We start from the raw sequence: 72,089 nt of genomic DNA on the forward strand, positions 1-72,089 counted from the left end.
CCAGAACTTGGGCACAAATCCGCTACGACTACCGAACGCCTCGCCGACCTCCGGACCAAGCCTAAGAAGACTAGAACAGCTCCAAAAGGACTAGAAAGGAAAGGAGAACTCGGAATTGGCAAATGAAAGTGAAGCCTCGGCCTTCTATTTATAGACAACGATCGGAACTTCCGATCCTTGATCGGAACGTCCGAACCTCGATCGGAACGTCCGATCCTACCATCGGAGCTTCCGAAGATCCTGATCTGCCACGTGTCAAAATACCACTAGTTGACTCCGGATAGGGGTGATCGGAGCTTCCGGTCCTGATCGGAGCTTCCGATCCAACCACACGTCAAGCCTGACGTAATAACATCGGTGCCTCCGATCGCTCATCGGAGCTTCCGATCCTGTTCGGAGCTTCCGATCGTGCCTTCGGAGCTTCCGATCCGTCCGATACCCAATTCAATTAATTAGCATTAATTTTTTAATTACTCAATTAGGGTACGGGCTACTACATGCACGGTGTCAAGTTTTAATATAAAGTGAGTAGAGTATCGATCCCACGAGGAGTAATATGAAAATTATTCAGTACTTGTAAATAAAATAGTCTAAAATTTATCTAGAAAATTAAATAAATATTTTGGTTTCTAACTTAAATAAATAATAAATTTTAGCAAGCCAAGCAACAATTTCAGATATTAATTCAATTAGAGAAAATTGTCTAGAGGTTTTGATTTTACCTGGTTTCGACAACAAATACTTCTAATTAAATCATTTTCATGAATCCTATTCAATTAATAACCAAGAACACTTAATTGTATTATTTCCCTCTCCCGAGTAACAAATAATATGTATCAACTAAAATTCAATTCCAATATCCCTATTAAAAATTTAATCTTAGTGATATGTGTAAAATAATGTTCTTCCTGAGGCTCCGTTAATGTTATATACTCTCCCGATCTATATAAACAATTAACGGTGTTATTTCTATTGATCCTATTCAAAATTCCCTCTCCCGAGTGTCGGATTCCAAATAAATATAACAAATCAATTATTGATCAGTTAATTGAAAATACAATCAAATCTAGAAAAATAATTAATTTAGGAGAATTCAATCAAATAAAATCAAAAATTCGTACAAGAGTCTACACCAGGTTCCATCGTCACTCTAGACTAAGAAATTTTAGTTCATACTCAAAATATTGCAAAAATAAATAATGTTTATAAATCTAGACATCAATTCAATAATAAGCAATTCCAAAAGAAAGAAAACAAATCTGAATATGTGACGCCGTGTCCGGTCGATCGATCTTCTTCTTTGTTCTTCAATTTCTTCAAGTTCTTTGCCCAAATTTCTTCTTTCAAATTTCTCTCCAAATCGTGTTGTGTTGTGGCGGCTGCTCCTTTCTTTTGTTCTTCTAAAAATTCCCTTTTATATTTGCATATGAAAGCCCAAGATCAAGCCCAAAGAACACGTCACCAAAATTTCCTAAACTCTGTTGTTTTTCCCTAATTATGCATTAGCGCAGATGTGCATCTAGGATTTCTTTGTTTATGCATTGGCACAAACTTTCTCTGATCATGGCGCAGCTGCTCTTCAATGATTCTCCACAAGCGCAGCTGCTCATGTTCTTAAGCGCAGGTGTGCTTCTCCCTATCAGTTTCTCTGGATTTTTGCGCAGACTTTCTCCTCATTAGAGCATACTTTCTTCAATTAGCGCAGCTGCTCTTAATTCTTGCGCAGAGGCGCTTCAATTCTTGTCCAAAAACTGAATTTAAGCGCAGATGCGCTTCATTCTTGCATAGCCGCGCTACTGCATTTTTCCAACGGAGCGACAATTTTCAAAAATTCATATTTCCTAATCTTACTATCGGATCGAGCTTAAATTTTGACAGCTGCTTAAAAACATCTTAATATTCGTTATGAACGGTGGATTTGAATGTTTCAAAAATTCCCAATAATTTTCTGAAGTTTGTTGTCCCGTAATTTGGCTTTCCGTTTCTTCCCGGTGCTTTAACTCCAATCCTTGCATCTCACAAAAACAACAACAAATACGCATAATATCCACTCGATAGATCACAAAATCCAAGTCAAATCATATATAAATTAAGTGATCAAATTGCACTTATCATCTTCCCTATAAGTGGCCGCCCCACTCAACCTGACATCACGGCGGATAGAGGCATTCAGTCCCTCCATGAAGTGTTACAGATCTTCCGCGGGGTTCCCAGAAATCATGGGCACAAAATACCGCCCCTATCAAACTTCTTAACATACTCAACAATGGTCATTCTCCCCTTACAGAGCTCCAAAAACTCCTTGGAAAGTCTAGTCCTTTTGCACACTGTAGAGTATTTCCCATATAATATGTATTTGAACCCATTCGACGTCAGCGTGGTTAGGTTCACAGCAGATCGGGCTCCTTTCCACAAGACACGGGCATCATCCCGGAACATGAAAATAGCACACCTCACTCGGTCTGCATCAGTCAACTGCATGAATTCAAATATGGTCTCCAAGGATTGAATCCACTCCTCAGCCACTATGGGATCGGCTCCTCCCTTAAATTCAGATGGCCCCAAATCTTTGAACTGCTTGAAGATGGGGTTCGTCACCACTCCGGTACAGTTATTTCCCGAATTGGCTGTCTGAGCTTGGAGCAACTGCTGGATCTGTTTCCCTTGAGCATGGCTATGCTCTTGCATAAGGTGTCCAACATCGTCAACAACACTCAGACACGACTATTACATAATTAAACGTAACATTTAATATGCATAATTCGTAAGTCTAAAATGCTATCATGCAACCCAGTCATTTATAACCTTAAACATACAGACAAGAAGATGAAGCATTTGAGTCGTAGTGATTATGCATGTGTGATGTCTCCCAGAGCAAACCGCTCTGATACCAAGCTGTAGCGTCCCAAAATTTGGGAAAACTACTAAACATAATTTCTTTAAACGTTGGGAAAAATTTGCGGAATAAAAGTCTTTATTTAAAAGTGTGAATTGGGCACCGACAATTTAATAAATACTCTGAACATCAATGTCATAAAAAACCAACACTTGAACATAAGTAAAAATTGTTTTCCTTCCAACTAAATATAAGTATTTGTGCACAATAAAATTGTTCAAAAACATAGCGATCATGCATCTCCCACCGGCCCGACCATCCACTCCTCTTCATGTCCAACTGCATACTCGTCTATGAAATCATCAATAGCGTCATTACCTGCACCATTCAATTATAGTGAGTCTAAAGACTCAGCAAGAATATGCAAACATAGCTCGTATATAAAATTGAAACTTTAAAGAAATGACATAGCATGAACATATCAAAATAACTTTTCAATTAGGGGTGATGGAATACATGATTTTATTGAAATCGTCATTATGAGCACGTATTTTGGAATTGTCATCCCCGGAGCTCATCCCAGGTTTCTAGTTCCACATTCTCTTGAGAACATGTTTTGAAAAGGTCATCCCTGGAGCTCATCCCAGGGTGCCAGTCCTCTCATTCTTGTGAGCACGTATTTTGGAAAGATCATCCCCTGAGCTCATTCTAGGGTGCCAAACCTCTCATTCTTGTGATTTACGTCTCGTATTGCCACTGATAGGAGTCATTTTCATGTGTTTTATTGCATGGTTTTTATTTGTTTTGCATTCGTTTCGTGTTGTTTTGTTTGTTTTAATCTAATCTTGTGTGCATTTAGTGCTTTCCCTTGCATTTTGTTCAATCCTTGTGATTGGTGGTTGTTTGGCAGGAAAACGAGCACGTTACATATGTTGGGCAAAAAAATGAGAGTGCGCGCGAGCAGCAGTTTTCTACCAACCGAGAGCGTGCTCAAGAAAAAGGCAAAAATGAGGCAGAGGACCCAGTGCCCGGGCTGCAATATTCAACCGCTCGGGCGCTCTCGCTTAATTTGGAAACCTTTTATTTCGGGTGTTTTACAAGGAAAGGACTTGAGGGCAATATAAATAGAAGATTTTCATATGTTTTGAGGGTTTGACACGCAGAAGATAAAGGCGGAGGCGGCTCGTGAAGATCGGAGGATTATCCTTGGCATTTTGAGTTTTCGTCTCTTCCAAACTTTTAATTTTTATGTTGAAAACATTGTTAGATTAATTTTTATTATGAGTTGTAGTAGCTAAACTTTATTTTGTTGGAATTTAGGGGATCCGACCCCCGAAACACTGTTGGGTGATTGATTTTGTTGGACGAATTGAGTTTACTTTATGCTAGTATTTGATTTTGTCATGGTTTATTATTCTATGTTGAGGAGTAGCTAACTTTAGCATAGATTCGTAGGTTGTGAATTTTTATCGAGAGATAGATTCCTGATTAGGACAAGTTACATGATCCATGGACTTAAAATATGCATAGAAATATGATATTTAGTACATGTTGATAACCATAAACCACCAGGTTGAAAGTTGTAGGAATTCAAAGAACGCAAAGCAATCAGTAATGATAAATAATCAGAGAGATTTGATTGTTCATTAACTTGAATTAGATTAGCAGAAACTCGAGAGAGAGTGTTGATATATCAGGATTTCATGTCAGACTTATGTGTATAAAGGTGAATTTCAATCGTTCAGTTCAATTAGGGGGAAGGTGAACCAAGATTCCAACAAATGTTCTAATATTATATTTTCTCATTCAAAATTTGAAGTTATCGATTTATTTTAATTTAAGTATTTTAAGTTGAATTCATTAGTTTTTAATTTTAGTTATAATCATCATCAAATTTTCGTTACTTTGGGTGGAGAAATAAAATAACTGAATTATTGTGACATAGTCCCTGAGAACGATACTCGTACTCAATACACTTTATTATAACTTGATTCGTGGACTTACGATAAATTCGAGCTTAATTGAGAGATATTTATATTGATTTTTATTGTTAGTATTTGTTCGATAATATTTTTGACGCCGTTGCCGGGGACTATTGATTATTCTGATTTATTTTATTTAATTTTCTCTACATCAATTTTAATCACTATTTTCATCTGTGAACTGCAGGATACTCTTGCAGTTAATGCAACATTCACCTGATTTGGAACTGATTCTTTTTTATCCTGAAATCGAAAGAACGTTTCGCAGGAGAAGAAGGCAGCAACGAGAAAACATGGAACAAGAAAGAAGGTTGAATGATGGAGATGCTGAGAACAATGCACCAACAGTTTACAGATCCATGATGGATAACGTTTTGCCATCCATTGAGGATGCCAGACCAAGCATCATCAGGCCAGCAATAGCAGCGAATCATTTCGAGATAAAGCCTACCATCATTCAAATGATTCAAAACACAGTCCAATTTTGTGGGACAACAATCGAAGACCCAAATGCTCACCTTGCAAATTTCCTAGAAATTTGTGATACTTTCAAGATGCAGGGATTTTTTGATGACGCTATTCATTTGCGTTTATTCCATTTTTCATTAAGAGATAAAGCTAAAACATGGCTAACGAATTTACCTGCAGGTTCAATCACTACATGGGAGGATCTTGCCAAAGATTTTCTCACCAAATACTTCCCTCCATCCAAGTCGATGAAGTGGAGAACAGACATCATAACGTTTGTACAAGGCGAACAAGAATCACTCTATGAGGCATGGGAACGCTATAAGGATCTGTTGAGGAGATGCCCACACCACAAACTACCCGACTGGCTTGTGGTACAAATTTTTTACTATGGCCTTCCTCATGCTAATCACGCTATGTTAGATGCAGATGCAGCTGGAAATCTATTATGAAATCATCAGAGGATGGCTGTGAGTTGATTGAAGAGATGGCATCTAGTAGTTACCATCTGCAATCTGAGAGGAATGCAATGAGGAGATCAGCAGGAATTTATCAGGTAGATGCGTTTACTTCAGTGTCAGCACAGCTTGAGGTGATGAATAAAAATATTGATGAGATAAGTTTGGGGAACTCTGCAATGCGCAATCAAGAAGTATGGTGTGAGAAATGTGGTGCTGAACATTTCATGAAATATTGTCAAATTAGAAACCCATCATATCAACCGGAGGGAGTTATGGTGAGTCATGTAGGAAATCAAAACCTCCCTAGGAATGATCCCTTCTCGAATACATATAATCCGGGGTGGAAACAACATCCGAAATGTTCATGGGGAGGATAGAATAATAGGCAGTATGCGAATCAGAACTACGGAAAACAACATCGGGAGGAAAAATCGAGCATGGAGCAGATGATGCAAAAGTTCATATCATCTAGTGAGACCAGAATGCATAATCGGGATGCTTCAATAAAGAATTTGGAGAATCAAATAGGGCAGTTGGTTAAAGCAATGTCTAGCAGAGAACTTGTTACTTTTCCAAGCGACACGGAAAAGAATCCGAAGGACCAGGTCAAGGCAGTGGAATTGAGAATTGGGAATAGAGTAGAACCTGAGAGGCAAGAAGCGAAAGAGCCAGAAGTTACTATATCGGAGAAAACGGCAGGTAAGTCTTTTACTTCTACACAACCACCCACATCACAGTCAAATTTTGTTATTCCACCACCTTTTCCTGCAGCTCTCAAGAAGGCCAAGCTAAATTCGCAATTTGAAAAATTCCTAGAGGTATTCAAGAAATTGAATATAAACATTCCTTTTTCCGATGCATTGATGCAAATGCCCAGCTATGCTAAGTTCTTGAAGGAGATTCTTTCCAACAAGAGGAAATTAGAGGCACATGCAATGGTGAACTTAACTGAGAATTGTTCTGGCTTAGTGCAAAAGAAAATCCCTCCGACGTTGAAAGATCTAGGGAGTTTTTCTATCCCTTGCATGATTGGGAATATATATTTTCATAAATCTCTTTGTGATTTAGGTGCGATCATTAACTTGATGCCCTTTTTTGTTTTCTGGAAACTTGGTTTGGGAGAGCCACAACCTACAAGAATGTCATTGCAACTTGCAGATAGATCGATAAAATACCCACGAGGGGTAATTGAGGATGTATTATTCAAAGTCAACATATTCATATTTCTAGTTGACTTTGTGGTACTTGATATGGAAGAGGACGTTGAAATGCCACTAATCTTGGGTCGACCCTTCTTGGCAACCAGAAAAGCAATGATTGATGTCCAAAAAGGGAAGTTGTCATTAATAGTAGGAGAAGAAGAAATCACATTTGATGTCCTTGATGCAATCAAGCATTCACTACATGATCATGATTGTTTTAGAATAGATTGTTTGGATTCACTTGTGTATAACTTTGTGCAAAGAGAGTTAAAGGATCCAGTTGAGGCCGCACTCACCAGTAGTGAAAGCGAGGATGCCATGGATGAAGAGATAGTAGATATCATAGCATATCTCAATGAAAGTTATCTATTGAAGAAGCCACAGAGGCTCCGACTTGAATATTTGGGAGACATGAAGGATCTATCTCCTCAGAAGCCCAGTCTTGAAACACCACCGATTCTCGAATTAAAACCCTTACCTTTACATCTGAAATACGTTTATTTGGGCAAAGATAATAATTTACCTGTTATTATCTCATCTTTGTTGACAGATGCCATGGAGGAAAAATTGGTGGAAGTCCTTAGGGGACACAAAAGGGAATTTGCTTGGAAAGTGGCGGACATCAAGGGCATCAATCCATTAGTTTGCATGCACAAAATTTTAATGGAAGAGAAGTATACACCTTCGGTTCAACCACAGAGGAAACTTAACCCGAAGATGCAAGAGGTAGTGAAAGCTGAGACCATTAAACTTCTGGATGCAGGTATTATTTATCCTATCTCCGACAATGTATGGGTAAGTCCAATTCAATGTGTTCCTAAGAAGGGTGGTATAACTGTGGTGAAAAATGAAAAAAATGAATTGATACCCACAAGAACTGTGACGGGAAGGTGTGTGTGCATTTATTATAGGAAGTTAAATGATGCCACCCGTAATGACCATTTTCCCCTTCCCTTCATAGATCAAATGCTTGAGAGATTAGCGGGTCATGAGTTTTATTGTTTTTTAGATGGGTATTCGGGATATAACCAGATTATTATTGCGCCTGAGGACCAAGATAAAACCACTTTCACTTGTCCCTATGACACTTTTGCTTACAGACGAATGCCATTTAGATTATGTAACGCACCGACTACTTTTTAGAGGTGCATGAATGCAATTTTTCATGACACGATTGAGGATTTTCTAGAGATTTTTATGGATGACTTTTTTATATTTGGATCTCCTTTTGATGTCTGTATAGAAAATTTGCACTTGGTTTTGTTGAGATGTGAGGAGACTAACTTGGTGTTGAATTGGGAAAAGTGTCACTTTATGGTGCATGAGGGTATTGTGCTTGGGCACAAGATTTCTGAACAAGTTTTGGAAGTGGACAAAGCGAAGGTGGAGGTCATCAAAAATTTTACACCACCGACATCAGTGAAGGGAGTTAGAAGCTTTTTAGGCCATGTCGGATTCTACAGGCGATTTATTAAAGATTTTTCAAAAATTTCTAAGCCTTTATCTTCCTTGTTAATGAAAGATACACCCTTTGATTTTAACATTGATTGTATGCAGGCTTTTGAGGTACTGAAAGAGCGACTGGTGACATCTCCGTTTCTGGTAGATTCTGATTGGAATCTTCCTTTTGAGATCATGTGCGATGCAAGTGACACAGCGGTAGGTGCTATTCTGGAACAAAGGAAAAACAAGGTATTTCACACTATCTACTATGCAAGTAAGACTCTAGATGAGGCTCAACTGAATTACGCCACCATAGAAAAGGAATTGCTTGCGATAGTATTTGCCTTTGATAAGTTTCACTCGTACCTTATTTTATCTAAGTTATTGTGTACACCAATCACTCAGCATTGAAATATCTCTTGGCTAAAAAAGATGCAAAACCGCGCTTAATTAGGTGGATTCTTTTTCTGCAAGAATTTGACATAGAGATAAGAGATAAGAAAGGTGTAGAGAATGTCGTAGCTGATCACTTGTCAAGACTTGAGAATATGGGTGAGAACAAGAAAAAGGAAGAGGGTGAAATAGGTGATTGGTTTCCGGATGAACAGTTATTCATAGTCAAAAATTGCCCATGGTATGCAAATTTCACTAATTATCTTGTCACAGGCACACTTCCACCAAATTTATCATTTCACCAACGAAGTTTTTTTTATCGGATGTGAAATATTATTTTTGGGAGGAACATTTTTTGTTTATGAATTGTGCAGATTCCATGATAAGGCGATGCGCACCAGAAGAAGAGATGCAATCGATCATGAGTCATTGTCATGACCGTGAGGTAGGTGGTTATTTTAAACCAATGAAAACATCAGCAAAGGTACTATCATGTGGTTTTTATTGTCCTACCATTTTTAGAGATACTCGTTCATATGTTGTTTTTTGTGATCAATGCCAATGCACATGTAACATCTCTAACAGGAATGAAATGCCATTAAACAATATCATCGAATGTGAAGTGTTTGATGTTTGGGGATTGATTTTATGGGACCGTTTCCTAATTCTTTCATGAAAAAATATATTTTGGTTGCGGTTGATTACGTCTCAAAATGTATTGAAGCAGAAGCTTGTGCGACTAATGATGATCACGTGGTTTTGAAATTTTTGAAGAAAAATATTTTTAATCGATTTGGCACACCACGAGCAATAATTAGTGATGGGGGTTCACATTTTTGCAACAAATCATTTGAAAAACCTTTAGAAAAATATGGTGTCAGGCACAAGATCTCTACCCCATATCATCCCCAAATGAGCGGGCAAGTGGAAGTTTTGAACCGCGAAATAAAACAAATTTTGGAAAAGACAGTGAATACAAGTAGGAAAGATTGGTCGGTGAGGTTAGATGATGCTTTGTAGGCATATCGCACTGCATTTAAGACACCTATAGGCACTACACCTTATAGTTTACTTTTTGGTAAATCATGCCATCTTCCTATCGAGTTAGAGCATAAAGCATATTGGGCAATCAAATCTCTAAACTTGGAGTTTTTGGCTGCAGGTGGAAAGAGGTTGCTACAGTTGGATCAACTGGAAGAATTTTGGGAGAAGGCGTATGATCTGGCGTTATCATACAAGAAGCACACAAAGAGAAGCCACGAAAAGCGGATCAAGCAGAGGGAATTCAGTGATGGCGATGCAATGCTACTTTTCAAGTCGAGGCTGAAATTATTCCCGGGAAAACTCAAATCCCAATGGTCAGGACCATTTGTCATTGAGAAAGTCTACCCATCCGGTGCCGTGGTATTAAAAGATTCTCAAGCTCAACAATTCACAGTGAATGCACAATGCCTCAAGCACTACATGGGTGAAAAATTCGACGCCAAGATCGGAACTACTGTGTTCCAATCAGAAAAATCTTAAATCAAAAGCCATCATAGTCGAGCTCTAGACTCTAAATTGAGAACTCTCTCTCTCTCTCTCTCTCTCTCTCTCTCTCTCTCTCTCTCTTTCTTTAGTTTTGTCAGACTTTATTTTGTTTTCAGTCTTTGTTTTTAATTTTGTGGAGCTTTTTGTAGTCTATTTTATTTTTTAAAAATGTTTGGTTGGGCTCGGGCGGTCAAAACTTGCTGCCCGAGCGCCCAAGTGTATGTCTTGAGTAAATTTTTTCAAAATAGGGTGCGCCTTAGCAGTAAAAATTATCGCTCGTGCGCCAACTTTCTGTTTTTACAAGTTTTTTTCAAAATAAGGTGCGCCCGAGCAGTAATATTTTACCGCCCGCACGCGTACCCCGCTGTTCTTTGTTTTATTTCATAAAGGGGTGCACCCGAGCTGCTCTTTTCTACCGCTCGGGCACGGCGCACGAATCCAGATTTAAAATCACCCAATCCTGTTTCCTTTTTTACCTTTCCTTTTTCCTTTTTCCCTGCGTCTCTTGTTCTCCTCTTCTCTTTACCCTAATTCTCATCTCCACTCTTCCAATTCGCAGGTGCTTGAAAGAGTTGATGCCCCGCTAGCCAACTTGTGGCTAAGGGCTTTGAGAGTCTCTTTTTGTAAACAATCTTTGTTTAATATAATATACGTTCTTTAAATGACGTTCACTTTATCTTATTATTATATAATGATATACTGTTGCTATTTTGATAAAGACCTTGAATATACTAAAGTAAGATGAGATGGTGAATATAGAGAGATCACTGTCATGAAACACATCTTATGTTCACTGTATATTCTAAAGAGTTCCTAGTCAATTGATTCATCCACAAATAAGGATAAGGATCGCTCGAGATTGAGACTAGCATTTGCGATGTCGAGTACCACGTTTCATTGGTATGGAACATAGAGATGTTCGAAGCATGCAAATGGATATTCATATGATGAATGATCGAACTACCCTATTCGGACTTTTCAAGTGGTTATCACTTATCGAGTGGATATAGTCTGCGGTTTTGGTTGTACACCATTAGTCCTTATTACTTGAAATATCATTGAGACTCTATATGCTAGTATTGTGCTTTGACTCGTTTACCGACTCTATTAGGGTCATCAGGTGTCGGGATTAGGTACAGTTATGACACATATAGGAGTCGATGCTTTGTTGTCAAGGATTCACCGCACACTTGCGAGTGTGGATATCCTATGCAATCTGAGGAGATATTAGTGTGACGAATCTCTGGCCAGAGTACATGATGTGTTTTAGGTTACTTGGTTTCCTAGTAGCACATGCGATGTCACTATTTGATCTTCAAGATGCATTGCATAGTTATCGAATCTCGAACGACTCTCGATGTACCAATGGTTGTTGATTCGATCGGGATATATGGATGAAGGGACCGTACTGTACGCTAACCAAAATCTATTGGTTATTGCAGACACTATCATTTGTTGCTAGGCGCTCTTACCATGATTCGTTGGGTAAGTTGGAAATTGTTGTTCCGAGTCACAAGGAGTTGTGAGCCCACGGCTAGCTGTATCCCTAAACCATTGAGGGTCACACAAGTAATGGAATTTTAATCCCCGTTGAGATAATTAAATTTAAAGAGTTAAATTTAGTGAATAAAGAAGTGAGACTTCTTATTTAAAAGTAGAGGGAGTAAGATTTCCTAAAATGACATAGTGATGGACATTTTTGGAAACCACTGAATTCGGATTCAGAAAATTTATCTTGACTTTAAAAGATGCAGAAATGGTTTCTGTGCACAATGATGAAATTGGTTTATCAATCTAAGTCACGATGAATTTTATATTAATTTCTGAACATGCGGGCTTTGTTTGTCAGGCTTGAACTTATGACTAATGGGCCCTAAGCTGTTAGCAGCCCACATTATAAATAAGTTATTGCAGTACAAAAATTACATACAACTGGTCACAAAATTTTCAAAAACCCTAGTTTTTCTCTCTAGGTGTGGCCGCCCCCTCTCCTCTCTCTGTTCGAAAAATCCAGCCTGTGAATTTCGAATTTGCAGTCTGGTTTAACGGATCAAATCTGTTAATTTTCTCTTCGTAGAAACTTCTGATAGACTTTCTAGTGCAGTCTATCAGAGGGATTAAATTTCCGTTCATAGACCTGATTGAAGAAACGTTCGTTCATCAGTTCCTGTGATATACAACAAGAGCAGATTAATCTGTTGGTGTCCATAATCTCGCTTAGAGATTTTAAGGTAAAATTTATATTGTTTAAATTTTATGTTATTAATTTTAATCGTAGGAATTTGATACCCATATGGAATCGTTCCATATAAAATTTTAAAACTTCCGCTGCACCGGGTATCACTTTTTTTTTAGATCCGGAGAACGACCGTGTTCCACCAGTGGTATCAAAGCCAGGTTGTTCTCGAATTTTACGATTAAAATATTGTTCAATTGTACAAGCCTCGATTTTTCAGAAAAATAAAACGAAATATTTGTTTTTTTTTAAATTTTCCATGGGGGACTGCCCGCTGCCCTGCGCGCAGAGTGTCTGCGCGCAGCTGGGCCGCGGATGCGGCCCAGCAGCCCAGCGTGCTAGGCTAGGGCAAACGTAGCCCTAGCCCAGCGCGCAGCTGGGCCGCGCCCAGCGGCCCAGCGACGGGGCTGGGCCCCCGGCCCGAATGTCGGGGACTGCCCGGGATCGTCCCGGGCAGCCCAGAAAAATTAAAATTTAATTTTTTTTTGAAATTTTGAATTTCGGCCCGTTAATTGTTATCGGGCCCAGTTTTTGGCCCGATTAAAAATTGTTTCAGTTGGTCTACGAGGAAATGGGTCAAAATTGTTTGAGCCCAAAATTTTTAAGAAAATTAATTTTTGGATAAATTTTGAATTTTGGAAATTTATAAATTTAATCCAATAAATTAAATCTTTAATTATTCATTTTGGTACAATTGATAATAAAATATGATTTTATGTATAAAATTGGATTTTATATGTAAACTATTATTTTATAGATAAAATATGATTTTATATATAAAATAAGATTTTATGTATGAAGTATGATTTTATCTATTTAAATTTTATTGCCATTGCATGATATCCAATAAATTAATTTTTGAATTAAATATTATTGGATAAGGATGATCGATTGTCATGACCAATGTTATAGGTGTATGTTAGGTTGTTTACATTTGGTTTTAATTATTGTTGTTGGATTTATTAATGGGCTTGGTTTATCGCCCAATATGAATTTTCATATGTAATAAAAGTGGGCCTGGTTTATGGCCCGTTCTCACCCCTTAAATATGTATCCCCTGCTTGTCATCGAAATTTATTGTAAATTTTAGACTTAGTGGGAGATGAAGTTTTGAAGACAAAGGTGGGCCCAGCAGACAATAAAGACCGAAGAAATGTAAATTGGAAGCTCAATGTAATAGGATTGCATTGCATACTTGCATATTACCTAGGATTGGACTTAGACTCGTGATTGGCAACCACGGGTCGATTAGTAATGGAATCGATCATCCTAAAATAATATATGATATTATTATTGTATGCATGTTTAGACTAAATTGTATGAATCCCGCAAGCATACAAATTTTAAATGATGAGACAAATTTTCGAAATTAAAATCCCTCATTTTAAATATGATTTAAAATTGATATCAAGATAAACAAAAGGGCATTTAAATATTGTTTAAATGTTCCTACCTTCCATCAACGATCAATGTATGAGATGCTACCCGCGGATACGGTCCGGCTCATATTATTGGGGGGGCCCGTTCGTCGGAAATATGTACATTGGATCGACACATGTTGTAAGTTGGATGGAACTCCCATGGGATTGGCTCATATTATTGGGGATCCACATGGCGACCGTCCATCACAACTTAATATTGATGGGTCATCTTGACGTGTCACAATAAACGGCGTCATATTATTGGGCCCTTATTGGACATTAGGTAAAAACATGGAGGTTGCTTTGGAAGCAATTGGGCTCTACCATTTGAAAATTATAGTTGGCTGATATTATTCGGGACTATAGTTTGTCAATTGGACTCCATATTTCCACTAAAGAAAATGTTTCTCGTTTTCACTAGAGGGTAGTGAAATCGTTAAAATAGTGGGAGTGAGATTCATAAAATAAATTTCGCCTTATTTTATGTCTTAGTAAATTAATTAAACAATCACTGATTATTGTCTGTTTCTTTTCAGTATTTCATTAAGATGAATTCGCGCAATCCACTATTCTCTATTCTCGAACAAAACAAACTGACTGGCGCAAACTATACGGAATGGTTCCGTAAGTTGAAGATTGTCTTGACCTCGGAGAAGATGTTCTACGTGTTAGAAAAATCTCCTCCGAAGGAAGCACCAGCTGATATAAGTCCGAAAGAGTTGGCCAAACTTGATAAATGGTGGGACCATGATATCAAGGCCAAATGCTATATGCAAGCTTCGATGTCTGATGAACTCCAGAGGCGATTTGAGGATACCGTGAATGTTGCTGACATTCACGCACAACTCAAGGAACTTTTTGGGGCTCAATCGAGAGCTGAAAGGTTCGCTACTGTAAAAGAGTTAATGACGTGTCGCATGCATGAAGGGACTTCGGTCCGTGATCATGGGGTACGCGTGATTTGGCTCATTCAGAAGTTGGTAACGCTTGAATTGGTATTGGAGCATGAACTCAATGTGGACTTATTACTTCTCTCTCTTCCTTCATCGTTTGACGGTTTTGTGGTGAATTTCAATATGAACAAGATAGAGGCCTCCCTTGAAGAGATGGTCAATATGCTTGTAACTTATGAAGCCACTTTAAAGAAGGATAAACCGGTTCTCTTGGTGGGCTCCTCTTCTTCTGCTAAGAAGGGGCCAAGTACAAAGGGTAAGAAACGTTCTGCCCCATCCAAGAAAACCGGACCCAAGAAGAAGAACAAGACAAAGACTTCAAACATGGAAAAATCCAAGGATGTTTTTCATCACTGCAAGAAACTCGGTCATTGGAAACGTAACTGCAAGGAATATCTCGAGCAGTTGCGAACTGCGAAGGGTATGTTTTATATTGAAATAAATGTTTCACTTAATACTACTTCTTGGGTATTGGATACCGGATGTGGATCTCACATTTTCAATGATTTGTAGGTGATGACAAGAAGTCGCAAGCTTAGGATGGGTGAGACCCAGCTGAGGCTCGGAAATGGTTCTCGAGTTGAAGCCAAAGCTGTGGGAGACATTTATTTAATTTTGCAGAATGATTTTAAGTTATTTTTGAGAGATGTTTTATATGTTCCAGATTTGGTTAAAAACATTATTTCTATTTCTATGCTTGATAGAGATGGTTTTTCTTGCAATTTTGTGAATGGAATTTGCAATATTTACAAGAATGAATGTTTAATTGGATGTGGACAACTTGAAAATGATCTATATAACTTAAAATTAAAAGACGTTCCAATTAATTATGTTGATAAACCGGTAACAACAAATAAAAGGAAAATTGATAGTCAAAACCCAGCAAACCTTTGGCATGCTAGGCTAGGTCATATTTCTTCAAGGAGGATGAACAAGCTAGTGGGAGAGGGCATGTTTGATATGTCTGACATTAACTCTCTACCTACTTGTGAGTCCTGCCTCAAAGGAAAAATGACTAAATCTCCTTTCAAAGGGAAGCCAGAGCGTAGTCAAAATCTATTGGATTTGATCCATACAGATGTTTGCGGACCATTTAGTATTGGTACAAAATTTGGTCACACCTACTTCATTACCTTTACTGATGATTATTCTAGGTATGGGTACTTGTATTTGATGAAATATAAGTTTGAATCATTTGAAAAGTTCAAAGAATTCAAGGCTGAAGTAGAAAACAAACTAGGTAAGAGTATTAAAGCACTTCGATCAGATCGAGGTAGAGAATACTTAAGTACCGAGTTCTTGGATTATCTAAATGAAAATGAGATTCTCTCTCAGTGGACTCCTCCTATGACACCTCAGCTGAATGGTGTTTCGAAGCGTCGCAATCAAACCTTGTTGGACATGGTTCGATCTATGATGAGCTTCACTGAGCTCCCACCTTTGTTTTGGGGCTATGCTCTTGAAACGACGGTATTGTTGTTGAATAACGTCCACACTAAAGCAGTAGACAAAACACCATACGAGTTATGGAATGGCAAAGCTCCTAAGTATTCGTACTTGAGGATTTGGGGATGTCCTGCTTACGTAAAGTAGATAGTGGGAGATAAGTTAGATAATCGATCCACCTTATGTTATTTTGTAGGGTATCCGAAGAATTCAATCGGATATTATTTCTATCATCCCACTGAAACAAAAGTGTTTGTTTCAAGGAATGCCAACTTCTTGGAGAAGGAGTTCTTATTGGATAAGAAAGGCAAGATGATGGAACTCGAAGAAATTCGAGAAGAACCCGATATACAAAATAACAATCCTATACCTCAAGAATCAACACAAGACACGCCTATTATTAGAAGATCCGAGAGGACTTCTAGGCCTCCTATTAGATATGGTCTTCTTCTTGAAGGGGATCAAAGTGAACCCGACATTGGATGTGATCCAAGAAACTTCAAGAAAGCAATTTCTGATGCGGATTCGAATTTATGGCTTGAAGCTATGCAGTCGGAAATAGATTCGATGCATACAAACCAAGTTTGGTCTTTAGTAGATCCTCCCAATGGAATTGTTCCAATAAGGTGTAAATGGATCTACAAGAGAAAACTTGGGCCTGATGGTAAGGTACTGACCTACAAGGCATGATTAGTTGCAAAAGGTTACACTCAAAGACAAGGTGTTGACTATGATGAAACTTTTTCACCAGTCGCAATGTTCAAGTCCATAAGAATCCTTATTGCCATTGCTGCATGGTATGACTATGAGATATGGCAAATGGATGTGAAGACTGCATTCCTTAATGGAAACATTAAGGAAGAGATCTATATGACGCAGCCCAAGGGATTCACATCCATGGGAAGCGAGCATAAGGTATGTAAGCTTCAGAGATCGATCTATGGTCTCAAACAGGCATCAAGAAGTTGGAACTAGAAATTTGATGAAACAATAAAGGATTTTGGTTTTATCAAGAACCCGGAGGAACCATGCGTGTACAAGAAAGTAGTTAAAGATGCGGTAACATTCTTAGTACTTTATGTTGATGACATACTACTCATTGGGAATGATGTAGGGATGTTGCAGTCAACAAAGATATGGTTTTCAGGTAGATTCTCGATGAAGGATTCGGTTGAGGCGTCCTATATTCTAGGGATACTGATCTATAGAGATAGATCTAAGAGAATGATAGGACTTACTCAAGCTACCTACATCGACACTATATTGAAAAGGTTTTCAATGGATGAGTCCAAGAGAGGACATCTACCTATGTGTCATGGAGTCTCTCTATCCAAGTCTATGTGTCCCAAGATTGACGAAGAGATAGAGAAAATGACACACATACCATATGCATCAGCCATAGGGAGTATCATGTATGGGATGATATCTACCAGACCGGATATGGCATTTGCTCTGAGTGTCACGAGCAGATATCAAGCCAATCCCAGTCAAATGCATTGGAAAGCCGTGAAGGATATTCTTAAGTACTTGAGAAGAACTAAGAATGTATTCATGGTTTATGGAGGAAGAGAACTGAAATTGGAAGGCTATACTGACTCTAGCTTCCAAAGTGACGTGGATGACTCGAAGTCAACCTATGGATTTGTGTTCATTCTCAATGGCGGTGCTGTCTCTTGGAAGAGTTCCAAGCAGGACACCACAGCGGATTCCACCACTGAGGCAGAATACATTGCGGCATCAGCTGCTGCTAAAGAGGCCGTTTGGATGAGGAATTTCGTCCAAGAGTTGGGCGTTATTCCTGAAGCTGTTGGTCCAGTCCCGGTGTACTGTGACAACACGGGTGCCGTTGCTGATGTAAGAGTGGGTGCCCAGTGAGCCAACTGTGTGGCTATGAGCTTTGTTGACTCTTTGTATAAACAATCTTTTGTTTAATATTATTTACACTTTTATGGCAATGACTTTATATTACTTCATATTGTTATATTGTGATATACTATTGTTGTTTTGATAAAGACCTTGAATATACTATAGTGTATGTAAGATGTGGTAGAACATGGAGATGTCTATCATGAAATACATCTTATAGTCACTGTATATTCTAAAACCGTTCCTAGTCGATTGAGCCGTCCGATAATAAGGATAAGGATCGCTCGAGTTTGAGACTAGCATTTGCGATGCGGAGTACCACGTTTCATTGGTAGGGAACATGGAGATGTTCGAAGCATGCAAATGGATATTCATAGGATGAATAGTCGAACTACCCTATCCGGACTTTCCAAGTGGTTATCACTTATCGAGTGGATAAAGTCCGCGGTTTTGGTTGTACACCATTAGTCCTTACGACTTGAAACATCATGGAGACTCTATATGCTAGTACTGTGCTTTGACTCGTTTACCGACTCTGAGGGGGTCATCAGGTGTCGAGATTGGGTACAGTTACGACACATATAGGAGTCAATGCATTGTTGTCAAGGATTCACCACATACTTGCGAGTGTGGATATCCTATGCGATCTGAGGAGATATTAGTGTGACAAATCTCTGGCCAGAGTACTTGATGTGATTTAAGAAATGGTTTCTTAGTAGCACATGCGATGTCACTAATTTGATCTTCAAGATGTATTGCATAGTTATCGAATCTTGAGCGACTCTCGATATACCAATGGTTGTTGATTCGATCGGGATATATGGATGAAGGGACCGTACTGTACGTTAACCAAAATCTACTGGTTCTTGTAGGCACTATCAGTGATACCTAGGGAATCATGGGGCGATGTTGCTAGGCGCTTTACCATGATTCGTTGGGCAAGTCGGAAAGTGTTGTTCCGAGTCACAAGGAGTTGTGAGCCCACGGCTAGCTGTATCCCTGAACCATTGAGGGTCACACAGTGTAATGGAGTTTTAATCCCCGTTGAGATAGTTAAATTTAAAGAGTTAAATTTAATGAACTAAGGAGTTGGACTTCTTAAATAAGAGTAAGGGAGTAGGATTTCCTAAAATGACATAGGGATGGACATTTTTGGAAACCACTGAATTCGGATTCAGGAAAATTTATTTTGACTTTAAAACGTGCAGAAATGGTTTCTGTGCACATTGGTGAAATCGTTTCATCAATCGGAGTCACGATGAATTTTATATTAATTTCTGAACGAGCGGGCTTTGCTTGTCGGGCCCCAGCTTATGACTAATGGGCCCTAAGGTGTTAGTGGCCTGCATTATAAATAAGTTATTTCAGTACAGAAATTACACACAACAGGTCATAATTTTTGAGACAGGATTTTCGAAACCCTACCCCTCTCAAAAACGTTTTCGGCCGACCCCTCCCCTCTGCCCGAGAAAATTCCGGTCTGTGATTTTGAATTGCAGTAAGGAATAACGAATCAAATTCGTGTATTCTCTTCGCAGAAAACTTCTGATAGATTTTCTAGTGCAATCTATCAGAGGGATTAAACCTCTGTTCGTGGACCTGATTGAAGGCGTTCATCGGTTCCAGGGAGAGACAACAAGAGCAGAATTGTTCTGTTGGTGTCCATTAATCTCGTTGCGAGATTTGAGGTAAAATTTATTTAATTGTTATTTAAATTTTACAAACACGTAATTCAATTGATGAACGGTTGATACCCACACCATGGAAACGTTCCATGAAAAATTTTTAAACTTCCGCTGCACCGGGTATCAATCGTAATTGGTCTGGGATCTCGCCAGTTTTCCAACAGTGGTATCAAAGCCAGGTTGCTCAGATCAATCGATTGAATTAATCAATTGTACAAAATTTTTGAGTCTCGGTTTTTGAAACAAAATAAATATTTTTAATAAAAAAAAAAAATTTTTTTTCCGGGGGCGAAACCCGGGCAGCGATTGGATCGCTGCCCGGAAGGGGCAGCGATGGTCGCTGCCCCCAGGGGCGGCGCACGGCGCCGCCCAGGGCGGCGACCGTCGCCGCCCAGGGCAGCGCTGTGCGCTCCCCAGCGCAGCGCTGGGCGCTGCGCAGGGCAGCGCTCGGCGCTGCCCAGGGCAGCGCTCGGCGCCGCCCAGCGGCGGCGCCAGGCGCCGCCAGGGCAGCAAGCGTTGCTGCCCTAAGGGGGCAGCCGGGCGGCCCCGGCCCGCGCCCCGGGTGCGGGCCAACCCGGGGTGTCCCGGGTGGCCCGCGGGAAAAATTAATATTTTATTAAAAATTAATTTTAATATGTTAAAATTTTATTTTTGGTCCGGTCAAAAATTGTTTTTGATTGGTTCACGAGATTTCGGATCGAATTGTTCGAGTCCGTAAATTTTAAAATTGATTTTGGATAAATTTGAATTTTTGGAAAATTTTAATATTTTATCCGTAAATTGAATTTTGAAATCAATTATTTTGGTACAATTGATGATAAGATATGATCTTATGATATATTGAGTAAAATATGATTTTATTTATAAAATTGGATTTTATAGATAAAATATGATTTTATTTGATATGGAGATAAAATATGATTTTATATGTGAAATGTGATTTTATATATAAAATATGATTTTATCTTGTTTAAATTTGAATTGCCACAGCATGTTATCCAATAAATTAATTTTGAATTAAAAGTTATTGGATAAGGATGATCGATTGCCATGACCAATTTTGTAGGTGTATGTTAGGAATTTACATTTTGTCTTTATTGTTGTTGGTTTTATTAATGGGCCTGGTTTATGGCCCGATATGAATGTCATATGTAATAAAAGTGGGCTTGGTTTATAGCCCGTTCCCACCCCCTAAAAATGTATCCCCTACTTGTCATTGTTATTTATTGTAAATACATTAGATTTAGTGGGAGATCAAGATTTGAAGATGGTGGGCCCAGCAGACAATGAAGACTGAAGAAATGTAAATTGGAAGCATATGTAATAGGATTGCATTTGCATACTGCATATTACCTAGGATTGGACTAAGACCCGTGATTGGCAACCACGGGTCAATTAGAAATGGAATCGATCATCCTATATAATATGTGATATTATGATTGTATGCATGTTTAGACATAAATTGCGTGAATCCGGCAATGCATGCAATAAATTAAATATGATGAGACAAATATTTTTATAAATAAAATCCCTCATTTTAAATATGATTTAAAATTTATATCAAGATAAATAAAGGAAATTTAAATATTGTTTAAATGTTCCTACCTTCCATCAACGGTCAATGTATGTGATGCTACCCGCGGATACGGTCCGGCTCATATTATTGGGGGGCCCGTCCGTCGGAAAGCTGTACATTGGATCGACAAATGTTGTAAGTTGGGTGGAACTCCCATGGGATCGGCTCATATTATTGGGGGATCCACATGGCGACCGTCTATCACAACTTAATATTGATGGGTCATCTTGACATGTCACTTTAAACGGCGTCATATTATTGGGCCCTTATTGGACATGAGGTAAACACATGGGGGTTGCTTTGGAAGCAATTGGGCTCTACCTTTTGAGAATTATGGTTGGCTGATATTATTCGGGACCATAAGTTTGTCAATTGGACTCCATGTTCTCACTAAGGAAAAAGTTTCCCGTTTTCACTAGAGGGTGGTGAAATCGTTAAAATAGTGGGAGTGAGATTCATAAAATTAAATTCGCCTATTTTATGTCTTAGTAAATTGTTAAACAATCATTGATATATGTCTGTTTTTCCTTTTCAGTATTTCATACAATGAATTCGCGAAATCCTTTATTCTCGATCCTCGAACAAAACAAGCTGACTGGCGCCAACTATACGGAATGGTTCCGGAAGTTGAAGATTGTCTTAACTTCGGAGAAAATGCTCTACGTGTTAGAGAAAGCACCTCCGAAGGAAGCACCAGCTGACATAAGTCCGGAGGAATTGGCCAAACTTGATGCATGGTGTGACCATGACATCAAGACCAAATGCTATATACAAGCCTCGATGTCTGATGAACTCCAGAGGCGATTTGAGGACACGGTGAATGCTGCTGACATTCACGCGCAACTCAAGGAACTTTTTGGGGCTCAGTCGAGGGCTGAAAGGTTCTCTACTGTTAAGGAGTTGATGACGTGCCGCATGCGTGAAGGGACTTCGGTCCGTGATCATGGGGTACGAGTGATTTGGCTGATACAGAAGTTAGTGACCCTTGATTTGGTGTTGGAGCATGAACTCAATGTGGACTTGCTGCTTCTATCTCTTCCTTCCTCATTTGATGGATTCGTGATAAATTTTAATATGAACAAGATAGAGGCCACCCTTGAAGAGATGGTCAATATGCTCGTTACATATGAATCCACACTTAAGAAGGATAAGCCAGCTTTCTTGGTGGGCTCCTCATCTTCTGCTAAGAAGGGGCCAAGTATGAAGGGCAAGAAACGTTCTGCCCCACCCAAGAAAGTGGAATCCGAGAAGAAGCAAAAGACAAAGGCTTCAAACAATGGAAAATCCAAGGATGTTTGCCATTACTGCAAGAAGCCGGGTCATTGGAAGCGCAACTGCAAGGAGTATCTTGAGCAGTTAGGAACTGCAAAGGGTATGTTCTATATCGAAATAAACATGTCACTTAATACAACTTCTTGGGTATTGGATACCGGATGTGGATCTCACATTTGCAATGATTTGCAGGTGATGACAAGAAGTCGCAGGCTTAGAATGGGTGAGACCCAGCTGAGGCTCGGGAATGGTTCCAGAGTTGAAGCTACGGCCATTGGAGATGTTTGTTTGATTTTGCAGAATGGTTTTAAATTATTGTTGAGAGATGTTTTATTTGTGCCAGATTTAATTAAAAACATTATTTCTATTTCTATGCTTGATAGAGATGGTTATTCTTGTAATTTTGTGAATGGGATTTGCAGTATTTACAAGAATGAATGTTTAATTGGAAATGGACAACTTGAAAACGATCTATATAATTTAAAACTAAAAGACGTTCCAGTGAATTGTATTGACAAACCGGCGACAACAAACAAAAGGAAAATCGATAGTCAAAACCCGGCAAACCTTTGGCACGCTAGACTAGGTCATATTTCCTCAAGGAGGATGAACAAGCTAGTGGGAGAGGGCATGTTTGATATGTCTGATATTAACTCTCTACCTACTTGTGAATTCTGCCTAAAAGGGAAAATGACTAAATCTCCTTTTAAGGGGAAGCCTGAGCGTAGTCAAAATCTGTTGGATTTGATCCATACAGATGTTTGTGGTCCATTTAGAGTAGGGACTCAACATGGCCACACCTACTTCATTACCTTTACTGATGATTATTCAAGGTATGGGTATTTATATTTAATGAAATATAAGTCTGAAGCATTTGAAAAGTTCAAAGAATTCAAGGCTGAAGTAGAAAACAAGCTAGGTAAAAGTATTAAAGCACTTCGATCGGATCGAGGTGGAGAATACTTGAGTACCGAGTTTTTGCACTATCTGAAAGAGAATGGGATTCTCTCTCAGTGGACTCCTCCTATGACACCACAGCTTAATGGTGTATCGGAGCGTCGTAATCGAACTTTGTTGGACATGGTTCGATCTATGATGAGCTTCACTGAGCTTCCACCTTCGTTTTGGGGCTATGCGCTTGAAACGGCGGTATTGTTGTTGAACAACGTCCACACTAAAGCAGTGGACAAAACACCATACGAGTTATGGAATGGCAAAGCTCCTAAGTATTCGTACTTGAGGATTTGGGGATGTCCTGCTTACGTGAAGCGGACAGTGGGAGATAAGTTGGATAGTCGATCCAGCTTGTGTTATTTTGTGGGGTATCCAAAGAATTCAATCGGATATTATTTCTATATTATCCTGCTGAAACAAAGGTGTTTGTTTCACGGAATGCCACCTTCTTGGAGAAGGAGTTCTTATTGGATAAGAAAGGCGAGATGATGGAACTCGAAGAAGTTCGAGAAGAACCCGAAATACAAAATAACGATCCCACACCTCAGGAACCATTGCTGGACACGCCTGCACCTAGAAGATCCGAGAGGACTTCTAGACCTCCAGTTCGATATGGTCTTCTTCTTGAAGAGGGTCAAGATGAACCCGACATTGGATGTGATCCAAGAAGCTTCAAGGAAGCAATTTCTGATGCGGATTCGAATTTATGGCTTGAAGCTATGCAGTCTGAATTGGATTCGATGCATACTAACCAAGTCTGGTCTTTAGTGGATCCTCCCGATGGAATTGTTCCAATAGGGTGTAAATGGATCTACAAAAGAAAGCTTGGGCCTGATGGTAAGATATTGACTTACAAGGCGCGATTGGTGGCGAAAGGTTATACTCAAAGGCAAGGAGTTGACTATGATGAAACCTTTTCACCAGTCGCAATGTTCAAGTCCATAAGAATCCTAATTGCCATAGCTGCATGGTATGACTATGAGATATGGCAGATGGATGTGAAGACTGCCTTTCTTAATGGAGACATTAAGGAAGAAATCTATATGAGGCAGCCTGAGGGGTTCACATCCATGGGAAGCGAGCATAAGGTATGCAAGCTTCAGAGATCAATTTATGGTCTAAAACAAGCATCAAGAAGTTGGAACCAGAAATTTGATGAAACAATAAAAGATTTTGGTTTCATCAAGAACCCGGAGGAACCTTGCGTGTACAAGAAAGTAGTTAAGGATGCGGTGACATTCTTAGTACTTTATGTTGATGACATCCTACTCATTGGGAATGATGTAGGGATGTTGCAGTCAACGAAGATATGGTTATCAGGTAGATTTTCGATGAAGGATTTGGGTGAGGCATCCTACATTCTTGGGATACAGATCTATAGAGATAGGTCTAAGAGAATGATAGGACTCACTCAATCAACCTACATCGATACCATATTGAAACGGTTTTCAATGGATGGGTCCAAAAGAGGACATCTACCCATGTGTCATGGAGTTTCTCTATCCAAGTCAATGTGTCCCAAGACTGATGAAGAGATAGAGAATATGACACATGTACCATATGCGTCAGCTATAGGTAGTATCATGTATGGGATGATATCTACCAGACCGGATGTAGCATTTGCTCTGAGTGTCACGAGCAGATATCAGTCTAATCCTGGTCAGATGCATTGGAAAGCCGTGAAGGACATTCTTAAGTACTTGCGAAGGACTAAGAATATGTTCATGGTTTATGGAGGACGAGAACTCAAACTGGAAGGCTATACCGACTCTAGCTTCCAAAGTGATGTGGATGACTCGAAGTCAACCTCTGGATTTGTGTTCATGCTCAATGGTGGTGCTGTCTCTTGGAAGAGTTCCAAGCAGGACACCACAGCGGATTCCACCACTGAGGCTGAATACATTGCAGCATCAGCTGCTGCTAAAGAGGCCGTTTGGATGAGGAATTTCGTCCAAGAGTTGGGCGTCATTCCTGAATTTGTTGGTCCAGTCCCGGTGTACTGCGACAACACGGGTGCCGTTGCTCAAGCAAAGGAACCAAGGTCTCATCAAAGATCCAAACACGTACTGAGGAAATACCACATAATCCGGGAGATTGTGGAAAGAGGAGACATCAGTGTCGAACGAGTGGCCTCTGCAGACAATATCGCTGATCCACTTACTAAGCCTTTGCCAGGACCATTGTTTGACAAACATCGCGAAGCAATGGGTCTACGTAGTATGACTAGTTGGCTATAGGCAAGTGGGAGATTGTAAGAGTGGGTGCCCAGTGAGCCAACTGTGTGGCTATGGGCTTTGTTGACTCTTTGTATAAACAATCTTTTGTTTAATATTATTTACACTTTTATGGCAATGACTTTATATTACTTCATATTGTTATATTGTGATATACTATTGTTGTTTTGATAAAGACCTTGAATATACTATAGTGTATGTAAGATGTGGTAGAACATGGAGATGTCTATCATGAAATACATCTTATAGTCACTGTATATTCTAAAACCGTTCCTAGTCGATTGAGCCGTCCGATAATAAGGATAAGGATCGCTCGAGTTTGAGACTAGCATTTGCGATGCGGAGTACCACGTTTCATTGGTAGGGAACATGGAGATGTTCGAAGCATGCAAATGTATATTCATAGGATGAATAGTCGAACTACCCTATCCGGACTTTCCAAGTGGTTATCACTTATCGAGTGGATAAAGTCCGCGGTTTTGGTTGTACACCATTAGTCCTTACGACTTGAAACATCATGGAGACTCTATATGCTAGTACTGTGCTTTGACTCGTTTACCGACTCTGAGGGGGTCATCAGGTGTCGAGATTGGGTACAGTTACGACACATATAGGAGTCAATGCATTGTTGTCAAGGATTCACCACATACTTGCGAGTGTGGATATCCTATGCGATCTGAGGAGATATTAGTGTGACAAATCTCTGGCCAGAGTACTTGATGTGATTTAAGAAATGGTTTCTTAGTAGCACATGCGATGTCACTAATTTGATCTTCAAGATGTATTGCATAGTTATCGAATCTTGAGCGACTCTCGATATACCAATGGTTGTTGATTCGATCGGGATATATGGATGAAGGGACCGTACTGTACGTTAACCAAAATCTACTGGTTCTTGTAGGCACTATCAGTGATACCTAGGGAATCATGGGGCGATGTTGCTAGGCGCTTTACCATGATTCGTTGGGCAAGTCGGAAAGTGTTGTTCCGAGTCACAAGGAGTTGTGAGCCCACGGCTAGCTGTATCCCTGAACCATTGAGGGTCACACAGTGTAATGGAGTTTTAATCCCCGTTGAGATAGTTAAATTTAAAGAGTTAAATTTAATGAACTAAGGAGTTGGACTTCTTAAATAAGAGTAAGGGAGTAGGATTTCCTAAAATGACATAGGGATGGACATTTTTGGAAACCACTGAATTCGGATTCAGGAAAATTTATTTTGACTTTAAAACGTGCAGAAATGGTTTCTGTGCACATTGGTGAAATCGTTTCATCAATCGGAGTCACGATGAATTTTATATTAATTTCTGAACGAGCGGGCTTTGCTTGTCGGGCCCCAGCTTATGACTAATGGGCCCTAAGGTGTTAGTGGCCTGCATTATAAATAAGTTATTTCAGTACAGAAATTACACACAACAGGTCATAATTTTTGAGACAGGATTTTCGAAACCCTACCCCTCTCAAAAACGTTTTCGGCCGACCCCTCCCCTCTGCCCGAGAAAATTCCGGTCTGTGATTTTGAATTGCAGTAAGGAATAACGAATCAAATTCGTGTATTCTCTTCGCAGAAAACTTCTGATAGATTTTCTAGTGCAATCTATCAGAGGGATTAAACCTCTGTTCGTGGACCTGATTGAAGGCGTTCATCGGTTCCAGGGAGAGACAACAAGAGCAGAATTGTTCTGTTGGTGTCCATTAATCTCGTTGCGAGATTTGAGGTAAAATTTATTTAATTGTTATTTAAATTTTACAAACACGTAATTCAATTGATGAACGGTTGATACCCACACCATGGAAACGTTCCATGAAAAATTTTTAAACTTCCGCTGCACCGGGTATCAATCGTAATTGGTCTGGGATCTCGCCAGTTTTCCAACAGCTCAGGCAAAGGAACCAAGGTCTCATCAAAGATCCAAACACGTACTGAGGAAATATCACATCATCCGGGAGATCGTGGAAAGAGGAGACATCACTGTCGAGAGAGTGGTCTCTGCAGACAATATCGCTGATCCACTTACTAAGCCCTTGCGAGGACCATTATTTGACAAAAATCGCAAAGCAATGGGACTACGTAGTATGACTAGTTGGCTTTAGGGCAAGTGGGAGATTGAAAGAGTTGATGCCCCGCTAGCCAACTTGTGGCTAAGGGCTTTGAGAGTCTCTTTTTGTAAATAATATTTGTTTAATATAATATACATTCTTTAAATGGCGTTCACTTTATCTTATTATTATATAATGATATATTGATGCTATTTTGATAAAGACCTTGAATATACTAAAGTAAGATGAGATGGTGAATATAGAGAGATCACTGTCATGAAACACGTCTTATGTTCACTGTATATTCTAAAGAGTTCCTAGTCAATTGAGCCGTCCACAAATAAGGATAAGGATCGCTCGAGATTGAGACTACCATTTGCGATGCCGAGTACCACGTTTCATTGGTATGGAACATAGAGATGTTCGAAGCATGCAAATGGATATTCATATGATGAATGATCGAACTACCCTATTCGGACTTTCCAAGTGGTTATCACTTATCGAGTGGATATAGTCCGCGGTTTTGGTTGTACAACATTAGTCCTTATTACTTGCAACATCATTGAGACTCTATATGCTAGTACTGTGCTTTGACTCATTTACCGACTCTATTAGGGTCATCAGGTGTTGGGATTGGGTACAGTTATGACACATATAAGAGTCGATGCTTTGTTGTCAAGGATTCACCGCACACTTGCGAGTGTGGATATCCTATGCAATCTGAGGAGATATTAGTGTGACGAATCTCTGGCCAGAGTACATGATGTGTTTTAGGTTACTTGGTTTCCTAGTAGCACATGCGATGTCACTATTTGATCTTCAAGATGCATTGCATAGTTATCGAATCTCGAACGACTCTCGATGTACCAATGGTTGTTGATTCGATCGGGATATATGGATGAAGGGACCGTACTGTACGCTAACCAAAATCTATTGGTTCTTGCAGGCACTATCAGTGATACCTAGGGAATCATGGGGCGATGTTGCTAGGCGCTCTTACCATTATTCGTTGTGTAAGTCGGAAATTGTTGTTCCGAGTCACAAGGAGTTGTGAGCCCACGGCTAGCTGTATCCCTGAACCATTGAGGGTCACACAAGTAATGGAATTTTAATCCCCGTTGAGATAATTAAATTTAAATAGTTAAATTTAGTGAATAAAGAAGTGAGACTTCTTATTTAAAAGTAGAGAGAGTAAGATTTCCTAAAATGACATAGTGATGGACATTTTTGGAAACCACTGAATTCGGATTCATAAAATTTATCTTGACTTTAAAAGATGCAGAAATGGTTTCTGTGCACATTGGTGAAATTGGTTTATCAATCTGAGTCACGATGAATTTTATATTAATTTCTGAACATGCGGGCTTTGTTTGTCAGGCTTGAACTTATGACTAATGGGCCCTAAGCTGTTAGCAGCCCACATTATAAATAAGTTATTGCAGTACAGAAATTACATACAACTGGTCACAAAATTTTCAAAAACCCTAGTTTTTCTCTCTAGGTGTGGCCGCCCCCACTCCTCTCTCTGTTCGAAAAATCCAGCCTGTGAATTTTGAATTTGCAGTCTGGTTTAACGGATCAAATCTATTAATTTTCTCTTCGTAGAAACTTTGGATAGACTTTCTAGTGCATTCTATCAGAGGGATTAAATTTCCGTTCGTGGACCTGATTGAAGAAACGTTCGTTCATCAGTTCCTGTGATATACAACAAGAGCAGATTAATCTGTTGGTGTCCATAATCTCGCTTCGAGATTTTAAGGTAAAATTTATATTGTTTAAATTTTATGTTATTAATTTTAATCGTAGGAATTTGATACCCATATGGAATCGTTCCATATAAAATTTTTAAACTTCCGCTGCACCGGGTATCACTTTTTTTTTCTATCCGGAGAACGACCGTGTTCCAACAGTGCTCTCATCCATCTCTCACCCATCTCTCCAATTTGAAACAAGATGGCTCCGAAGAAAGCAAAGATTGCCTCGTCTAGGGCTTCTGCTTCTTCTTCCTCCACCATAATAGATGGAAAGTTTATCTCTGAGGAAGCCAAAGCATGGTACAAAGCGGCCAAAATCAATAGGAATCCGATCCCCGAGAGAGGAATCGATTTATCAGAGGTACGCATTATAACACCCGGAAATTTTAATACGTAAATTCGCATTGCATAATTAGGGAAAATAATTATTTAAAAATTTATATTTGGGTTAAATGACATTTATGTGTTATTATGTGAATTATATGCATGATTTAAATTTATTTTAGCATTTAACCCGTGATTTTAGAATTTCTAAATTTTTCAGAATTTTATTGATTTGATCGCGTAGACGGGACCGTGGACGGATGAGATATCAACTTTTGAGCCAAAAATATTTTATGAGATTTTATGAGCCTTAAAAAAAATAATATTTTATGGTATTTTGTCAAGAAAATTTTAGTATTTAATTATATATTTATTTAAGAGTTGATTTTTAGCCAAAATAAGTCATTTTAATGACTTTTATTAATTTTTAAAAATAGGCTATTTATTTATTTCGGGATTTTGGTCTATTTATCAGATTGGTAGGTATTTTAAGAGTTTAAAATTTTAAGTTTATGGTATATTATCTTTCTAAATAAATTATATTAGTTATTATTCTAATCTACCCAACATTACACCCAAAATCTCTCCCTACCCTACGCTCAAACCCCATCAGCCGCCAACGCCATCTCCTCCACCTCCTCCCTCATGATTTTCAGCAGATAGCAGCCTCCTTAGCCGAGTTCTTCAAGGATTATTCAAGTTTTTGGCCCGTTCGTCGTCTCGGAGCCTCGTATGCGCATAAATCTTCGTTATAATTAACAAGGCATGTTTAATTCCTTTTCTTTACCACCATATAAGCTACTACTCACGTTTTTCATCAGACTATATGGATTTGACATGATATTTACTAAACTTCTTCTGAAAAATCTCATAGACTCCTTCACGTGCATGAGTTTTCTTGTTTTCTTCAAGGTTTGATCACATTTTTCTCATGTGGCTCGGGTCCAGGCTGTTGGCTGTGGTTAGAATCATTTCCTAGGTTCTGTAGGATCAAGTGAGGCAGTGGTTTTGTGCCAAGAAGGGCCGGAACCGAAGCCAAAGAAGTTGGGTGCAGCAGATCGCGCAGATTGCGCAGCGTTGGGAGATTGGCTCGTTCTCGGTCCACAGGGCGTGTTTTAGGTTGATTCCAGTGGGGTTAGAACCCCAATACCTTGGGGAAGATATTACAGGTGGTTCTCTGGCCGGTGGTTGCCGGAGATGGGCGGCCGAACGGCCTGAAGTTTCTGGTCGCATTCTGCACGTGAGCAGAAACTAGGGGTAGATTATTTTGGTTCGTTCCCCTACTACAGAGCTCCGTTTGAGGTAAAATTTGTTGGGTTAGAACCATCTGGATTGGCTAAGTATGAGCAGTGGTTTCACGGTCAAAGGTTGCCGGAGTAGGCGGCACAGTCAGTTTTTCCAAAGTCGCTCAGGGCTGCCGTGAGTTAGGATTAAGGAAAGAAAGGCTAAGGTTGTGTCTAGGCTTTAGGCGGGCCGGGCTTGGTGTTTTGGGTATGGGTCGGGTACGTTGGGTCACGGGTCATGTTATTCGGGTCCGGGTCTGGGTTATATTAGTTGGGCTCGAGTATTTTTTATTTTTAAGTTAATTATTAAGTTGGGTTGTAAATGGGCTAAGGCTAGTTCAATTAATTAATTGGGCCACATGTGAATTAAGTTATTGGGTTTTAGTAATTATTTAAGTGAGTCTATTAATTTTTATGGGCCTTGGGGCCCATGGAAATTATTGGGCCAGCCTTTAGGTTTTTGGGTCATTGGGCCAGACTAAGTAATTAATGGGCTTGAGTTTTTTTATTGGGCCAGGTATGTTATATTGGGCTTGAATAAATTATTTGGGCTTAAATGTAAGTTAATGGGCTTAAGTTGAATTATTGGGCCAGTCTTAGAATTTATGGGTTTAAGTCTAAGGGGCCAGCAGTTGGACCAACCCATGAAAATAAACTAAGTCCGAAATATATATTTAATTAATTTTATGCATGAAGTCTATTTTAAGTAAAAGTATATTTATTATAAAAATTTAATTAAATATATATTACGGACATATTTTAAGTGCATGCATACATGAAGAATTTTTATGATGTGTTTATGATTAAAAATTGAGCATGAAAAATGTTTTTATGGAAATTGAAGTTATGTGGCGGCACAGAGGTGGTTTACCACCAGCACAGAGGTAGTTCTACTACCGGCATAGAAGTGGTTTTACCACTGGCACAGAGGTAGTTTACTACTAGCATAGAGGTTATTATTCACCGCCACGTACGATGGTTCTCAGACTGATCAGTCGCTTATGTTTACGAGCCACATTTACGGATATAACCTTCACAGTTATTTATGATTAAGTCATGCTCTAGTTATGTATGTATGTTAAGATTAGTATGATGAGGCTATGTTATGAATTAAGTCGTTGCATGTAATAAGTTACCTTGTATATTTTTAAGAGCATGCATGCATGTACATGTTTATATATTAGTATAATTATGTGATGCATTATTTTTAACCTTGCTATAAAGGGTTAGACATGTTGAGCCCCTAGGCTCACTACGCTTATATGGTGCAGGTGAGTCAGATGATTATAAGGTTGCTCCTACCGGTGGCGAGGACGTATGAGCGAGCTGGTAGTGGACCCCGTGACCGTCGCAGATTTTAGTTCATGTTTAAGAAACATTTATTTTTATTATGTTGAGTTTTTAAACAAGTTCATTTTTTTCTATTTATGGGAATTTTGCATTATCAAACTTAGTATTTTTATTTCATGCATAATGATATTTTCAGCAAGTATTTGAGTTATTTTTATGTAGTAATATTATTTCTTTTATGTTTATACATATATGTATGGGCGTATATGTATAGTATTATTTTAAAAAAAAAGTTTTCCGCATTTATTAGTAGCAGACGTTTCAATGGTATCAAAGCACGGTCTTTGGAGTGTGTCCATCTGCCACGTGAAGCTCAGAAATCCCACTACCGGTCTGTAAGTTTTAAATGTTTTATTATAATTTATCAGGAGCATATGTTATGACTTAAGACTTTATGTTAGCAAAGTTTTAAAATACTTAGTTATGCATTGCGATTACGTGACTTTGGGATACTGAAACTTGAGAACTAGATAAGTAATCGTGGAGTTAGTAAACTAGAATTTTGAGGGACTTCGTTATTAAAATTTGATCAGTCGAATTTCGAGGACGAAATTCAATTTAAGGGGGGGAGAATTGTAACACCCGGAAATTTTAATACGTAAATTCGCATTGCATAATTAGGGAAAATAATTATTTAAAAATTTATATTTGGGTTAAATGACATTTATGTGTTATTATGTGAATTATATGCATTATTTAAATTTATTTGAGCATTTAACCCGTGATTTTAGAATTTCTAAATTTTTCAGAATTTTATTGATTTGATCGCGTAGAAGGGACCGTGGACGGATGAGATATCAACTTTTGAGCCAAAAATATATTATGAGATTTTATGAGCCTTAAAAAAATAATATTTTCTGGTATTTTGTCAAGAAAATTTTAGTATTTAATTATATATTTATTTAAGGGTTGATTTTTAGCCAAAATAAGTCATTTTAATGACTTTTATTAATTTTTAAAAATAGGCTATTTATTTATTTCGGGATTTTGGTCTATTTATCAGATTGGTAGGTATTTTAAGAGTTTAAAATTTTAAGTTTATGGTATATTATCTTTCTAAATAAATTATAATAGTTATTATCCTAATCTACCCAATATTACACCCAAAATATCTCCCTACCCTCAAACCCCATCAGCCGCCAACCCCATGTCCTCCACCTCCTCCCTCACGATTTTCAGCAGATAGCAGCCTCCTTAGCCGAGTTCTTCAAGGATTATTCAAGTTTTTGGCCCGTTCGTCGTCTCGGAGCCCTGTATACGCATAAATCTTCGTTATAATTAACAAGGCATGTTTAATTCCTTTTATTTACCACCATATAAGCTACTACTCACGTTTTTCATCATACTATATGGATTTGACATGATATTTACTGAACTTCTTCTAAAAAATCTCATAGACTCCTTCACGTGCATGAGTTTTCTTGTTTTCTTCAAGGTTTGATCACGTTTTTCTCATGTGGCTCGGGTCCAGGCTGTTGGCTATGGTTAGAATCGTGTCCTAGGTTCTGTAGGATTGAGTGAGGCAGGGGGTTTGTGCCAAGAAGGGCCGGAACCGAAGTCAAAGAAGTTGGGTGCAGCAGATCGCGCAGATTGCGCAGCGTTGGGAGATTGGCTCGTTCTCGGTCCACAGGACGTTTTTTAGGTTGATTCTAGTGGGGTTAGAACCCCAAAACCTTGGGGAAGATATTATTGGTGGTTCTCCGGCCTGTGGTTGCCGGAGATGGGCGACCAAACGGCCTGAAGTTTCTGGTCGCGTTCTGCTCGTGAGCAGAAACTAGGGGTAGATTGTTTTGGTCTGTTCTCCTTCTACAGAGCTCCGTTTGAGGTAAAATTTGTTGGGTTAGAACCGTCTGGATGTTGGCTAAGTATAAGCAGTGGTTTCACGGTCAAAGGTTGCTGGAGTAGGTGGCACGGTCAGTTTTTCCAAAGTCGCTCAGGGCTGCCGTGAGTTAGGATTAAGGAAAGAAAGGCTAAGGTTGTGTCTAGACTTTAGGCGGGCCGGGCTTGGTGTTTTGGGTACGGGTTGGGTCCGTTGGGTCACGGGTCATGTTAATCGGGTCCGGGTCTGGGTTATTTTAGTTGGGCTCGAGTATTTTTTATTTCTAAGTTAATTATTAAGTTGGGCTGTAAATGGGCCAAGGCTAGTTCAATTAATTAATTGGGCCACATGTGAATTAAGTTATTGGGCTTTAGTAATTATTTAAGTGAGTCTATTAATTTTTATGGGCCTTGGGGCCCATGGAAATTATTGGGAGAGTCTTTAGGTTTTTGGGTCATTGGGCCAGACTAAGTAATTAATGGGCTTGAGTTTTGTTATTGGGCCAGGTATGTCATATTGGGCTTGAATAAATTATTTGGGCTTAAATGTAAGTTAATGGGCTTAAGTTGAATTATTGGGCCAGTCTTAAAATTTATGGGTTTAAGTCTAAGGGGCCAACAGTTGGACCAACCCATGAAAATAAACTAAATCCGGAATATATATTTAATTAATTTTATGCATGAAGTCTATTTTAAGTAAAAGTATATTTATTATAAAAATTTAATTAAATATATATTACGGACATATTTTAAGTGCATGCATACATGAAGAATTTTTATGATGTGTTTATGATTAAGAATTGAGCATGAAAAATGTTTTTATGGAAATTGAAGTTATGTAGCGGCACAGAGGTGGTTTACCACCAGCACAGAGGTAGTTCTACTACCGGAATAGAAGTGGTTTTACCACTGGCACAGAGGTAGTTTACTACCAGCATAGAGGTGATTATTCACCGCCACGTACGATGGTTCTCAGACTGATCAGTCGCTCATGTTTACGAGCCATATTTACGGATATAACCTTCACAGTTATTTATGATTAAGTCATGCTCTATTTATGTATGTATGTTATGATTAATATGATGAGGCTATGTTATGAATTAAGTCGTTGCATGTAATAAGTTACATTGTATATTTTTAAGAGCATGCATGCATGTACATTTATATGTATTAGTATAATTATGTGATGCATTATTTTTAACTTTGCTATAAAGGTTAGACATGTTGAGCCCCTAGGCTCACTACGCTTATATGGTGCAGGTGACTCAGATGATTATAATGTTGCTCCTACCGGTGGCGAGGACGTATGAGCGAGCTGGTAGTGGATCCCGTGACCGTCGCAGATTTTAGTTCATGTTTAAGAAACATTTATTTTTATTATGTTGAGTTTTTAAACAAGTTCATTTTTTTCTATTTATGGGAATTTTGCATTATCAAACTTAGTATTTTTATTTCATGCATAATGATATTTTCAGCAAGTATTTGAGTTATTTTTATGTAGTAATATTATTTCTTTTATGTTTATACATATATGTATGGGCGTATATGTATAGTATTATTTGAAAAAAAAATTCCGCATTTATTAGTAGTAGACGTTTCACGCACCGTCTCCCTCGGCATCACTCAACGTGGCTGGACTGAATTTTGCCGCCAACCTTAAGCAACCGTCGTGCCTTTGGTGAGGTAATTTTACGCCAACGCCCCGGAGCGAACCGATAGCAAAGCTTTTGTTAGGGGTAAGTTGGTTTCTTTCGACCCAGACACTCTTAATGCCTTATTGCAAACACCTGCGGTCGATGTCCACCAATTTCAGGCGTTTAAGGCTAGTCCTGATTTTAATCTTGTCACTGCTGAATTGTGTTATGATGGGAACGTGTGGAAGGACCCGATAAAATTTTTGTCATTTAAAGAAAAATTTTTGTCATTTGACCCGACACTATGGTATGCATTTTTCACTCATAGAATGATGTCGGTATCCCACACAAATTACGTGGTGACTAACCGGGCAATGTTGTTGTTTGCCTTGCACAAGCACTGGACGATTAATGTCGGTAAACTCATCAACAAGGAGCTTTATACGTCCATCCGCACACCAAACATTGGCATGTTCTTCCCGTCCATTGTTTCCGCACTTTGTGTTCAAGCTGGAGTGGTTGTTAGAGACGACGAAGAATGAAATCATCCTATGCAAGAGGTGGACGATTCCCTTGTAAAGACGAAAAGGACTGTTAGAAAAAGAGCGTTTACATCGAGTGGACAGGCGAGTTCCGGGGCCGGTCAATCTTCGAGGCACGTACCAAAACCACCACCCAGTCGGCGCCCAGGTACTGAGACGATTAATGAATTATCTTCCTGGGCTCAATATCAGAATGAATGCCAGAACATCACCTTAGGCAATCTTGAATCGACAAACTCTATGGTGCGAGGGCTGCTCGCTCATGCCGGGTTGGATCCTGCAGCCTTTCTAGCCCCACAACCGTATCCACCTCCATTCAGGTTCCAATATGCTGCGCCAATTTGTGATCTGCCTGATGAATTAGATGAAGAGTCCGCTAACGACGATGAGGACCATTAGTCAGGGGAGTTTCTATTTCTTTTGTTCCGTTGTTTTATTTTTATTTTTGTGTGTCTTGTTTATCTGTCTGTGTTCTGCATTATTTTGTGTTTAGTGTCGATCTAGGATTCGTTGTGTCTGTGTAGCAGTGAGGGCATTGCTATTTCTTAAGTTTGGGGAGGGTGTCTTTTATGTTTTCATGCATAATGTCTGTTGCTTGTGTTTGTGTGTCGTTTAATGCATGTAGCTTATGGATAGACTCATAAAAGCCAATGAAAATGAGTAAAAAAATTTAAAAAATGATAGCCTTGAAATAATGGACCTTTGGATTGATTGTGAACATTCATTTGCACTATATTTTAAATAGTGAAGTTCACTAAGAGAGACAAAATTTCAGTGGCTAGATCATTGCATGGCACTAAGGATTTTTTGAACTCGAACTAATACCTTGTGACTTTAGTTGAATCCACTAATGCACTGATGACTTTGGAAAGTGAATGATTCATAGCGCACTAAATTTTTTTTTAAAAAAAAATGTTCCATCTGGGCTTGATTTGGATTGAAATTCTAATCCCCAAATCCGAGCTAAGTTTTCGGATGTAATGGGGCATAGAAAAACTGATTTCTTGCAAAAAGAAATCCAAAATTTTTAACAAAGATACTCCATTCGGGCTATAGACGAGGGGATTGAAATCCGAATCCTATAAAAGTATAGCTAAGTCTGCGGGTTAAATGGGGTATAAAATTATTTTTAATAATTTCATCCGGGCTTGATTTGGTATTGAAATTCTAATCCCCAAATCCGAGCTAAGTTTGCGGACCAAATGAGGTTAAAAATTTACATAATGTAAAATCCGATGGTGCGTAATTAATATATATGGATCATTCATTGGTAACTATTTTCTAAAAATTCCAAAGGAGGTAAAAAGGTGGAGGGCATAAATGAGAGAACGGGTGTTTAAGGGGTAGATTTACCTTGATGTGTCATTTAGATCTTATAGCCCAAGTGAATTGAGTCTCATCGAGGTGCATAATGCTAGGGCCGCTACTCACACACTCACGTTCACATGAAAATCTAAAAGGAATATAGAGACTTGGATCTTAGGCATTGAAGTATCTGAGGCTTGAAAAGTATGATTTTATCCATAGTTGTTGTGTGTCGTTTATGTTTTGTGTTGTGTTTGCATTCTTGTTTTTCACCTATTTTGCTTGAGGGCGAGCAAAAGGTTAGTTTGGGAAGGTTGATAGGAGTCATTTTCACGTGTTTTATTGCATGGTTTTTATGTGTTTTGCATTCGTTTCGTTTCGTGTCGTTTTATTTGTTTTAATCTATTCTTGTGTGCATTTAGTGTTTTCCCTTCCATTTTATTCACTCCTTGTGATTGGTGGTTGATTTGGCAGGAAAACGAGCACGTTACATATGTTGGGCAAAAAAATGAGAGTGCGCCCGAGCTGCAGTTTTCTATCGACCTAGCGCGTGCTCAAGAGAAAGGAAAGGAGGCAGAGGACCCAGCGCCCGAGCTGCAATATTCTACCGCTCGGGCGCTCTCGCGTAATTTGGAAACCTTTTATTCCGGGTGTTTTACAAGAAAAGGACTTTGAGGGCAATATAAATAGAAGAATTTCAGACGTTTTGAGGGTTCGACACGCAGAAGATAAAGGCGGAGGCGGCTCGTGAAGATCGAAGGATTCTCCTTGGCATTTTGAGTTTTCTTCTCTTCCAAACTTTGAATTTTTATGTTGAAAACATTATTAGATTAATTTTTATTATGAGTTGTAGTAGCTAAACTACCACTGTATCAAGACGGGTCTTTTCAACGTGCTTATGTCATCACTCACACACACCGTGAGAAACTTCCCAGGGGTCACCCATCCTATAATTGCCCTAAGTCAAGCACGCTTAACTTTAGAGTTCTTATGTGATGAGCTCCCGAAGAGAAGATGCACCTTCTTGATATGAGCAGTACATATGAAATCTTTTAAGCCCTTCTTCAACTATGTAGTCCCACATCTACACAGTCTCAGAATCCTCTCTCAGTCCGGCATGAGATCGTTTCATTCATGTCTACCTCCGCCTAGAAGCCTACCAGGAGCCGTTCATTATCCGTGCAACCTCTTGGCACCGGCGATCACTCCCCGCCTCCTCAGCCCCGGGTGTCACATGCCCACCAGCTTGCGCTTGGTTCGTCCCCGAACCATACTGTACTAATAGAGGTCGGATCTGATACCATTTGTAACGACCCACTGTATCAAGATGGGTCTTTTCAGTGTGCTTATGTCCTCACTCACACGCACCCTGAGAAACTTTCCAGAGGGTCACCCATACTATAATTGCCCCAAGTCAAGCACGCTTAACTTTAGAGTTCTTATGTGATGAGCTCCCGAAAAAAAGATGCACCTTCTTGATATGAGCAGTACATATAAAATCTTTTAAGCCCTCCTCAACTATGTAGTCCCATACCTACACAGTCTAAGAATCCCATCTCATTCCGGCACGGGATCGTTTCATTCATGTCTCCCTCCGCCTAGAAGCCTGCCAGGAGCCGCTCATTTTCCGTGCAACTTCTTGGCACCGACGATCACTCCCCGCCTCCTTAGCCCCGGGCGTCAGGAGATCCGACCCCCGAAACATTGTTGTGTGATTGACTTTGTTGGACGAATTGAGTTTACTTTATGCTAGTATTTGATTTTTTCATGGTTTATTATTCAATATTGAGGAGTAGCTAACTTTAGCAAATATTCGTAGGTTGTGAATTTTTATCGAGAGATAGATTCATGATTAGGACGAGTGAAATGATCCATGGACTTAAAATATGCATAGAAATATGATATTTAGTACATGTTGATAACCATAGACCACCGAGTTGAAATTTGTAGAAATTCAAAGAACGCAAAGCAATCGGTAATGATAAATAATCAGAGAGATTTGATTGTTTCATTAACTTGAATTAGATTGTCATAAACTCGAGAGAGAGTGTTGATATATCAGGATTTCCTGTCAGACGTATGTGTATAAAGGTGAATTTCAATCGTTCAGTTCAATTAGGGGGAAGGTGAACCGAGATTCCAACAAATGTTCTAATATTATATTTTCTCATTCAAAAGTTGAAGTTATCGATTTATTTTAATTTAAGTATTTTAAGTTGAATTCTTTAGTTTTTAATTTTAGTTATACTCATCATAAAATTTTTGTTACTTTGGGTGGAGAAATAAAATAACTGAATTATTGTGACATAATCCATGAGGATGATACTTGTACTCAATACAATTTATTATAACTTTATTCGTGCACTTGCGATAAATTCGAGCATAATTGAGAGATATTTATATTGATTTTTAGTGTTAGTATTTGCTCGATCAACCACCATAAAGTCACATAACACCAAAATATTTTCATGCATCAATACCTCATAACTTCGTCATTTCATACTCGTAAACTTTCATGATAAATATCATGCATGATAAAACTGATATAAAATCCATGCATATAAGACTTCAAAATATTTCATGACTTTCATGATAAAATAGCTTCCATGAAGAAAAATTCACATAAAGATGCATTACATAACTTAATTGATCCACGTGAGTCGTTTCGTCCGTCCCAAACATTTGAATTTGAATCTTTTTCCAATAGAACATCTTAAAAATACTTAAAATAGCTTAAAAGATCATACACTTGAATTTTGGACTTCAAATGCGAATTAAAATTTTTAGACAGAAACATTTGCTCGGGCGAAAAGAAATTTTTTCCCCAACACGGACACAGGGCATGGGGGCGCCCAACTCAAGGCGTCCTTACGCACACAGCAGCAGCGGAAGGTGCGAACCTCAATTCAAATGCGTCTTTTCCAGTTTTTTCCGATCCCAAAACAAATCTACTCAATCACCTATTGAAACCTATGATTAAACACATGAAAAACTTTGAAAGATCCATACAAAATGATCAAACATTCAAAATTTTGGCTCAAAACTTCCATATATACCATACACACACCAAAAAAACTTTGAATCTTCACATCTATATTCATAAATCTCAATAAACGTTCACCAAGGACATCAGGAATGATTCACACATCACGATTCTACATCATGTCCTTAAAATATCATTAATCATGCATCAAAGAACATATTAATACGTTAGGGCTCATATCAAAGTACCTATACTCTTAGATGGTGGTTTCAAAACATTAAATTCCGAGAATTCTTAAATTAAAAGAATAAATATTTGATTTGAATATTTATGGAATTTGAGATTAAATTCCATATTTCGGAAATTAAAGAAGATGTATTTTGAAGATGAAACCCGATCAGGGGTTGATTGGAGAATATCGAAGATTCGAGAGCTAAAGTGCAAAATGCCGGAATTATTGATTTAATCCGAATTTATTTAATTTTAATCCGAGTATATTTAATTTGAGAAAATTTAGAGTTTCGATTTTAATTCTAATATTCTTAAATTATTTTGGATTAAAATAGAATTAAAACGAAAGCCGAGGACTGAATTGCAATTACTGAAGACTTGAGGGACTAAATTGCAAATTATGCAATACTTATCAGATTATGAATCAGATTATCAGCATGCTACGTGTATATGTTTTGTGTATTCAGAATTATTCAGAAAATTCGAAAGAGGAAGCCGAACCCCTCTTATTCCTTTTTCGTTTTGAGTTTCAAATCGCCGTAACTTTTGTTTCGCTCGTCCGATTTCAATTCCGAAAAATGTTCTGGAATCCTTGCGAGGAGGGTTTAGATTTGATGTAAGTATTTTGTTCTCTCGGTATGTTTTGAAGAACAAAATATGGCAGAGATCAGATTATGAAACTATGTTGTGTCTTTGATTTCGTATGTCGTTCGATATCGCAATCGGATTGGAAATGAATTAAGAAACAAACTTGTCATGGTTTCAGCATGTTTTTGACTTGTTAACATGTGATTATATCTGCTGATATGATGAATTGAATGATGAATTCAGCTGATATAAGTGATTAGAAATGAATTCGATACCTACTCGGTTCCCAATTTTCAATCGCTACGTGCCGGTTGATGTTTTGACATCGTTTTGATAGCCTATAACTGAGTTGAGATAGTTGTTTAGATGTTATGAATGTTATGACATTTGTATTTCTCGATTTCAGTTGAGTTTTGAAGGCTAACGATTCACGACTCTGAGTTATATTGAATAAGAAGAAGTTGAAGTTTGAAATGATGTTGATTGAATCTATATTGATGATTTTGATTTAATTCTGAAATGATTGAATAGAATGAGGTTTGATATACATGTTTTGATGATATGTTTCAGAGTTTAATAGGAGACTATTGACTCAAGAACCTCAACTTGAAACCGAAGAAGAAATGATGATAGTTGAAGTTGTTCTACCTTGAAGATCGAATGTTATTAGAATGAGCAGATTTGCTATGAGTTGTGGTACTTCCTATCCAGATGTGGAACATCGTCAACTCGAGAATGAAAGGTATAATGACGACATCGCGAGTCAGGGACTGTGAAACTCAAGAACGACTATTCTTGAGTTATCCCGAACAAACCACATACTTGTTTAAGTATTTGTTCTTGAGGTAGAACTTATGTTATTGTCGATCCATCACAGGTAGTGGATCTTTATTGCTTTTGATATGATTGTATATTGAATTGATTCTATGCCAAGGTTGCGGTTAACCTTATTTTCTAGCCCGGAATGGCTACGATAGATGGATATCCATGTCAAGATCGGATACGAATCTTGTTGGCAATGAAGTGATAAGAATCAATTCTTGAGATAAGCGCGCTATATAAATTGAGTTTTGATTTGAAGTTTGAGTCGATATATGTGTTATCTTTACTCTATTCTTGAGTTGATATGTTTAGAGTTGATATGAATTTATTTAACGCATTTATATGTCGATTATACTGAGAATGATTTCTCACCGGAGTTTATCCGGCTGTTGCTTTGTTTTGTATGTGTGCATTGCAACAGATGGGGCAGGAGCTGGTCTGAGTTGACATTGACAGATTGGGAGCGAGACTTAGCAAGTGTGGACTCGGGTTTTAAGCAGAATAATGGTAGTTAGATAGCATCAAACTTGATATGAACTTATAGACTTGAAGCTCACATTTGAGTCTTTGTGTAGCTTGCTCAATTAATGTCTATTATGTTATTCGAATTGATGTATTCAACGCATGTTTTGATGCCAGAGACTTCGTATATGAATATATGCATGTTCTCAAATGTTATATCATGTATAGGCTTGAATTTATTTGAAGGATCTTGCCAATGTTCCAAGGTTTGACAGCAAACAGATTCTGCAGAAATTTTGAAACAAGAGGCACGCTCGATCCTGGGAATTTGTAGGATCGAGCGTGGGCATCAATTTGTAAAAACAGAGACTTGAAACCTTGAGCTCGCTCGATCGCAGGTAATTGTAGGATCGAGCGCGGCAAGTAAATGGGCACACCGAGAGTTTTGATTCATGGCTCGCTCGATCGGCTAACTTTGCCGGATCGAGCGAGGCCAATATTTGTGCAGACCCGAGAATTTGATATTTTGCTCGCTCGATCGGCTGACTTTGCCCGATTGAGCGAGGCTCGGAAATTTTAAAAAAAAAATTATTTTCTGCTCTTGATTTATTATTCATTAATTGTTTGATTAATTGTTTAATTAATCATTAGCTGTCCTAAAACGAGATTAGCAACCCGAGGTCCCCACAACAGGTGGTATCAGAGCGTAGGTTCTGGACTGAGATAGAAGCTGAGCGGGGTAGAGTAAGTCATATGCATTTATAGTATTTCATGATTATGCAGTATTTGATTCGATGATTTAATAAATTGCATGTACTCTTGATCTACCTTTGAAATTGAATTGTTTAATTTACTGATTTGTAACTTTTCAAATTCTTATCGATGTTATTATAAGAATTTCCCCGGGTGATGTAAGCACCCAGAATCAAAGAGAATATTGTTCTTTGGGTGATGTAACCACCCCAGACTGACAGTATAGTATGGCCAGCTGAACAGAATGACATGGTCAGATTGAATAGAACTGTATTATTGCTCAGCTGAATGAAGTATCTCTGATTGAACAGAACAGAATATCAGCGAATGACTAGATGTATTGCAGGTAGAAGTTGTTCTGAAGAACTGATTATTCGTTTAGATAACTGAAAGAGACAGATGAATGATGTATCAGATTGACTGTCTACCAACTTCTAAACCTAGCAATCAGCTGATGAATTTTGATGAAGAAATGATGAAAGAACAGAGGTATATTAATTTGTTGGTAAGTGCTTAGAACATGATTTTTGTTTATAGTTCTTTTCCACAACAGATAGAAATGATGAGAAAGAAACATATACCATCTCAAAGCTGAATGTTTTGAATATTGAAGAATGTTTTATTAGACTTTGCAAGCCTACTATGATTCTTTGAATTGTGGATGATAATAATGAAGCTCAAGATTGAGTTGTCTAATTATGGCTTGAATTCGAATAATATTTCTGAAGAAATGGTGACAACTGAAACATGTTATGAAAGACATAGTCTTGTTTAATAGAACTGAAGCTGAATGATGAAGCAAAAGGACTGAAATTATAAAGATGCTATAGTGTGTGAGAAAAACACATATTTAGTTACAATTTCTATTCCAGAAGTATACAGAGAATCAGAATGAAATTGCACCTGAGAATGAAATTTCAGGTAACAGATTTATTTTGTTTTGAGCTGTCTATTATTGGTACAATAGATTCATGATTGCTAGAAGCGTATGATATGATCACCTTTGCATCAGAAAAGAGATTGTGCGAATTGAGCTGAAGAATGGAACTATTATTTAGATGAACTGAAACTGAAGATGATTTAGTTCGTATTGAAATATCTGTTTATGTTGCATGATAGATGATGATGCAATAATCAAATACAGATTAGTAGAAGAATTGATGATAAGAAGCGATTAAATTAGATCAGTAAGAACATAATGTGAAATTGAATATGATGATATAGAATCTCGAATTAAGATTCCGCGAATTCAGGTTGATATATGATGTTTGATTACAGAGGTATGCCAAAATAAATATATTCAATGCACTAGATATGTTTATGATCTAAACCAGAATGGAAAGATATGTCGATGAGTAGAGATGACAGATATATTTCAGTAAGATTCTTGACTTTAGTTTAAGTTGTGAACTGGAATTTATCAGAAAATTGATGAGTTTATGAATTGAATACTGCTTTTGAGGTTTACAAAATAGATGATGATATGAAATTCAGTTACAGATGAGTCTTTTATTTGATTTTACTGAAGTTATTACATCATAAATCATGATTTTTGAAATTCTTGATATTAATTTCAAGGTTTTGGTACCGACCTCAATAGATTTTGATTGACTCTTATTTTTTATAGGGTCTGATTTGATTTACTTATCTTGAGTTGAGATGCTAGTGAGTTGTTTTCACTTAGCATATTGTCATTCATATTATTGTTTTGTGGATGATCTTGACTTAAGTGAGTTTTCCTGATTATGAATTTCAAAAGTTACTGATTGGTTGATGTATACATTCAATATATTATAATATTTATGACTCATAACTGATAGAATTTCCAATTGAGATTTGGGAAATAGAACGAAGAGAAGAGATGAATGCGTGATTGATTGATCTTTTGAATTTATGTGCTTGAAGTATCGAGATAGATACTAAAGCAGTCCGAATTGCTGTAATCCAAATTAAGTGAGAACTGATTTGGAAGGATTAAAGCACATTGAGATGAGATCAAGTTATTAGAATTCAATTGAGAAATTGAAATGAAGAATGAAACAGGCATTCGATCAATTGATTTCAGATTTTGTGTATTCTGGTTTGAATATTCAGATGAATATATGACCAGTCGTACTGATTTTTGATTGAAATCAATCCAGAACTGTTTAGAAGATGAAAGAAACACAGAAAGTAAACTGAAGCGATGAGAATTCAGTATAGAATGCCATATAGAGATATGAATTGAAGCCTTAGATCAAAATGAATGAATTCTATTATAATTGATTATTTGATTGTGCCTGATATTTCCGAAAAGAGATATCAGAATTTGAAGAATTGCACAACAATAAATTCAATAGTCATCCGATAATTGTTTTATCAGACGATAAAGCAAATAGAAGTAACAGAATTAGTACGTTTTCGAAGTTAAACGTACAGAGAGTTTTCGATGAATTTGAAAATCGTTGACCAGATGAGTTCAGTGATAGTTTAGAAACTCCAGAATTGTTACGAGATTGTGATTTGAAGGAATATTTTGTGAAACTACCAAGATAAAACAGTTTATGTGAAGTAAACAGGTGGTAGTTATGAACAGATTGATTGAAATTACTAGATACGATAATTTGTCTGTATGATCAACTCACTGAATTGTGATTAGATTCGTTGTAAGATGAACAGTAAGCCAAGAAATAATGTTTCAGATTGAAACATTGGGTTTTACTATTACATTGTAATACAGATGATCCGAAGACTTTGAGTATTTTTTTTTTGAGGTAAAGGTGCAATTTGATATCCTTAAAGTGGAAGAATAATCAGAAAAGATGAATTGAATTTCGAGAATGAATTTTTATCTGACATGATACCGATTATCAACAGTTCTGAATATGTTGAACTCTGTGACTACAGCATAAACTCTGATTACGAAATAATCCGAATAAATTAATCAGATTTGTAGAATACACTGTATGAGATGTGAATAACAGTTATCTATTCAGATCTTTGAAGAAGATAGAGATATGATGAATTACAGAAATGATAAAAATCTATTGTCAGGATTAAGACTTTAGAGTTATTCGATAGAATGTGGCATCGATTGATTGATTGATGTTCTGAGAGTTGGTTATATGTGATTGCATTATACCAATTGTCGATTGATGGATTATCTGAGTTGATTTTCCGGATATTGAGAATATTCTCAGAACCTTATTACCTGATTCGGTATTACTTGACTTGATGTATTGTCACTTGATGATTATACTTCCTGTAACAGCTAATGAGTCAATTTTAAGATAATGTTGTGATGATATGATGAAAAAAAATCAGATTTCTTTGTGTTGGAATGATACTACTGAAGTATATGATATCAGATCATACATGATTTGTTGACAGCAGATCAGATTTGATTTGAGGAACACAAGGATGATGAATATGAATCTGTATGGAATGAAAGCAGAGAAGATGAACTAGAATTAGTAATTGAATGATAGATATAACTTTTGAAGCTGAAACTGACTTGTTAAGCGTAGAAGTTATTCCTGAACATCATTCGATTCAGAATTGAGAAAGAACGAAGTTGAGATACAGATTCAGAATATGAATGTGAATACTGATTTTGAAGCGATGAATAGAATAACAGTGTAGACTTGAGTTATGTTCTATACTCTGTATAGAATGATATAGAGAAAGAATCAAGTCATCACCAAAGCTGAATTGCATTGAATGACATATCAGATGGAATTGATGATTGTATTGAACGAATGTATTCTTTTCAGCTGGATAAGTTCAGTATCTTAGTGAAAGAAGTATCAGTAGATTCTTCGTATGTACTTTATTCAGATGAGATAGATATTGACGAGATTCTGAGTTAAGTCGATTATTCGACAAATCTCTGATTGAAGAAAGAAACAACTCAGATTCAATGACTTAAAGTACAACTGAATAGATATTGATTACAAGAGAATAGAAGCAGATTCGAAGTAATAATCTGAAAAGAGATTGAAAGATGAAGTGAGATACGAAATTCAGAGTTGGATGATTGAAATGAGAATCACTTCAGATAACCATTCAGTCTATTAGATTTGATATTCTGGATGAATACGATTTCGAGGACGAAATCATTTCTTAGAGGGGAGGAATTTTAAGGCCCGAAAATATTAAATTATTAATTATGAGATTTGAGAATTAAATTTCATATTATGGGCTAATATTGATTTGAGAAGTTATGGAAATGATAGATTTAATTTTCGAACCGAAAATATTTAATTTGAGAATGTACGGATTTTGAGAATTAAATTCCGAGAATTCTTAAATTAAAAGAATAAATATTGAATTTGAATATTTATGGAATTTGAGATTAAATTCCATATTTCGGAAATTAAAGAAGATGTATTTTGAAGATGAAACCCGATCAGGGGTTGATTGGAGAATATCGAAGATTCAAGAGCTAAAATGCAAAAGTCCGGGATTATTGATTTAATCCGAATTTATTTAATTTTAATCCGAGTATATTTAATTTGGGAATATTTAGAGTTTCAATTTTAATTCTAATATTCTTAAATTATTTTGGATTGAAATTGAATTAAAACGAAAGCCGAGGACTGAATTGCAATTACTGAAGACTTGAGGGACTAAATTGCAAATTATGCAATACATATCAGATTATGAATCAGATTATCAGCATGCTACGTGTATATGTTTTGTGTATTCAGAATTATTCAGAAAATTCGAAAGAGGAAGCCGAACACCTCTTATTCCTTTTTCGTTTTGAGTTTAAAATCGCCGTAACTTTTGTTTCGCTCGTCCGATTTCAATTCCAAAAAATGTTCTGGAATCCTTGAGACGAGGGTTTCGATTTGATGCAAGTATTTTGTTCTCTCGGTATGTTTTGAAGAACGAAATATGGCAGAGATCAGATTATGAAACTATGTTGTGTCTTTGAGGTCGTATGCCGTTCGATATCGCAATCGGATTGGAAATGAATTAAGAAACGAACTTGTCATGGTTTCAGCATGTTTTTGAATTGTTAACATGTGATTATATCTGCTGATATGATGAATTGAATGATGAATTCAGCTGATATAAGTTATTAGAAACGAATTCGATACCGAGTCGGTTCCCGATTTTCAATCGCTACGCCGCCGGTTGATGTTTTGACATCGTTTTGATAGCCTATAACTGAGTTGAGATAGTTGTTTAGATGTTATGAATGTTATGGCATTTGTATTTCTCGATTTCAGTTGAGTTTCAAAGGCTAACGATTCACGACTCCGAGTTATATCGAATAAGAAGAAGTTGAAGTTTGAAATGATGTTGATTGAATCTATATTGATGATTTTGATTCAATTCTGAAATGATTGAAAAGAATGAGGTTTGATATACATGTTTTGATGATATGTTTCAGAGTTTAATAGGAGACTATTGACTGAAGAACCTCAACTTAAAACCGAAGAAAAAATGATGATAGTTGAAGTTGTTCTACCTTGAAGATCGAATGTTATTCGAATGAGCAGATTTGCTATGAGTTGTGGTACTTCCTATCCAGATGTGGAACATCGTCAACTCAAGAATGAAAGGTATAATGACGACATCGCAAGTCAGGGACTGTGAAACTCAAGAACGACTATTCTTGAGTTATCCCGAACAAACCACATACTTGTTTAAGTATTTGTTCTTGAGGTAGAACTTATGTTATTGTTGATCCATCACAGGTAGTGGATCTTTATTTCTTTTGATATAATTTTATATTGAATTGATTCTATGCCAAGGTTGCGGTTAACCTTATTTTCTAGCCCGGAATGGCTACAATAGATGGATATCCATGTCAAGATCGGATACGAATCTTGTTGGCAACGAAGTGATAAGAATCAATTCTTGAGATAAGCGCGCTATATAAATTGAGTTTTGATTTGAAGTTTGAGTCGATATATGTGTTATCTTTACTCTATTCTTTAGTTGATATGTTTAGAGTTGATATGAATTTATTTAACGCATTTATATGTCGATTATACTGAGAATGATTTCTCACCGGAGTTTATCCGGCTGTTACTTTGTTTTGTATGTGTGCATTGCAACAGATGGGGCAGGAGCTGGTCTGAGATGACATTGACAGATTGGGAGCGAGACTTAGCAAGTGTGGACTCGGGTTTTAAGCAGAAGAATGGTAGTTAGATAGCATCAAACTTGATATGAACTTATAGACTTGAAGCTCACATTTGAGTCTTTGTGTAGCTTGCTCAATTAATGTCTATTATGTTATTCGAATTGATGTATTCAACACATGTTTTGATGCCAAAGACTTCGTATATGAATATATGCATGTTCTCAGATGTTATATCATGTATAGGCTTGAATTTATTTGAAGGATCTTGCCAATGTTCCAAGGTTTGACAGCAAACAGATTCTGCATAAATTTTGAAACAAGAGGCACGCTCGATCCTGGGAATTTGTAGGATCGAGAGCGGCCATCAATTTGTAAAAACAGAGACTTGAAACCTTGAGCTCGCTCGATCGCAGGTAATTGTAGGATTGAGTGCGGCAAGTAAATGGGCACACCGAGAGTTTTGATTCATGGCTCGCTCGATCGGCTAACTTTGCCGGATCGAGCGAGGCCAATATTTGTGCAGACCCGAGAATTTGATATTTTGTTCGCTCGATCGGCTGACTTTGTCCGATCGAGCGAGGCTCGGAAATTTTTTAAAAAAAAATTATGCTCTTGATTTATTATTCATTAATTGTTTGATTAATTGTTTAATTAATCATTAGCTGCCCTAAAACGAGATTAGCAACCCGAGGTCCTCACAGTTTGACTTTCCCCAGATTTTTTTGCTGTTTATATCTTCTTTGAACTGGTCTGGAGTTGTATTAATTTCTATGGGAGTCATTCATTGAGCGATTCTTAGTTCGACCGGTCTGCGGAGGCTTTCAATCGAGCTCTCTAGCACATAGCCAATACCACACTTCCTTCCAGTCACTTGACTTTTTTTGGTTTCTCATTCTTTGGGGCAATTTCATCATGCTCATATCCAATTGTGGATTTCACAAAGTGAATAAATTTCCCTTTGCACATTTCCATCTTGGGCGAGTACTTGACTCAGGAGTGCAGTCATTGTTGTTATGGCCTAGACCAATTTTATTTCCCATTGGATTTTGAAAATTATGAAATTCAGTGAGGGTCACTGAAGATTTGTTCCATATTTTTACCATATCAATTAACCATTGATTCTCATTTCTCATTTTTTGGTAATCAGCCTGTACTTTATAATTCTCAGTTTTTATCTTAGCAAACAAAATTGATCCTTTCAATTGATTGTTCTCATTTGGGTTTAGTCAAGGTGTCTGGAAGATCATGTTGTTTTACCTTAACTTCACAAATGACAAAGATAATCTTTGGTACTCATTTACCATATCCTGAATTGCAATGATTAAGTCTTTTTGTGTAAATTTTTCAGAACTAAAATCGAATACTTGTTCACTAGTAGAAAGTTGACTATCATCAGCCATGAGGCCTTTAACTTCCTCATCATCACTTGAACTAGTTATTTGAACATTCAGATTCCGATGATTCACTGTTAGTTTCACTAAACAGTTAGTAAATCTGATTGTATTCTACTACAGAAGGTTCAAAGACAAAATCTAACTCTCTCAATGCAGTAATCTTTCATTTGGAATTTCTAAAGTGTCTGCATTTCATATATGCATAATTTCCATTCATGAAGTGGATTGTTGGAAGAAGTGGGTTTTGAGGCCCATTAAGACTCGAAAATTAATCGAATATCACTCGTCCGCTAAAACTATAAATTGACTTGAGAATTGAAATCTACGTTTTGAGTAGATGATTTAGGTATATTAATTTGCTCAAAACCGATTTTGGGTGAATGAGAAATTAATTATTCAAGATTGGTGTTGTATTCCATCGGTGGTTTTAGTTGTATCATTTGAGTTTCCGCCGGTTTTTATTAATTATTTTGCATTAAGATATTTGTTGCATGCTTAAGTTGTTTAGTTGGTGATTTTGGAATAGGTCACTACAAATACATTCAAGAAGCACACTCTCAAAGTTATATATTTGATCAAGTGAGGATCAATTTTTGATAAGTTTTCAAGTGTAATATCATTGTACTGAATGTTATTTGTATCTAGTTGAGTACTAGAGTTTCAATCGAGACAGTGTTTAAGTCCTGATTGAATCGGGGTTTTGCAAATTACTTGTAAGTCTCCAATCTTCTAGTGTATACTCTCCCAAGAGGAAGAACGGGTGACGTAGGAGTTATTAAATCTCCAAACATCTAGGAACAATTCCTTTTGTACTTCACTTTTCAATCGAGCCATCTTTTTAATGTTCTTATCTTCCATTTAACCTTTTTCCGCACATAATTTGTTGGTTAATTGACATTGACAGTCAAGAAAGAACAAGGGTTTCAGTTTACAATTCAATTGAACTGATTATTTGAAGCAGAAAAACTTGAAGTGTGTATTCACCTCCTCCTCTACACATATTAATCAATCCAACAGGGACGTAGATTACCACCCTTGCAGCTTCTTACCAGAGTTAGAAAGGATGTGACTGAAGTAGGAGCACTTCCTATTGTTCGTGAACAACGGCGCCCCAAACTACCGCATAGGTAGATTTCCCTCTCCAAAACCAGTTATCAAGAGGTAACACCCCCTTGACTCAGGAGTGCATGACCTAGAGGTTATATTGACGCATTTGGCATTACTAATAAGCTGCCCCCGGAGCATTCTTCAAAATGAGAGATTCGAGTTCTTATGTAATTATTTTGCTAAAAAATTTTTGAGTTTATTCGAGTTGATCGGGTTAGTCATGTTAGCCAGGTTCAGGTTCGGTTTCGGGTTCAAGATCAGAAATTTTTTAGTAACATCTTACGTTAATCCGACCTGATCTATCCGAAATGACATGTCTATTTAAAATAGTTCTTGGTATAGTCTACCCTTTTTTATGTATTCTTTGTCAGATTTTATATATACCAGCGATCGAAACCCACGAAATGCATGAGCAATATAATAAATAAAAATTATGTAAATAAAAAATTGAGAAATATAATAAATAATAAATATATGGAGTGTAAAGAATTTGATAAACAATTCATTTAAATTTTAAATTGAAGATGATAATCGATTATATCGGATAGTAGAGAGAGTGTAATTTTGAGTTCGACATCTTTACATTTTATCAATACTAGCATCTCGGAATACGCATTGTGTTCTAGTACAATCATGATTTTTTAAAATTTATTTTTTTTCATAAATTGTGTAATTAAATTATAAAATAATAAGATATTTAGAAAAAAACAAAATAATTAAAATCAAAGTTTGGAAAACAAAAAAAACTAACTAAGGGCCTTATTGGTATATTAAAAAAAAGTGTCACCAAAATTCAGTTTGTACAATCATGATTTTGTTTTTTTATTTTTTTTCATAAATTTTGTGATTAAATTATAATATAAGAAGATTAGTAGAAAAAAAAATTTAATCAAAGTTTGGAAAACAAAAAACTAACTAAGGACATTATTGGTATATTAAAAAATTCTCATCAAAATTCAGTTACTATTCATCTCTCTCCCTTAATTAATAGTATAGATAAATATATAAATTACTGTATTAGTATTTTTATAGGCTAGATATTCAATTTGATGTGATGTAATATATTAACGAATGGAAGCGATTATTATAGGTGCATCAAGTTTTATACATATATATATATATATATATATATATATATATATATATATATATATATATATATAAAGATCTGTCAAACCTCACTCCAATTTGGACGATGTTTTTTCTTCTTTAAGAAAAAAACAATGAAAAAAAATAGTTATATAGACATTAAGTTACAAAAGAACGTCTCATAAGATTTTTATTTATTAGTACTAGTGTATCAGCGCATGATTGCATAATATTTTTTAAATTAATTTTTGAAACGTCCATAATTTTAAAATAGATGCAGGTTTTTTTTTTTTACAAATAAAACCATGGCTAAACTATCCAAAAAAAAAGGAAGAGTTCACACATCTGATGTTTGAAAATACTCCTTTAATTTGACATCAATAAACAACTTAAAAAGTAAAAAATTTTCTCCAAAAAAAAAAAAAAGAATATAATCTTTAAATTCCTTAACTTACGAAAAAAAATCCTCACGATTAGTATTTTAAACATAGAATATCATCATTCATAAAAATTTCCTTAAACAAGATATTATTTGCAGAAACTACAATAGCTTTGGATAAGTGCCCCTCAGCTCCAAACCGCCAGCCTCGCCAACAAGCACCAGTTAGTTTTTCTCATCAACATCGAAAAAGTCTAGTGAGCCTAAAAGCCCAACAAGTAAATTGTAAATCCAAAAAGTAGCAAGATACATATACATTAACTTTAAATCGTACACCACATTTCAACATTTAAATCTTCCACACTCTTCATCAACCTCAATTAAAAGTACACACACTCCAAATTTTTTACATGCATGTAGTTCCGAAACTCCTACCTCAACTTTTTATTGGGCGTTTGATCAACTAATATAAGGAATCCAAGTTTGGCGGGGCATCATGACCCGAAGGTTTACATCTATACATCGTCTACTTTTGTGACAGGTCATCATGACCCGAAGGCCTACCTCCACACATTGTCTACCTCTATGGCAGGGCATCATGATCCGAAAGCCTACATCCACACATCGTCTATTTTGGTCATAACTTCACAACAAGCCAACAAAAATTTCAAAACCCCTTTTTTTTTTTTTTTTTTCTCTCTCTCTCTCTCTCTCTCTCTCACACACACACAGTACACACAAAAATACATACGCTGCAAACACTAATATACACACACTACACACCTTAAAATACACACATTGCACACACAAATACACACACTTCACACATTAAAATACACACACACATATCGAAAACACAAACACACCCAGTGACACACGCACACACACAGTACATGCACACACACAATACATACACTAACACGCTGAATTTTTCATATGCATATACACAATACATCAAATTGCGTCTAGGTAAGTAAAACATGTAAAAATCTTTTTAAATACTACTATTTCTTCAACGATGCATCAAAGAAACCGATTTTACTTGCCTTTATTTGGTGTGAAGATGATTCGAGGATGACGTCGGTGAAGGATAGATACCCTGAGAGCGATCAAATTTTTTTCGGATCAACGGATCTAAAACTTCCTCCTTCCCTTGGATAGATACACACACTGCACACCTTTGAACGTGAAGTGGGTTTTGAGAGATAAAAATCTGATCCTAATTTATTTTAAAAAGTTTCTATTCAAAATTAAAAAGTGGTAGACCTATAATAAAAAGTGTTAAAAGTCTACATTTAAAAATTTTAAATAAAAATAATTTCATGCAACTCATCTACCGCTAAAAATATATTTTTAGGTAAATAAATAACTAAAACAAAAGGGCCGATCTTTTCTCAATTTTACCTTAAAATAAAATTTAAATTTTTACCGTGCTCAGGCATCCTTTTCCGATAGTCACCTCGACCTCATCTCTTGAAAACATTAAAACTCTTACGCAAAATAAAGAACATTAAAATCCTTACTTTAAAAAATATAAGTCGTGATATAAATCAGTTATAATCATTTTATTATCGTTCCTAAAATAAATCTTTCCTTTTTAATGAAAATAATTTTCATGTGGCCTAGGTTGTTAGTTAAAATTTTGGGGCGTTACAATTTGATTTATATTCAAAGAGGATTAATATTATAGTTGTAAAACTTTAATTTGCAAAAGTTTAAACTGCAATTTGAATATCAAAATTTAAAAAACAAAACAAATGAAAAACAAAAAGTGTAATATTTGTACTATATAAGAGCAATTTTGAGATAAAAAAGATGGTGTCCTGTTTTTTCTAATAGACGGATTCTTTATATATACTACAGATAAAAACAAACATTTTCATTGATTTTACTGACCCCATCTTTTTGCCTTGGCGCATCGCGCAGGCATAGGCCTTAATATAAAAATTTGTCAAACTCCGATATATTAATACAATAATTAAATTTTAACAAAAATCTTCACTAATCCATATCGAGTTGTCTCATTTGTTGGGAATGGATCTCGTACTGTGAGCATCTTCGTAGTAGTGGATATTGTAGGTGTAAAACTGTATTGTTTTACACCCACAACACGATTTATTTTTTCAATAATTTAATTTTTTTTTATTTTTTTTATATATTTTAATTTTTTTAGGAGGTTTGTTTCCATATTTCTTTCACTCTCTATCAAATTTTCATTTTTAAAAATTTTTAAGACTTTTTTTATATATATTTTAATTATTCTTTTTTCATTTTTGGATTTTTTGTTTCTCTCTTTCTTTTTTTTGGAATTTTGATTGCCTCTTTTGTTTAGGGAGTAAACATATTTGTTTCATTTTTAATCCTTTTGCCATGTTCTATTTGTCCCTTTTTTTATTTTTTTCTTCCATTCATTTTTTATAAATATTTACATTAGGAGAAGAGAAGACTTAATTAAATATAAAAAGTTCGATTTTCTTGATCATTTACATGTCTAATTTTTTTTTTCTAATTATTGGTCTCAATTTGTCCATTTTTCTATTCTTCTTTTTTCGCCCATTCATTTTTTTTATTTACAACATGGGAGGAGGAGACTTAATTAATATAAAATATAAATCTATTTTCTTGATCATTTATATGTCTGATATTTTTTTTTGAATTGTTTGGATACCGAATTTATTTATTTTGGAAATAAAACATATAAGTTTTTTTTTGTTTTCATATTGATATATTTAATTGGTTGGTACATTATATATTGTATAAGTATAAATTATAACAAGAAAAAATTATACAAGAAAAATTAATAAGATAATAACAAAATTATTAAATATTTTTCTTTAACAAAAAAAATGAATGTATAAGAGAAAAGGTCAAAAAGAAAAACAAAAAGGCCAAAGAATGTAAAAAAAACAAGAATTTAAAAAATATATTAAAAAAACAAAAAAAAATTTGTGTTGTGGGTGTAAAGCATTCCCTACTATGGAATGCCCACAGCAGGGGATCCATTCTTCTCACTTGTTGGACTTTAACAATAGACAAGAAATTTTCCACCTATGAGCGATTTTATTATTTATTAATGAGCAGAAAATAATCTTCTACTAACGCAAGTGTATTATGATGCACGCGATCGATACATGTGTTTCGTGAAAAAATAAAAAATTAATGAAATATTTTTTTAAAAATAAAATAAAAGTAATAATTTTTTTTAATTTGGAAGGGTAAGAGAGTAAAATAAAATATAAAGAAAAATTATATTATAATATACCAAAACCATGTAGTTAGTTTGATAAGATAAAGTGTGTTTTAGGTAAAAACAAAATTATATCATGACTTCATATATAGTTCATAAAGTTCACGTGAGACCGTTTTGTGTGGAAGTACAAATTCAAGAGGAACCTGAACAAGCCACGGTTGAAACTGAGGTTGAGATGGGATAACAAGAAACTGAACCTGAAGTGAAAATGTTTTATGTGGAAGAGTTGAAAATAATGGCGAGATATTTAATAAAGGAAAGGAGATAAGTTCAAGAAAAGTTGGACCCTCAAGCATCTCTGATTAGCAGCTGCATGAAGAAAAGCCTGAGGATGCTTACTCTCCTGATCTAGATGTCATCTTGGACACCACTAAAGTCACATTAACAGCATTGACAACAAACGTTTCCTTTATAAGAATAGAGAAATCCCAAAACAACCTTCATATTGGCAATCTAATAAGATTTTCTCCCAAATAAAGTTGGCAAGATTCAAATTCAATTGTCTAGACTGAACAAGGCTATAGACACAACCAGTACCAATGCCTCTACTATGCCTATACTACTCCAAGTTCAGCAGCTAACTGACAAGAAAAAAGTTGATAATGTCACTGCTGAATTTCATTCCTTCATAAATACTATGGATGAAAACTACATTCAGATAACCTCACAGATTGCCTCGGTTTCTTGACTAGGTCAACATGTCATGGCAAATCAAGCTAAAATTATTCCTCAGGCAATCCAAACTGAGGATCAAGTACTAGTTCGGGCCATCAGAGCCATAGATCTCACTGAAGTAACTATTCAATATAAATTATTGCCTTCTTATTTTATCTACATTTCTCAGTCATTCTCTAGCATATTTATCTAGTTCAGTGGATTCAACACAATTTTTCTGTTATGTTATCTACACTGTTCGTTTGTATTTAACAAAAAGGGCAAAATAGTCGACAATGGATATTCAAATAAAAGAGTCGATGAAGATCAATCATGAAGATTTCAATTAACCTACTCAAAATTTTGCCTAAGTTAAAATAAAGATGAAGTTTTGTCAAAACAAGAAAAAGGAGAAATTGTTGGAGATTAATTTAAGTTTTGGTGTTTAACAATTAAAAGACAAAATAAGACGATTGACAAAAAGTAACTCAAATGTATGATGTTTCACAACTGAACTAAGTTACTCAACTATACAATATCAGTCAACGACAGAAATCAGTCTTATGTTGGATATCTCTATGACTGAATCTAGCAGAGTATCGAAGACTGAACTCATCATCTCAACTGGATATATATCACGATCAGTCAAGAACTCTTAACTGAATATTAGAAAACTGACAGCTTTCAGAATATATTCAAGAGAGCCAGTTATCACCAAACATTCCCTGAACTTGATAAGCCGATGGATTTGAATTAGTACTACCATTTTGGGAAAAAGACAAAAGGGTTCAACAGAACGCTGCCAACAGGGTAGTGCGCAGGGTTGTACTATTTTCAAAGTTTATTTCCCAGACTTACAACTCAAGCAACGGAAAATTACTATGAGGAACGGATACATTTGTATGTATTTTGATCGTTACAAATCGATGACTATAAATAGAGATAAATAACAGTTGAGGGAAGCTATGTCGCACACTCCGCATTTTTCAATGCTATTATTGTGATCAAGATTTTATTCGAGCTTTAAAAGTTTCAAAATATATACAATTCAAAAGCACACTTATTCAAGTTAGATATTTGATCATTGAAGATCACAGTATGCTAAGAATAGTCAAGTATTTCATACACCTGGGTAACATCAGTCAAGGACTGAATTTGTACTAAGTCTAGGAGTTTCAGTTTAAGGCAATTTTAAGTCCTTACTAAATTAGGGTTATACAAGGTGTTTTATCACTCAAATCTTCTAGTATAAACCTTCCAAGAGGAAGAAGGGGTGACGTAGTATTTTCAGTCTCCGAACATCCTTAAACAACTACTGTGTTCTTACTTTTTAGTCAAGCCTTTCTATTTGTGTTCAATCTGTAGCAACCCAACTCAGATCCACTACTAATCAAAGATTTAGAGCATAATTAAGCATTCAATTAACACTAATCAGAATAAATTGTGGAATACTTAAATAAATGCTGACCGGCAGAATACAACCGGTTAAGTAAATTCGATATACAACCAAATTGAATAAAACCTACAGCTAATCCTACTGTCTTCTCTTGTTACCGACTACTCCAAGTCACTGGGCGCACTACCTACACCTGCCTCGTCGAATTGGGTATCCAGACATACAGAAAACACTGGACGTGAGCAACTATGCTCAGTATAGAAGCAATGATATATAATATATATGCAGCACATAAGTGACTTTAAAACCCTAGTAAAACATTATGCTCAGAGACACCAATGAATACACAGTACCGTGCCAGATAGCTAGTCCGCGGGGTAATCGTATATTCCCCTATCACTATAGCATCTACTCCGCCGTCACGGTCGCTCTTAGTGATAGCAAAACCGGGGGCTAAGCCTCCCCAAAACCTGACCCAAATCCATAAGGATAAAATCATCACATATGGAAACTGTCATGACTCACATCATACCATATGCAGTCTAGTATGTATAAAAACATGCATGTGCTAAAGCAGTAAAACATGATAAAACACATAGCACATACTCATGCAACACATATATCATATATCATATATCATGCTGGCCAAATCAATCAGTACTTACGTACCTCACTAAAGGCAGTTCTAGAAGTCCCACACTAGGTTCCAAGCCTATCATCAGCTCTACAATTCAAATTACTCATGCATTATTACTTGAGCTCTAAAAGCCTTAACTAAGTTATTGCATACTTCTAAATATTTTTAAGAAGCCAAAGCTATACATGCATCCGTCGTCAACCCGCTGATGGCGATAGTCCCAAAACTTAGGCACAGCTCTGCTACTATCTCCGTAGCGCCTATCCACTTCCTAATTTCCAATAGGACGCCTAGAAAGCCCTTAAAATGCTAAAATACTAGCTAAAAGAAGAGAGGAAGAGACGAAGTGGTGCACCTTCAAATGAGCTTGACACCCCTATTTATAGATATCAATCGGAGCATCCGATGTCACGTTCGGAGCCTTCGATCACGATCGGAGGGTCCAATCCCTGCGTCCAAACTCCCTCAGCCAATTATGTGTCTAGCTTCTAGAGGACGCTTGCCGAATCTAGTTCGGAGCCTCTGATCTCCCTTTGGAGCGTCCGAAGTCCTGTCAGTTACGTCATTGATGATGTAGTATTTCCGACAGCTGGCCCTGAATGATCGGAGCCTCCAAACACATTAGAGCTTCCGATCTTGAGACTTGCCTCCGATCCCTCCGAGGACTCGGAACTCTTTTCGGCTATTTCAAGTGCTCTGAATCCATCTTTGAATTCCTTAGACTTGTCTGTAAATCCTTTAATCATGTTTTACTAAATCTAAATATGATCACTTGATTAATTACCACTTAATCATTAATTCTGGATACGCGTCACTACATTCTCCCCCCCCCCCCCCCACCTAAAATATTTCGTCCTTGAAATCTAGGGTAATCCCGAGAACATACTATAGACCATTCTTGAATGTTTGGTCGAGCAACTTTCGACAACTCAGACTCTTGTCACCATTTTGCAGTTCCGCTAAAACTGCGAAAACATCACTGACCACTGTCAGCAATTCACCGTTATTGAAAACGATCTGATACCACCGACTGGGAATTACTTCAAAAATCTTGTGTCTGCCGACACATGAAAGAATTTTCTTGCAAATATAATATCAGTCTTCCTCTAACATGAGCTAACATATCTAACAATTGATATTGAATCTTGAAACATTTTCGACCACGGCCAGAAATGCCACTGTCTGCCCAGTCATCGAAATCCTGAATAGCCTTACCGATTTCGCAATATCATCTGAACTCTTATCAGATCACACAGGAGTTTACTGAGAACTCACTGTTCAATTAACTGGTGTGATCTTAGTCACTGATTGTGTAGTATTAGCTACTAGCAGGCTATTAACACAATCTCTCTGATTTCTAACCCGAATATCACGAGATTACTGTAGTCTCCTGACTACTCGTCGAATATTAATTCTGACTACATAGCTAACTGCGAATCTTAGCGATAACACTTCTGCTAAGACCATAACTAGTCATTAACTATCTCTAAATACGCACAAACTCTTTCGCTTCCAAACGAGAAGACAAGATACAAACACATTGTATCCCCCAACTTGTCTAACACTGGCATCGCATCCACGATGTTATCGCAAGTGTTAGCCAACTGCCTAACAATCTTAATGCTAATTACAAGAGACCCATCATTAGAGTACTCATCTGAGTTACTTCCTTTTACTAAGGATAAGGTCTTCTCTTCCAGACAGGAATAGTTCTTGCAGAAAAGAATGGCCAATACCTTGGCACTCACTAGAAAAATGCTAAAATTGCTGCATACCATCCTTTGCAACCGATAACCCCAGATAACATCTCTTGTGGTATGATCACAACTTGTGAAACACCCGACTGATCACGATTCATTGTGATCTGAATCTCGCTAACGGAGAGAGAATCCCAAGAAATTACCACTTGTCATCCTATCAAGGATATTATCCTCATGGCACTGAATTTCTCAGCTCGTTACCTTGAAGAATACACTACTACGCCGCCAAAAACTTAAATGGACTAACACCATCCCCAACATTATTAGTCTGTAACGGATGTCTGCATCTATCTCGTTGCTCGAGATAATACTTGAAACACCATACTGGTTATCCCGTCCTAGATAACGGTAAATTCTCTCAAATCTTGAGTTACGAATTTGGATGAACAAAACTGGTTCACTTTGATCCCACATGAAATCCTCAATACTAGCAGCATTGACTCTATGTAAAACAATCTATGGTTAGCCAACTTGTGGCTAAGGGCTTTTATGACTCTATGTAAAACAATCTTTTGTTTAATATAATTTACACTTTTATAATGGCATTGACTTTATCTTTCTTCATATTGTTATATTATGATATACTATTGTTGTTTTGATAATGACCTTGAATATACTATAGTGTATGTAAGATGTGGTAGCACATGGGGATGGCTATCATGAAACACATCTTATAGTCACTGTATATTCTAAACAGTTCCTAGTCAATTGAGCCGTCCGCAAATAAGGATAAGGATCGCTCGAGATTGAGACTAGCATTTGCGATGCCGAGTACCACGTTTCATTGGTATGGAACATAGAGATGTTCAAAGCATGCAAATGGATATTCATATGATGAATGATCGAACTACCCTATTCGGACTTTCCAAGTGGTTATCACTTATCGAGTGGATAAAGTCCGCGGTTTTGGTTGTACACCATTAGTCCTTATTACTTGAAACATCATTGAGACTCTATATGCTAGTACTGTACTTTGACTCGTTTACCGACTCTATTGGGGTAATCAGGTGTCGGGATTGGGTACAGTTACGACACATATAGGAGTCGATGCTTTGTTGTCAAGGATTCACCACATACTTGCGAGTGTGGATATCCTATGCGATCTTAGGAGATATTAGTGTGACGAATCTCTGGCCAGAGTACATGATGTGTTTTAGGTTAATGGGTTATCCTAGTAACACATGCGATGTCACTAATAGATCTCCAAGATGTTATGCATAGTTATCGAATCTCGAACGACTCTCGATGCACCAATGGTTGTTGATTCAATCGGGATATTTGGTTGAAGGGACCGTACTGTACGCTAACCAAAATCTACTGGTTCTTGCAGGCACTATCAGTAATACCTAGGGAATCATGGGGCGATGTTGCTAGGCGCTCTTACCATGATTCGATGGGTAAGTCGGAAATTGTTGTTCCGAGTCACAAGGAGTTGTGAGCCCACAGCTAGCTGTATTCCTGAACCATTGAGGGTTACACAAGTAATGGATTACTAAAACCCGGTAGAGATAGTTAAATTTAAAGAGTTAAATTTAATGAAAGAGAAGTTGGACTTCTTAACTAAAGGGAGTGAGATTTCCTAAAATGACATAGGGATGGGCATTTTTGGAAATCACTGAATTTGGATTCGGAAAAATTATCTTGACTTTAAAAGATGCAGAAATGGTTTCTGTGCACATTGGTAAAATCAGTTTATCAATCGGAGTCACGATGAATTTTATATTAATTTCTATAACAACAGGCTTGGCTTGTTGGGCTTAAGTTATAGATTGTGGGCTTTAAGGAGTTAGAATCCTGATATAATTATAACTTAATCCAGTCTAGAAATTATCTATAAATAGAACTGCAGTGTTCAAAAATTGTGTGTGATTTTCAGTCTTGAATTTTCGAAAATCAGTCTAGATTATTCAAGAGGATTTTCGAAATCCTCTGTCCCTTTCGGAGAAAATTCGGTCTTGTGATTTTTGTGAAAAATTACAATCCGGATTAACAGATCATATCTGTTTATTCTCTAACTTCTGATTGATTTCTAGTGCAGTCAATCAGAGGGTTTTGTTTTCTATTCGTGGACCTGATTGAAGAAACGTTCGTTCATCAGTTCCGGGGATATACAACAAGAGCAGATTAAATTCTGTTGGTGTCCATAATCTCGCTTCGAGATTTTAAGGTAAAATATTTAATTGTGATTATTTATTTTACTTACACAAATTTAATCGTAAAAGTTTTGATACCCAGATATGGAATCGTTCCATATTAATAAAATAAAATTTTTAAACTTCCGCTGCATCGGGTATCAATTCTAATTGATCTGAACACAGTTTTCTAACAGTGGTATCAGAGCCAGGTTGCTCAGATCAAACGATTAAATTAATCGATTGTACAAAATTTTTAAGCTTCGATTTTTGAAACAAAACAAATTTTTTAAAAATCAAAATTTTGACGGGCAAAACACGGGCAGCGATCGGATCGCTGCCCGGGGCAGCGATTGTCGCTGCCCATGGGCAGCGACGAGCTGCCCAGCCCGAGTCCCGGTCGGGGCACGGGCTACCCAGCCCGAGTCCCGGTCGGGGCACGGGCTGCCCGGGATTGTCCCAGGCAGCCCGGAAAATTAAAATTTTATTTTTTAAAAAAATTTTGAATTTTTGAAATTCTAGTGTTTGATCCGATCGAAAATTTTTTTTGATTAGATCACGAGGCATCAGATCGAATTGTTCGAGTCCGAAATTTTTAAAATTGATTTTTGGATAAATTTGAATTTTTGGAAAATTTATAAATTTTATCCGTTAAATTAGATTTTATAAAAATTAATTATTTTGGTACAATTGATGATAAGATATGATCTTATGGATGGATAAGATAAAATATGATTTTATCTTTTAATTATGATGCCTTTGCATGTTTATCCAATTATTTAATTATTGAATTAATTAATGGATAAAGGATGATCGATTGCCATGACCAATGTTTTAGGTGTATGTTAGGTGATTTACATTTGTCTTATTGTTGTTGGTGTTTATTAATGGGCTTGGTTTATAGCCCAATATGATTGTCATATGTAATAAAAGTGGGCCTGGTTTATGGCCCATTCCCACCCCTAAAAATGTATCCCATATTTGTCATCGAAATTTATTAGACTTAGTGGGAGACAAAGATTTGAAAAAATGGTGGGCCCAGCAGACAATGAAGACCGAAGAAATGTAAATTGGAAGCACAATGTAATAGGATTGCATTGCATACTTACATATCACCTAGGATTGGACTTAGACTCGTGATTGGCAACCACGGGTCGATTAGTTAATGGGATCGATCATCCTTAAATAATATATGATATTATTGATGTATGCATGTTTAGACTAAATTGTATGAATCCCGCAAGCATACATAAATTACATGATGAGACAAATTTTCAAAATTAAAAATCCCTCATTTTAAATATGATTTAAAATTGATATCAAGATTAATAAAAAGGGAATTTAAATATTGTTTAAATATTCTTACCTTCCATCAACGATCAATGTATGAGATGCTACCCGCGGATACGGTCCGGCTCATATTATTGGGGGGGCCCGTTCATCGAAAAGCTGTACATTGGATCGACACATGTTGTAAGTTGGGTGGAACTCCCATGGGATTGGCTCATATTATTGGGGGATCCACATGGCGACCGTCCATCACAACTTAATATTGATGGGTTATCTTGACATGTCACAATAAACGGCGTCATATTATTGGGCCCTTATTGGACATGAGGTAAAAACATGGGGGTTACTTTGGAAGTAATTGGGCTCTACCTTTTGAAAATTATGGTTGGCTGATATTATTCGGGATCATGATTTGTCAATTGGACTCCATGTTCTCACTAAGGAAAACAGTTTCCCGTTTTCACTAGAGGGTAGTGAAATCGTTAAAATAGTGGGAGTGTAATTCTTAAAATTAAAGTCGCCATATTTTATATCTTAGTAAATTAATTAAACAAATCACTGATTATTGTCTATTTCCTCTTCAGTATTATATTACGATGAATCCACGCAATCCACTGTTATCAATTCTCGAACAAAACAAATTGACTGGCGCAAACTATACGGAATGGTTCCGTAAGTTGAAAATTATTCTTACTTCGGAAAAAGCTTTCTACATGTTAGAGAAGCCGCCTCCGAAGGAAGCCCCGGCTAATACAAGTTCGGAAGAGTTGGCCAAACTTGATTTATGGTGGGACCATGATATCAAGGCCAAATGCTACATGCATGATTCGATGTCTGATGAGCTTCAAAGGAGATTCGAGGATACCGTGAATGCTGCTGACATTCACAAGAACCTCAAAGAACTCTTTGGAGCTCAGTCAAGGTCGGAGAGGTATGCCACCGTCAGAGAGCTCATGACGAGCCGCATGCGAGATGGAACTTCGGTCCGTGAGCATGGGGTGCACATGATTGGGCTCATTGAAAAGTTGGTAACACTCGACTTGACTTTGGAGCATGAACTTAGCGCGGACTTGTTGCTTCTATCACTTCCTTCATCGTTTGACGGTTATGTGATGAACTTCAATATGAACAAGATAGAGGCCACCCTTGAAGAGATGGTCAATATTCTTGTCACATATGAAGCCACACTAAAGAAGGATAAACCGGTACTCTTGGTTGGCTCCTCTTCTAACTCTAAGAAAGGACCAAGTGGAAAGGGTAAGAAATGTTCTGCCCCGCCCAAGAAGATTGTACCAAATAAGAAGGAAAAGTCCAAGGCTTCAATTGGGATAAAAGATGAAAACGTTTGCCATTACTGCAAGAAACCCGGTCATTGGAAACGTAACTGCAAGGAATACCTCGAACAGTTGCGAACTGCAAAGGGTATGTTTTACATTGAAATAAATGTTTCTCTTAATACTTCTTCTTGGGTATTGGATACCGGATGTGGATCTCACATTTGCAATGATTTGCAGGTGATGACAAGAAGTCGTAAGTTAAGGATGGGTGAGACCCAGCTAAGGCTCGGGAATGGTTCTAGAGTCGAAGCCAAAGCTATAGGAGACATTTATTTAGTTTTGCAGAACAATTTTAAGTTATTTTTTAGAGATGTTTTATATGTTCCGGATTTGGTCAAAAACATTATATCTATTTCTATGCTTGATAGAGATGGTTTTTCTTGCAATTTTGTGAATGGGATTTGCAATATTTACAAGAATGAATGTTTGATTGGAAATAGACAACTTGAAAACGATCTATATAGCTTAAAATTAAAAGACGTTCCAATTAATTATGTTGATAAACCGGTAACAACAATTAAAAGGAAGGACGATAGTCAAAACCCGGCAAACCTTTGGCATGCTAGGCTAGGTCATATTTCCTCAAGGAGGATGAACAAGCTAGTGGGAGAGGGCATGTTTGATATGTCTGATATTAAATCTCTACCTACTTGTGAGTCCTGCCTAAAGGAAAAAATGACTAAATCTCCTTTCAAAGGGAAACCTGAGCGTAGTCAAAATCTGTTGGATTTGATCCATACAGATGTTTGCGGTCCATTTAGGATTGGTACTAAATGTGGCAACACCTACTTCATTACCTTTACTGATGATCATTCTAGGTATGGGTATTTATATTTAATGAAATATAAGTCTGAAGCATTTGAAAAGTTCAAAGAATTCAAGGCTGAAGAAGAAAACAAATTAGGTAAAAGTATTAAGGCACTTCGATCGGATCGAGGTGGAGAATACTTAAGTACCGAGTTTTTGGACTATCTAAAAGAAAATGAGATTCTCTCTCAGTGGACTCCTCCTATGACACCTCAGCTTAATGGTGTTTCGGAGCATCGCAATCGAACTTTGTTGGACATGGTTCGATCCATGATGAGCTTCACTGAGCTCCCACCTTTGTTTTGGGGCTACGCGCTTGAAACGGCGGTATTGTTGTTAAACAACGTCCACACTAAAGCAGTAAATAAAACACCATACGAGTTATGGAATGGCAAAGCTCCTAAGTATTCGTACTTGAGGATTTGGGGATGTCCTGCTTACGTGAAGCAGACAGTGGGAGATAAGTTGGATAGTCGATCCACCTTATGTTATTTTGTAGGGTATCCGAAGAATTCAATCGGATATTATTTCTATCATCCTGCTGAAACAAAAGTGTTTGTTTCAAGGAATGCCACCTTCTTGGAGAAGGAGTTCTTATTGGATAAGAAAGGCAAGATGATGGAACTCGAAGAAATTCGAGAAGAACCCGAGATACAAAATAGCGATCCTACACCTCAAGAATCATCACAAGACACGCCTATTACTAGGAGATCCGAGAGGACTTCTAGGCCTCCTATTAGATATGGTCTTCTTCTTGAAGGGGATCAAATTGAACCCGACATTGGATGTGATCCAAGAAACTTCAAGGAAGCAATTTCTGATGCGGATTCAAATTTATGGCTTGAAGCTATGCAATCGGAAATAGACTCGATGCATTCTAACCAAGTTTGGTCTTTAGTAGATCCTCCCGATGGAATTGTTCCAATTGGGTGCAAATGGATCTACAAGAGAAAGCTTGGGCCTGATGGAAAGGTATTGACCTACAAGGCACGATTGGTGGCAAAAGGTTATACTCAAAGACAAGGAGTTGACTATGATGAAACCTTTTCACCAGTCGCAATGTTCAAGTCCATAAGAATCCTTATTGCCATAGCAGCATGGTATGACTATGAGATATGGCAAATGGATGTAAAGACTGCATTTTTTAATGGAAACATTAAGGAAGAGATCTATATGATGCAACCTGAGGGATACACATCCATGGGAAGCGAGCATAAGGTATGCAAGCTTCAGAGATCAATCTATGGTCTCAAACAAGCATCAAGAAGTTGGAACCAGAAATTTGATGAAACAATAAAGGATTTTGGTTTCATCAAGAACCCGGAGGAACCATGCGTGTACAAGAAATTAGTTAAGGATGCGGTAACATTCTTAGTACTTTATGTTGATGACATCCTAATCATGGGGAATGATGTAGGGATGTTGCAGTCAACAAAGATATGGTTATCAGGTAGATTCTCGATGAAAGATTTAGGTGAGGCATCCTATATTCTAGGAATTCAAATCTATAGAGATAGATCTAAAAGAATGATAGGACTCACTCAATCAACCTACATCGACACCATATTAAAAAGGTTTTCTATGGATGAGTCCAAGAGAGGACATCTACCTATGTGTCATGGAGTTTTTCTATCCAAGTCTTTGTGTCCCAAGACTGACGAAGAGATAGAGAAGATGACACACGTGCCATATGCGTCAGCCATAGGTAGTATCATGTATGGGATGTTATCTACCAGACCGGATGTGGCCTATGCTCTGAGCGTCACAAGCAGATACCAAGCCAATCCCAGTCAAATGCATTGGAAAGCCGTGAAGGATATTCTTAAGTACTTGCGAAGGACTAAGAATTTATTCATGGTTTATGGAGGGAGAGAATTGAAGTTGGAAGGCTATACCGACTCTAGCTTCCAATGTGACGTGGATGACTCGAAATCAACCTCTGGATTTGTATTCGTGCTCAATGGCGATGCTGTCTCTTGGAAGAGTTCCAAGCAGGACACCACAGCGGATACCACCACTGAGGCAGAATACATTGCAGCATCAGCTGCTGCTAAAGAGGCGGTTTGGATAAGGAAATTCATCCAAGAGTTGGGTGTAATTCCTGAAGCTGCTGGTCCAGTCCCGGTGTACTGTGACAACACGGGTGCCGTTGCTCAGGCAAAGGAACCAAGGTCTCATCAGAAGTCCAAACACGTACTGAGGAAATACCACATCATCCGGGAGATCGTGGAAAGAGGAGACATCAGTGTCGAGAGAGTGGCCTCTACAGACAATATCGCTGATCCGCTTACTAAGCCCTTGCCAGGACCATTGTTTGACAAACATCGCGAAGCAATGGGATTACGTAGTATGACTAGTTGGCTTTAGGGCAAGTGGGAGATTGAAAGAGTGGGTGCCCGGTTAGCCAACTTGTGGCTAAGGGCTTTTATGACTCTATGTAAAACAATCTTTTGTTTAATATAATTTACACTTTTATAATGGCATTGACTTTATCTTTCTTCATATTGTTATATTATGATATACTATTGTTGTTTTGATAAAGACCTGGAATATACTATAGTGTATGTTAGATGTGGTAGCACATTGGGATGGCTATCATGAAACACATCTTATAGTCACTGTATATTCTAAACAGTTCCTAGTCAATTGAACCGTCCGCAAATAAGGATATGGATCGCTCGAGATTGAGACTAGCATTTGCGATGCCGAGTACCACGTTTCATTGGTATGGAACATAGAGATGTTCAAAGCATGCAAATGGATATTCATATGATGAATGATCGAACTACCCTATTCGGACTTTTCAAGTGGTTATCACTTATCGAGTGGATAAAGTCCGCGGTTTTGGTTGTACACCATTAGTCCTTATTACTTGAAACATCATTGAGACTCTATATGCTAGCACTGTACTTTGACTCGTTTACTGACTCTATTGGGGTCATCAGGTGTCGGGATTGGGTACAGTTATGACACATATAGGAGTCGATGATTTGTTGTCAAGGATTCACCACATACTTTCAAGTGTGGATATCCTATGCGATCTGAGGAGATATTAGTGTGACGAATCTCTGGCCAGAGTACATGATGTGTTTTAGGTTGATGGGTTATCCTAGTAACACATGCGATGTCACTAATAGATCTCCAAGATGTTATGCATAGTTATCGAATCTCGAACGACTCTCGATGCTCCAATGGTTGTTGATTCGATCGGGATATTTGGTTGAAGGGACCGTACTGTACGCTAACCAAAATCTACTGGTTCTTGCAGGCACTATCAGTAATACCTAGGGAATCATGGGGCGATGTTGCTAGGCGCTCTTACCATGATTCGATGGGTAAGTTGGAAATTGTTGTTCCGAGTCACAAGAAGTTGTGAGCCCACGGCTATCTGTATTCCTGAACCATTGAGGGTTACACAAGTAATGGATTACTAAAACCCGGTAGAGATAGTTAAATTTAAAGAGTTAAATTTAATGAAAGAGAAGTTGGACTTCTTAACTAAAGGGAGTGAGATTTCCTAAAATGACATAGGGATGGGCATTTTTGGAAATCACTGAATTTGGATTCGGAAAAATTATCTTGACTTTAAAAGATGCAGAAATGGTTTATGTGCACATTGGTAAAATCAGTTTATCAATCGGAGTCACGATGAATTTTATATTAATTTCTATAACAACAGGCTTGGCTTGTTGGGCTTAAGTTATAGATTGTGGTCTTTAAGGAGTTAGAGTCCTGATATAATTATAACTTAATCCAGTCTAGAAATTATCTATAAATAGGACTGCAGTGTTCGAAAATTGTGTGTGATTTTCAGTCTTGAATTTCCGAAAATCAGTCTAGATTATTCAAGAGGATTTTCGAAATCCTCTGTCCCTTTCGGAGAAAATTCGGTCTTGTGATTTTTGTGAAAAATTACAATCCGGATTAACAGATCATAACTGTTTATTCTCTACGCAAACTTCTGATTGATTTCTAGTGCAGTCAATCAGAGGGTTTTGTTTTCTATTCGTGGACCTGATTGAAGAAACGTTCGTTCATCAGTTCCGGGGATATACAACAAGAGCAGATTAAATTCTGTTGGTGTCCATAATCTCGCTTCGAGATTTTAAGGTAAAATATTTAATTGTGATTATTTATTTTACTTACACAAATTTAATCGTAAAAGTTTTGATACCCAGATATGGAATCGTTCCATATTAATAAAATAAAATTTTTAAACTTCCGCTGCACCGGGTATCAATTCTAATTGATCTGAACACAGTTTTCCAACACTCATCTGTCCAAGAATCAATACTAGCATGCTGGCCAATCCCTTCCGCACGATCTCCTGCAAAGACCTCCGGGAAGATCTTCCTGCGAAATGATTTGTGCTCCTTTACTAGCCCTCCATCTATGCTCTGCATCAATGCATGTCAGTAGACCTCCTCTACACAAGATCTTATCTGTTTGCATCAATCACATATCTTGAACATGAAGTTTTTCGTCTGCCTACCGAAAGCATCGATACAAGCATACTGAAAGGATTAACTTCTACCTGAGTTTAAAGATCTTACGCAATTTACCAGTCATGCCTTGATTACTCGAGGCATTCCCTGGTCAAGTTCCTTATGACAATCTCTCCAACTGCTTGTGGAGAATCTTCAGAGGTGTGTCATCATGGTCGAACGACATAGACGCAAGTGTAAAGTGTGTCCCAACCAATCTTCTGCCACTGCCTCTGGCATCTGGTACTCGATCCAAAGCTAGGATCCACACGATTCGAAACCTCGGTAACTCGGACACGATCTTTCGCTCCTGTCCGCACTTGCTGGAATCCCATAAGCCAAATCTTTAAAAATCCTGTGATGATAGTCTTCAGGCAACCTAATAGCCTCGTCATCATCTCTACAAGGATTACCAAATTCTCAGTACTATTTCCCAAAAAGTCTCTTT

Source organism: Henckelia pumila, chromosome 2, assembly GCF_033568475.1.
Source record: "Henckelia pumila isolate YLH828 chromosome 2, ASM3356847v2, whole genome shotgun sequence".
Taxonomy (NCBI): domain Eukaryota; kingdom Viridiplantae; phylum Streptophyta; class Magnoliopsida; order Lamiales; family Gesneriaceae; genus Henckelia; species Henckelia pumila.